Here is a 71,884-nt window from a genome sequence, read left to right as displayed (position 1 = left end):
AAAACCAGGTTAGGAAACATGCCGCAGAATCCCCCGCCTTCCTACTGGGGAAGATGCCTAATACCTCTGGGCCAGATCCTTTGCTGGTGTACATCAGTGTAGCTTCCTTGAAATCAATAGAGCCCTGCTGATCTACACCAACTGAGGATCTGGCCGCTATTCTTGCCAGGCAGCTCACGGAAATCCAGCACATTAAGGTCAGGCTGACATCAGTATTATGTGGATATTTGGAGATGAGAAGCCCAACCCTTCTCTGGAATTCCCCACTGTGATCCCAACAATTAATTCTGCCCAATGTTTTGGGCAATTCTGTAGTGTTTTTCTAGTGTTTGAAGGAGCCAGAAGCCCTTTACGAACATGACCTGCTGTGCAGGAATCCCTTCGCTCCCTAGTGAAGTGCAGCCATCTCTGGGGTGGAATACAGCTGCTCTTTGACAGTTTGCGGCACAGTTTTAGGATAACACAGCAGTTTAGGACAGGAAGTGGAGGATCTTGGATCCAACTGAAATGAGAGGGGGAGTTAAGGAGGCAGAAAATAATTACCCAAATTGGGATTTGGTTGATTCCTGAATTCCCCAAAACATTCTCATGTGATCAGGATTTCAGTGACATCTGGAAGACAATGGGTCAAAGTCACTGCTGACACCAGTGAAGTCACTCCTGCTTGTCCCAGCTGTGAATCCAGGTTTTCAAGCTGCCCTTTCTTTCCTATTGTAGATCTTGAACTCTCAAGGGAAGGGATGCAAGTCCCATTGCTTGACTTGTGTAAACCTCACCCCAGATAAAGTGCTTGAGAACAGAACATGTGGTATGAACGATCCGCCCTGGTTCCTTGGGGAAGATCTAGAGGAGATGATCAATCATTTCCATCTCTAGCTTCTTGGGCTCAATGACTTAATGAGAGAGGAACCTGAACACCAGCCGGTGGGATAAGAGAAACAGGACTGGGGAAAACTGCAAACTCCATCACACAGCTTCATTCCCTAGCACTCTGTCGTACATTAAATTGAGTCTTTTCCTTTTCCCGCTCGGTCTTATACAGTCCTTCTTGTTCGGAGTGAGGTGCATTGGTGGTAGTCCAATGAAGCTGCCAGTACCTTACCTGTTTTCTGGACAGAGGTTTGTAGATGCTCCTCTCACTTACCCTGATGTATATCTGCAGTAACTCCATCAAACTCAATGGCAGTGCACTGAAGGAAAGTCGGTGTAAAAGGAAAATCAGGCCACAGGATTGTTGTTCCAGCCCCAGAATTGCAGAGACATATTTATATACAGCTCTAAAATGAAATTACAAGAACCAGCCTGAATCTTAGCATGAAGCTTGAAACGAACCTGAACTGGAAACATCTCTGAGGTGTAATAGGCAGAGATTCCAACAGACCACTAGAAAGGCTGCTCTGAGGGTATTCTTGATCTGACAGAATCAGGAAGTGCTGGAAATATCCCAAAAGAGCCTGTTCCCAGGAGATCTTTGGGCAGAGAAACTTGATTTATGATCTGATGGTTTTTCAAACTGTCTGAGGCTTGCTCATCACGATAGAGAGTCCAGTACTAGATACTGCAAAGTATGTGCCTGGCATCACAGCCGGGCTTGTATACAAGGATGGAAAAATTGGAACCTTCTCAAAGCTTTCCCCACTTCTGGAATCCAACTCGTATGCTGCCTGACCAGACTTCAGAGGGGGCCAGACTGAGAAGAACTGGCAAAATACCACAAAGAATGCCTGTTTTACATGACATTTCCAGCCCAGTTCTGCTGGCTCAAGGGGTGCAGAGAGCTTGGATAAACTTCAGGTCAGCATCCAGACAAAACCTACTCCGAGTCTTGAGAGATTCGCTGATCACCCGTTGAATATGGTCCTCTGCCTGTCCACACCCCTTCCTTTTGTCGTTTTCCATGTGTAGGTCAGAGCAGAAAGTTGTGAGGAAACCCAAGACAGCTAGATCCATGGGATTTCAAGCCAGAGACAATGTCTTCTGTGAAACCCCTCTACCATGCATGTCCTTATCCAGTGGGATATGAGCCCTAGTGTTGCCTTGAGATAAGCAGAAAGAGAGGCAAATGCATAAACCACACGTGAGATGAGGAAGCTATTTGGTCCTCACATTCCTCTTCCCCCGAGGGTACTTTTCCTTAAGGTAGCCATTGATCTTTGGCAGGCGGACGCTGTTGGACAGTCAGTCAATCCATCCATCAATGACAGGCTGACATAATACAGTGGTAAACAACTTCCAGCATGCTTTAGGACACACTCCCTGGATTTGGGAAAGCAGATTGTGCATTCATTCCAATGAACCTTTCAGGAATTTTTCTTTATTACAGATAATATCAATAATCTTGGAAAGCTCTGCAGGGAAGGAGCCCAGGGAAATTCTCCTTCCGATGAAATTCTGGCAGGAAGATCCCCATGTTTTATTCATGGAACAAGACTGTACCGGCCTCCAGAAAATCTTGACAATTTTTTTGGATGATCTGTATGCTGGGCTGTACAGTAGTAAAAAAAAGATCATTGAATTCAACTCCACCTGTATTTGAATGAACATTTCCAGATGAGTTTCAATTTTATAGACATTATAACTAGAAAAGCTTTATTAAGCTATTTGAGCTCTTCCTGAGGGGCTGGTACTATATTACTGCTTATCCTATATATTGCTAGTCATTTGTGCAATCCAATTAACGGGGAGATTATTCCAGAGATCCCACTGTCAGCAAATTCCTCCTGGTACTCACCCAGATTTTGGTGTTGTTAATTCACTCCTGCTTTTCCCTTATCTCCTCCCCGCCCCCCAGCCAGCACCTTGGCTCATTCCTCTCTCACCTATGGTATTTGCATATAACTGTCAAACAGCTGTAAACAATGACGATGTTCCCCCAGATCACATAGCCAAGCAGTCTGTAGTGAGGCCTTGATTCTACAACTGCTAATGGACGGGAGCAACTTTGCACAGTTCGTAGTTCAATGGGGTTCAAAGTTTTACTGATGTGCCTACGTGTTTGCAGGCTCAGGGTCTTCGTGATTAATCTTTCCTCACAAGCCAACTCCTTCGGGCTCCTGGCTTTACATTCAGCTTTGGACCCATCCTGGAGAAGAAACTTGTGTCATTCAACAAACTTGTTGACTTACTTAGGGCAGAGGGGACCTGTACCTGCCAAATGGGGGGTCTGAGTGAGGGCAGCATCTTGAGCAGATGTTACTGAGCATGCTCAGTCTGTGTGAGCATGCTCAATACAAGCCAAGCAGCAAATCTGGGGACAGAGGCCCTGACTTTCTGAGTTCCCGGGGGGTGCTTGACCCCTGCTCCGCCCCAGGGCCCGCCCCCCATTCCACCCCTTCCCCCAAGTCCCCGCCCCACCTCTTCCTGCCCCATTCTGCCCCTCCCCCACCTCTTCCTGTCTCCGCTCCTCCCCCTCCCCCCAAGCACCTCCTGCACACCACTGAACAGCTGATTGCAGTGGGTGGGAGGCGCTGGGAAGGAGGGGAAGGAGTTGGTTGGTGGGGCCTGCCGGCGGGCAGGAAAACTGGGGGGGGGGGAGGAGCTGATCCACAGGGCTGCTGAGCACCCATTATTTTTTGGAGTTGGTGCCTATGTCTGGGGCAGGGGGTATGATCCCACGTACCCCCCAACCATGCATTGCCTCTGACTTAGGAGGTGCATCCTGGCCTCAGATGCGTGCACATAGCTTCTCTTGTCTTCAGAGGGAGCACTAGGCGAGCAAGGGAAGGCAGAATCCAGCCCTTAGCTGGACTATTTCTTGGTCTCAGCTAATACTGATGCATTCAGAGGTGAGAGTCTGTGTTGTGCCTCTCACAGACACAGCATGTGACTCACAGCCCAGGGGAAGGTGGGTCTGTGGTGGCTGTAAAGCTCCCTTTGAGCTTTCCCACTCCTGGGCAGCTCCAGGGCTCTAGTTCAAGCCGCGCTAGCGTGAGCCTATCTACCCAGTGTAGCGTAGCCAGACCCCACTGTGCTAGCCAGAGACTGGAAAATGTCATTGCATAGCTTGCTTTCCTGCAGACTGACTGAAACTGACCTGGTGACCCCCAGGGAAGGGTTAGCCCCAAGAATTCTTTTTCTTTCATCCTTTTGAACTCTCCTCAGCTCCTGAGTCTGGAACAGGGTCACAGCAACTGCGGTTACACTGAGAATGGGGAGTGAAGCAGAGATGGGCAAAAGAAACACCATGACTCCAGCCTCCCTGAGCCCTGCCTCATTTCTAGCAGCTCCAGTCATGTGCGCACTGTCCCGGGAGCAAGGGATGCTGGTTTACCTTGGCTATGCGAAAAGGGCAGAAGACCTTTCCTTCTCTCTTCCTTCAGACAGCATTGCATTGCAAGCAGGAGCTGGGGGAAAGAGTGGCTGGATGGAGATTCTTGGGAGGGCTGAGGTGGGTGGTGTGAGTGTTGGAATGAGGCTTAGAGTGGGAAGGGTTGGGGCCATTGCCTCTCTCACATGGAGTTCTCTAGCCAGAATGATTTCCTCCTATGAAGGACAGGGGCCTTTTTGTAAAGATGCAGATGATTTCTCTTGTAAGTAAAGGATACACTGAGGTGTGTCAGACGGTGGTCCCCAGAGAGTTCCTTCAGGCCTTAATCACAGACCACAACCATTCCAGGTCTCCTTCACCACCCCATGTTTCATTGTAATTTTACAGTGAGACACCAGTGTTCTCATTTACTTCAGGGGAAGGGGTCAGTAGCAGCAGCCAATCCTGCCCACTTCCACCTTCCCTCGGGCTCCCCTTTCTTCCTGTCAACTCCTATAATCCCAGCTACTTGGGGCTGGCTTCCAATTAATCCTTCAACTGTAGCTCTGCTCTGTTAATTGACACCCTTTGTCAACTACCTGTCTCCTAGTAAGGTCCCAATTCATGTAGAATGGTGGGTATTAGCGTGAGAAGGTGCTGAAAGTGGAAAGGAATCACCGCGCACACAAATCGTACAGAGAGACATGTGCATAGGTGGGTACTGTGTGCACCCATATAGGCATACAAAGGGGTGCGTATGCGCTGTGATCTGCATTCTGCCTCATAGGGGAGCAGACGCTGACTAGGCTGGGTCGGTGACTCGGCATGCCCTGTCACAGGGTGCTTTTTCATTTTGCCTATGTCAGGTCTCAGGAGGGATTTTCACTGATTGGGATTGTTTAGCCTGCAGAAGAGAAGAATGAGGGGGGATTTGATAGCTGCTTTCAACTACCTGAAAGCGGGTTCCAAAGAGGATGGCTCTAGACTGTTCTCAATGGTAGCAGATGACAGAACGAGGAGTAATGGTCTCAAGTTGCAGTGGGGGAGGTTTAGATTGGATATTAGGAAAAACTTTTTCACTAAGAGGGTGGTGAAACACTGGAATGCGTTACCTAGGGAGGTGGTAGAATCTCCTTCCTTAGAGGTTTTTAAGGTCAGGCTTGACAAAGCCCTGGCTGGGATGATTTGACTGGGAATTGGTCCTGCTTCGAGCAGGGGGTTGGACTAGATGACCTTCAGGAGTCCCTTCCAACCCTGATATTCTATGATTCTATGATTCTATGATCACACATTGTCCTCTGTTTGGCTCTGAAGTTGACTTGATGGCATTGAGTTTAGCTTCTTCTGGCATGAATTTTAAACAGCATTTAAAAATCAAACATGCAAACCAACCCAGATAAGGGATCTGCCTGGACGACTTGCATCTTCCCTAAGGAGAGCATAGGGCCAGGCTGCTGGTCAGTTTTAGCTCTGGTTATCCATACTGGGCTGGTACCTTTGGGATGTCACAGCCTGAAGCCCTTCTTGGCTTGTGTGTGCAACCAGGATGTCTGAATACAGCCGCCACCCTGATTCTCCGTCAGTATGGGAGGATATTGGACTGGATCTTGTCCTTTGTGGAGGAGGGGAGACTGTTATGCAGGATCCCACTAGCACAGCTTCTTTCTGTTGTGTGCAAGAATGGCTGAATTTCAGAGGGTTTGCATGGAAGGGTTCTGGTATTTCTTGGGCTGCTTTGGGGATAGATTGAAACAGGGGTCATGCTGCACCCTTTGTGTCAGTCGGTGGGGCTGGCTGATTAGCCTAGTCAACATCTGCTCCCCTGTGAGTGTACGTATCACAGCATATATACACCCATTTGTGCGTGTACATGGATGCACACAGGTATACACATCTCTCTCTGTATGATTTCTGTGTGTGATGACTCCTCTCCACTAGTGTGTGGGGAGCCAGTGGCCTGTGCTTGTGGCATATATAGCACATATGGCCTTTGACCCAGCTCATCAGAAAGAAAATGATGTCATGGTCTTATTCCATATTTGTAGCGAGACCTCTGGGACTCGTACTCCTTGGAGCGTCAGATGTGAGTGGGAGACCTTGGCCAACACCTCAGCCAAGTGGACAATTTACTAGCCCACCCCCAATGAACCAGATAGGACCCAGGAGGATGGAATCAGGGGGGCCCTAGAAATAGAGAAGCTATTAACTTTTTTGCCTATAAGCATATGGATTTAAGGCTTCATCTTAATTGGTCTTCAGCGGGGAGAGTCTTGCTATGGAAAACCAATTCCATGTGTATTGGCAGTTTTCTCTCCTCTCAGCTGAAGAGGTAGGAGTGCTGAAACTTTAATAAAGACCTATTTTCCCCTAAGTGTTTCTCAGGTGTTTGACTGAAATAAATCAATGCTACCCGAACAAAGGCAATCAATCAATCAAACAGTCAAAAAAAAAATCCATGTGCTCTAAATAACATGACTAAAGCCCAGTGCTCAGTGTCTTATGATGTCACCTCTCCTTAAGACATCTATGGAGTTCTAGGAGAGACAAGGGATAACATTTTCTAAAGCACCTTTTTATAAGTCTTAGGAGCCTAAGCGATTAGTCACTTGAAAACGGGACTTAGCTGTCTAAATCACTTATGCCTTGCAACCCTGGGTGTCGCAACACCCGAATACCTGGTTCCTAAATCATTTCGGTGCTTTGGAAAATTTTACCCTAGACCTATATTTCTTGGGGAAAATTCTGGCTCCACTGAAGTCAATGGAAGTTTTGCCTGTGGAGATATTTGGTTCTGGATTAGGTTTGATGCTGAATCAGATACAGGAATTGGGGTCAGTGGTGCTGAAATCTTGTAAATGTTTCTCATGAGATCTTGGACCTGAAATCACTTAAATTTCACAAGAAAGATCAGCTGCATCTAAACTGAAACAGAAAATTAGGTACTTCCAAGTTTTGGAATGAACCCTGAGTTAAAACTGTAGGGACAGATTTGGAGTAAGGGGAGTCAAATTACACACACACACAATTCAATGATATTCAGATGTGAGGTTCCTTTTTTATCTTATCCCTATTCCTTTATCCTAAATGATGATCCATTCAGTGTAAGGGTAGAGGAAATATCTTTAACAAACATATTTTCACCCTCCTGTAACCACTTTGCATTGAGTGCCATAGGATTTTGCCATATTAGACAAAATTATTGGTCCAATAAATCCATTTACCCACCTCTGGAGGCAACCAATACCTGGATGCTTCAGAGGATGGGAAAATTCCACAATTGCACCTGATCAACTGGCTACATATGAGGGAAATGATCCTTCCTGACCCCTTCAAGTTATCAGCTGATGCCCTGAAGCATCAGACTTGTTTACCTGCACAGCTACCGACATAATAATCATTCATAAATCTATGCAAGGCAGAGTCTAGCTACAGTATTTGATTGAGCTTCAGCAGCAGTTTTGGGGGCTACACGAAGTAAAAATTACTTAGATTGTAAGATCTATGGGGCAGGGACTGTCTTTTCATTCTGTGTTTGTACAGCACCTAGCACAATAGGGTCCTGGTCTGTGACTCCTAAACCTGCCACAAGACAGATTAAAATGAAAATCCTGCTTTCTTTCTCTTTACTGTTGTGAAGAAAAATAAACCGTGTGGTGCTGTCTGGATAGTTCTGTCCTAATTAGCTGGTCTCTGGGGTTTGAAGTCAACCGGTAAGTTCATTCCTGTGCTCTGCTTTGAATAATATGAGCAAAACCTTTTGACGTATGTATGTGGCTAGACTGAAACTATAGAGATTGCTAACACCGTGTCCTAATATGAGATAATATATTGGCCTTTCTACAGCTAGTGTGAAATTGCACAAGGAGCCAAACTCAGAGGTAGGTCTGGGTGTAGCGTGTGTCTAAATTGGTGTAAGATACCCCGTCCTCCAGCCCCCCCTCGCTCATCCATAATGGGACAGAGCAGGCTCTGTCTAGCCTTATACCAACGTAACCCCCCTCCCCCCCCACATCACCTCTGAGGTTACCGGGGAATATGCTGGTGTCACTTACGCAACAAGGGGCCAAAGGAGAAGAATGTAGCAAATAAAGCTGCTAATGGGGTGCACGGAGGCATAAATCAGACTCCCGCTTTCTAATCTAATTGACACCTTCTTACTGCTCCTAAGGATGTCAGGATACCACAGCAGCCTCCTTTTGTACTCACCCCATGCTGGATACGGGCATCGGCTTGCACATCAGCTTTGAAGTTTGGCCTAAGGGGGTTTGTGAAGGGCTGGAAACTCTGCCTGCTCTGTCTATGAGGGAAAGATTGCCTGGAAAAACTGTATTCCCTCATCCGGCCAAGAGAGAGACCTCTGAATAGCTATTAATAATGGGGTGGGAGCATACAGCAGTCAGGCGGAAGAGCTGAGAGATGTGCCATGCGATCACAGCCCATCCATTACATGGGGCGCTCTCACATAGAGGTGACCAGGTCTGTAGTTTCCCATGAGACATGCTTTGCTCTCATGTTATAAGAGGAGGGTCCGCCGTTCACCCAGCGCCAGTCCGGCTGCTAGAGGAAGGATCCGTCAGTGTTCTCACTGCACACCTCTATTTCAGGGCATTCCAAGTCTGCAGACAGAATTGTGGCTGGCAGGCCAGGTCTCGAGGCGGAGCAAAGCTCTCCTCCAAAGGCAGTGACACTGGAATGGATATGTTCTACACTGGAAAGCCATTCCCACTCTCCTCCAAGTTCACAGGCCCCAATAGCCGACAACAACATGTGCCTTAAGGGGGCACTGCCAAGACCAAGTTTGCCAAGGGGCCCCCCTTAAACGTGGCAGCATTTGTCATGGCGGATACTGCCTCTGCCACCAACCTGCCTATACTGCACCTGGCCAACTGCGCCCTACTCTGCAGGCGTGAGGCGGAAGCTGCCATGTTTGTTGTGGGCACAGGGAGGGAGGATTTGGCCTGCAGACAGGCCCACATGTTCTACTCCAAGCAGAGGCATCCTCCCTAATGCCCATCCCTCCTCTTCCCAAGTCCATGCAGGCGCACCCCCACGTGAAGAGCTGGTCCTGTAGGGGGGTCAGTGTTTGTGGCGTCCAGGTGCCATTAAGTGGTTATGGCACTGCTGGGAGAGGGCAGGTTGGTGATGCAGCAGCGAGAGGCAGCAGCAGTATCAGATTATTGGTCCAGGACTGGCATGAATAAGTTTCCCTGATGCATGAGCTGTGTGCTGCCAGGGATCTTGGCAGGGGCTGGGGTGGAGAGATCCTCTCTGGATAGCTGCAGAGCACTTGGGGAGCCACTTTGCGGCTGCTGTTGCAAAGTCAGGGCTGTAGAATTGCCTGCAACTCGGCCTTGCCTGCTCCAGGTGGTGGGGAGAGTGGATGGCTAATGCATCCAGCTCTCTCCCTGATTCTCCCTCCACGCCATGTGCTGATGTTCAATGTCACAGCACCCCAGCCACAGAGCCCCTCTCTGCAGCATGATCCCCCCCCCCCCACCATCCTCCCTTTCCCACTGTGTGAGTGCTGCTGTGGAGGTGGCAGGACATACCCCTAAGTGGACTGGGTGTATGTAACAGAAGTGGGATGCAGGAGAAATTCGGAAGCTTCTCAGCTCCCCATGTGACATTTCAGCACGAGGGATTTTTGTGAACTGATGGGTGTGAGGAGACGTTGGCCGCTCCCTCCAGTTGGCCATATCGCACACTCTTCCCTCTGAAATAGAGCTCCAGTCTCAGCCATGCTATGCAGTGTCTCTGCCCCTCCATTGGGCCGGTACAGCACATGCAAGATGGGGCACAAGTAGGAAGGAAAAGCAGATCCTAGAGATTGGCATTCCATGCTTGTCTGCCCGATGCATCTCAGCCCTGAGATCCTGCTCTCCCTTGGAGTGGGGAAGAGAGTGCAGAATGTTGCATCTGTCTTATCAGTGCTGCACTGTTCATTGCCATGAATGATTGCGAAAATCACAGTCCATCTTAAACAGGAGGCATTGATTGGAGAAAATGGCTACAGCAGTAGAGACAAACAAACAGGCTTCCACCCAGCTCCAGTCCCAGAGTTGTCTCCCTTAGTTTACCAGGGATCACACCCTGCCTGGAGCTCTATACAGCGCACCGGGACACAATGCGGCTGAACAACATACTACAAGTAAATACATCGTTACATACATGTGCTATCTCCATGCCTCCCAAATACATACGAGTGCTCTACCTCCACAGTGGTCTTTCTCTCCCCTCCCTCTTTCCAGAAGCAGGAGGGACTTTCCAGCTCTGCCATGTACTTTCCTTGGCCATATGTTCATATTCTTCTCTTCCCATTCAGAGCACAAGCCAAGGAGCATATGTGGTGCAGTGTAATTATCATCAGTGTTCTGAGAAGGCTGAGAGGAGGTCAAAAACTCCCCACCAGACTCTTCATTGCCAATATCAAATGAGATGTTTAAGTTTAGTTCCCATGAATATGAGAGCCCGGCAGAGCCCAGGGACAGAGCTGGCAGGCACAGGGTGAGCCTCCTTGCTCAGAAGGACCAATTCACTTCAGTCCTGGCCTTCGGTCTTAGCAAGTGATACCACCTGATGCTTTTGGCTGCTGGCTGACTGGTCCAGGAGCCAGGCTTATGGAGGAACAAGACATCAGAGCTTCAGGGATCCTGGTCTGTATCAGATCCTGAAACATTAGTGTCTCCCTCAAAACATTTCAACCCTGAGTTGCAGACAGTTTCCTATGATGTCTGGGAAGGAACCATTCACGGTCTTTGGGCATTGCCCCCTCTGAAATGTACTGGGCCAAACACTCCTCCCAGTGGACTTCCCCGAGCCAGCTGGGATGAGAAATTAGCCCAGCTCATTCATAGTGAGGACTACGGCAGCTTGTGTGAGTGCTCTTTTCCTGAGCTAATGGTTTCTGTCCTACAAAGTGTTCAGCAGATTTTCCACTCCCCTTTCTGCCCTGCCCTCCCCTCCCCTCCCAATCGACATGCCCTGCTCCCCTAGCTCAGACCTCAGAGGCGGTGTAACCAGCTAGAAGCCACCACAGCTGGGAAGAGTGGTGCTGGGAATCTGGTTAACATTTACAGCAATGTATATGTGTGCATTGTGGCAGATGCTTTCCTTCCTGAACAAGCGCCCGCGTCAGGGTGGCCAACCTTCTGGGTCACAGCAGTTTATCCCAAACATTAGAGGCCAAATTCTGTTCTCAGTTATGCTGGCGTGCAAGTTTAGTGTTAACACCCTTGAGTTCAAGTGAGCTATTCTGGATTTACACCGCTGTAACACCGCAGGATTTTCCCCAGTGTCCCTGCTGCTGCTGTCACACTGGTGTAAATCAGGAGAAAGAAATTGGTGGAGCTACCCCGGTGTAAAACAGTTGTAAGTGAGATCAAAGTTGGTCCCTCAGACTTTTTCCTTGCTCCACCACAGATCATAGACGGGAGAGGTTGGAAGCAGACAAAATCTGACGGGAGGTTATTGGAACATCTGGAGTAAAAACAAATGCTTCTTAGTAAAATAACACTTAGCAAAGATGCCAAGGGACTGTAAAAACAGGCCTAATCCTGCTCCATGGAAATCAGTGACAATCTTCCCACTGGACTTCAGTAGGAGCCGAATTGTTCCCATATTATGATGATACAGTACAAATGTTGTGTCTCAATTATATCCCACAACCATTAGAATTTTAAAAGCCTTCTCTGTGTCTTCCTGCTGGGACGGCTTTGCCAAGCACTTGAAAATGGTTTTCAAACAGGCCCTGAATGACAGGCAGAGTCAGATGCACTCCGGTGCGGATTATTTAGGGGTCAGTTTTCAAAGGGACAGACAGCGGTTATGACAGTCAGTGGGCATTCCCCTCCTAACTTTCCGTTGTGCCGTTGAAAATCTCCCCCTTGAAGCCTGTGATTGATACTGTACTACTCTTTAGGAGTGGCCATCCCGCTCTAGATCAGTTCATCGGTGAATGCTGCACAGAAGGGTAGGGAGGCCAGTTTACACACCAGCATAAGCCACGCCCACTCCATGTGGTGCTCTGAGACCCTCTGTATCCCTCTAGTGGTGGTGAGCCACACCTAGAAGGGAGCCTGCTACAGCCTGGGTGAACAGAGGTGGGTCTCTTAACTCAGGCAGCAGTGACTTGTGCCCAGAGGTCCCAGGTTCAGTGCCTGCTGCCAGTGAGGGACTCAGGGTGAGCTGTACACTAATGATACACAGAAGTTCTTGTGCAGAAACACGGCATCCAGGTTGGAGAGACCCAAGGATCTTGGAGCCACTGAACGCTAAATCTGTGCAAGTTGCACAGCTTTGCTGCTCACGAGAGCTTTCTGGCCAGCTGACACCCCACTGTGGCTTTTTCTGCTGCTCACATCTGTGCTGAATTTGGCCCTACCACTGGGTGCTTTAAGGAGGTTTGTATAATCCCATGGCTTGTTGGCTTGAGACAAGCAGCCATCATCCCCATGCGGCTATGCTAAGTTTATGATTGAAGCCATGTTGGAGGCCGATAATCCCAAATACATTTTTGTTTTTGCTCCTTTTGACGGTGTTACCATTCATTGTGAAGCACCTTACAGATTCCCTCTGTGGGAATCATCTGATGCAGAATTGCAGCCATCTCTGGGGTGGAGGGCAGTAGCAAGATAAATAGTGCACATCATGCAAGAATGGTGGGGAAGAGTAAATATGGCTACGGTTATTGGGAAAGACCCCCTCCTACAAAAGCTGCTAAGTGACCTTTAAGGTGCCTGCAGAGCAGGGAAGACCTCAGTTTGAAGGTGCAAACTGCACACAAGCAGTCAACTTCATGCAATTCAGTTGATCTACCTCAGAGGGGTGAAGGGTAATGCTCATTCTGCTGGAATTCATAGCAGAGAGTCCAGGGAGCATAGCTATTTCAAACTGCCTCGCTGGCCCTTAATCCAGTCCACATTGCTACACCCATTTAGGTGCACAGATAATTACAAAACAGAGACATGCTTCAGTTATGAAATTTGGGCTGAGTTGAAGAGTGTTCACTGCTGGGATATTCATTCAACCCATTATTGTGTTGTATGCATCTGTTACGACCTGTTTTCTGAGTAAGGGGTCTTTAAATGGAAGGAAGTCCCTTCTCCAGAAGGGCCATGCACACACGGTGCTCTCTCTCTCATTGGGCAATGGCTTTGCTTCAAAATCTGCTGATTATTAATCCCACAGAGAAGGGCCATTTGCCAACTTCGGCTCTGGACGTGGGTCTAGATTGGGCTCTGGAATAGCTGGATCTTGCATGTGGGGTTTCAGCTCCTCTCTGTTTACATGACTGGCAATTTTAAAGCAAAGATTGGATGTTTTCTAAAAGATCTGCTCTGGTTCAAAGAGAAAGGATTTTGGGGCAGTTCTCTGGCCTGTGTTATACAGGTCAGATTACAAAAAGAGCAGGAGTACTTGTGGCACCTTAGAGACTAACAAATTTATTTGAGCATAAGCTTTCATGGGCTACAGCCCACTTCATCGGATGCATAGAATGGAACATATAGTAAGAAGATATATAGATACATACAGAGAAGGTGGAAGTTGCCATACAAACTGTGAGAGGTTTATGCTCTACACGAAAGCTTATGCTCAAATAAATTTGTTAGTCTCTAAGGTGCCACAAGTCCTCCTGTTCTTTTTGTGGCTACAGACGAACACGGCTGCTACTCTGAAACAGGTCAGATTAGATGATCACAGTGATCCCTTGTGGCCTTAGAAGCTACAAAAACATCTACAATTAAAGCCTAAGTAGGCTGAATAGGGAGTCAACAGGATACGCATGTTTTGTACAATATGTGTCAGTCGCTAAGTGCTATTAAGTGCCTTGCCTGGATACCGTGGAGCTTTCTGGTAGGTTTGTGCTGATAGCTCAGAATTTGTTTCCCCTTTGCATTGGAGATATTTCTCCGTTATTTATTTTTGCGTGAGAAAACATGTTTCCATTCCAATCCTCTAGCTATTGCCTGAGCGACCCTTGACCTCTCCCTGCCGGCCCTACCCCCGTGACTGACCAGACGAAGGAATGTGAATGAAGGAAGTGCTATAAAGGAGAAATATTGCTGCCTTGTAAATTCCCTGTAGCACAGAAAGAGATTTCAAAATAAACAGCTGCAGCCTAGGAAAGCATAACTCAGCCATGCAAAATTCATCACCAGCTAATGCAAAGGAGAGAGGTTTGAAACTGACATGAGAGCTCCTAATTACTCCTTTTCTACAGAGGCTCCTGTGAGAAAGCATCGCAATTGCTGCTGCCCAATTCCTGGTGGCTGAGCTATTTTACACCCCAAAGTATGTTTCCTTTGGGCTCTTTTGATACCTGTTTTCGAACACTAGAGACCTGTTATTGACACTCGTGTTGCCCCTCTGCTGCGTGGGAGAAAATATCTAGGGTCTTGCAGGTCAGTTTCCCAGTGGAGAAGAAATCAATGATATAGAGTCTAGGAATATTCCTTAATTTAATTCCTTAATATTGCTTAATTTACAGTGTAGACACCAGTCCTGGAACAGACAAGGTCATAAACAACATGCAGGAAATCCCATCGCTCAGGAATCTCAGTCTACCACCGCCGCCAAATTCCCAGCAAGCAACTCTGCCTCAAGAACTGACTCTAGTTCAGAGAGAGAAAGGCAGAGCACAAACCCTCTCATTGATGACCACAGTTCCCCCCAAAAGAATGTGCAACAACATAACTAACAACACAGAATGTAAGTAAGTTTTTAGTCTTTGAAGAAATGCTAAGAAAAAGAACTTGTGAGCATGTGTAAAAGTGCCACCCGCTCACACCTGTCATAATAACACGATGCACACTGTATCCAAGGCCCTAACTTCTGCATCAAGACCCTTGGGTTTTGTGGCACTCTGATTTCATAGTTTGTAACTTGACAATGTCCCTCCAAACTGAAGCTTGTAAATATAAAGGTCTGCCCCATCTATGCTTGTGAATGTGTTTTCCATAGCCAGCTGCAGAGCTTTGGGATCCTCCCCCACTCAGTCCAGCTTCATCTTAGCTCTGGACCCAGAGAGACCCAGCTTGCTCTGCAACAGGAGCCAAAAGAGCAAAGCACCTGCTCCTGACCAGCGGCTATTTCTGTCTCTTCCTGTGAGTGCTTAAAGGCCTTCACTTCGCACTCAGGCTTACCTATATGGAGCCGGACAGGTTAGGAGGCCTCCCAGAGACCTGGGAAAGAGTGGGGGGTTGGCGCACAGCAATGCATCTGGCTTGCTCCAGGCACCACCCCACTGTCAGACCCTCCACGTAGCCTTCTCGCATGAGGCACTCTTTGGAGAGCCAGGGGGCTTTCTCCTAGTCTCAGACCTGCCCCCCTCCCCCACATGGAGGGGTCATGCAATAAGGAGCAGTCTCAGGCACTGAGTGCAGAGTGAGGCCCCTCTTGTATGAAGCGACCCCATGGAGAGAGGCAGGTTTCATTGGGTCGACAGTCAGGTTTTATGACATGGCCTGCAGGGCCATTTTCCCCACCCCCAAAATGTTGCATATTTACACTGTCAAAGGCAAGGCTGGAACGTCCCCACTGGACTCCTTGGGAGGAGAAAACCCTTCCTGTGCTTTCTGTCTGCAAGCAAGGCCGGGGCCCCTAATCAATCAGACCCTCTCCTTGGCTCTTGTGCTTAGCCATGCAATTAGCTTCCCTGGCTTGTGGGGAGAGGGAGGGGTGAAAGTGGAGCAGAGAGGCATAGCTGAGTACCCTGACACTTTCAAAGAAGGCAGACACGGCCCCTGTGGTCTCGCCTCCTGATTCCCTCAGCTGGTCCCTTGTTCAGCCCACAAGCAACCGCCAAAGAACTTGGGTGACACAAAGAAGGGGGATCAATAGGGTATTTTAATCCCAAACTTCTCTTCCATATCACACACCTCACATGTATCTCTTCTATATAACATGCAGCACCTAATATGACTGGGCACAGATCCCTGATTGCAGCTGGTAGGTATATTAATATTATTAATCATAAATATTTGGTTGAAAAATAGGAACACATTCGATTTTTTGGTTGAAATTTGAGGTTTAGAACTATTGTTGAAATTCAAAAATCTATAACGAGCTCTAGAACTGTGTGGAAAATGGGGTGGGGTGGAAATTCTTGGAACATTTTCCTTTTTGCTGATAACCTTTAAAACTATTATTATTATTTTATTATTTTGATTTTCAAGGAGAGCCGACACGTTCCACAAAAATGTTTGGTTTGTCAAAACCCCAATTTTCCACTGAAAAAAAGTTTTAATGGACATTTTTTTTTACTAGCCCTGTTGAAAAACCACTAAAATGTCTCACTGAAATTCACACAACAGAATCCCCTTGATATCAGGGATCTCAGGTAGAAGTCATGGGGGGAAAAAAGATCCCTTAGTGTGAGTGCCTTCCTCTCATTACTCCTGAATTCTGCCAACCACTGCAAATTCTGAGCTTCCACTAAAACAAAATGGATTTTTCCACTGTGAAGACAATGTAAATGGATATGTTGCTGTTGTCCGGTTAGCCCGGCTTTGCAGAAGATGAAGCGGCGATGGGGATGGGGACTCACTCCATACACCTAAATGAAGTGTAACCTTCCAAAGTTTCATTGGGATCATCTGAATGACCCCATAAGTGTGGTTGGACAATGAAGCTGGACTGTGAAAATCTCATTGTGGGGTCTTAGCTTATTGCCCCTCTGCGAGGTCTATATTAGCTGTGCCTTTTTTACAAGTACAAAGCTGTTTGTAACCGACTAACCCTGCAAAATCTCTTTGGGCTCTAAAACGCCAGCTATGTTTTTTCTGGCTCCCATATCACCACCAGGATCCTGACTCAGCAGGGCACATTAGCAGAGGCCTAAATTTGAGCACCCCGAACAGCTACGCTTAAATTATGCTTAAAGTTCAGCACATGTTGAGAATCGCTATCTCAAAGTACCAGCAATTTCCCTTTCCCCCCTTCATTTCTTTAAATGAAATTATATAAAACACTCAGAGGTGACGATTTTTACAATAATGTCAACTTGCCTGTATTTTGCATCCTGTATATTTTATGTTGGACATTTAGCCTCCTCAGCACAAATACCTAAAGCGGCACATTTAGTAAGAAAAAGACTGTTCCAGTGGTGCAGTGCGGCCAGTGGAACCGTGTTCCAGGTGCTTTAACTTTGGTGACTCCTGACGTGTTTATCTGCACAGCCTTAATGCTGGATTGGCATGGCACCCTCTTTCTCACGGGGACTGGGAGCATGCCATGGAGAAGCTGAGACGGTTTGATGCTCAAGCTGTGAATAGAGCAATGCTCTGGGAAGATGGAGAGGCTCCCAAAGATTGGACGGCACAGTGGGTGGAAAGCTCCTCCTTCCCAACAGGAGTTGGCCATGTGGACAGATTCCTGGGCCCATGCTCTACGGGTGCAGGGTCATTGTATGGAGCCAAATGGGATATAGTTGGAAGAATCCCATCAGGGATCAGACTGTTCCTGGCCAAGGACAGCAACGCTACCTGCTCGTGCCTGCCATGCCGTGAAGGGCCCAGTCTACTGGCAGGCGCCACCCGCGGAGTTTGGGTCATTGGGGGAAGAGAGACAATGTGCTGGCAGGTGTCTGACAGATTCCAGGATGGGGAGGTGCAGAAGAGGAGTGAGAGGCTCAGGACTGGGCGGAAGAGGGAAAAGGAGCAATAGAGCAGGGCAGGGAGACGAGGGAGAGGGGGAAAGGAGTGAAGGGGAGAACGGAGAGGTGTACAGGGCAGAAGAGGTGAAGGGAGGAGGAGAAGCAGACCAGGGGGAGTTTGAATGAACGGGGGAGGGGAGAGACTGTGAGGCGGCAAGAGGCAAAGCAGGGGGAGGAGGCGGAGAGAGATGGAGGGAGGATGGGTCAGGACAGCGTCAGCGAGGGCCTGACCCTGAGAGGTGCTGAGCATCTCCTGTGAGATGCTGCGGGCTCTCAAACCCCACTACAGTTGGTGGAAGTCAAGGGTCTCAGCACCTCGCAGGACCAGGTGGCACCTGATGGCTCTGCTGCCCCATTTGTTTCCCTGCCCCCCAGCAGGGCCTTGTGTCACTGCTCTGGGCTGTTTCCCCCCATGAACCTGGCGTTACCCTCACAGTCTGAGGAGCGTACATGTCTGGAAAACTCCTATTCCTCTGACCCTGCAGTGTCTGGTGTTAAGGCTGAGTACAGCCCCCCTCGCTGGGAGGTTTTGGAAAGAAGTCCTGTTTTCATTGGGCCTTTAGCCAGTGAAATAATCCTTTTGACACTGACCCTGCTAGAGATGGCAGTCTCAGGCCACCAAGGAACTGCTAGTCTTGAATTCTTAATAGCTAGGGTTACACTCAATGCTTTAGAATTTTGATTCCTTCCCAGCATTTCCTTCCTAGACACCAGTGCACCCTGGGCAGTACAGACCCTGCAGTACAGCTATCTAGAAATAAAAAAGCAATATGTAACCACTGGAAATGGATAGCAATAAATATAAATTAAAAGTTATAAAGTGCAGAAAACTGATAAGGGAAGCAAAAGACATCTGGGAAAAATCCATGGCTGGGAGGGCTAAGGACAATAAGGAGTTTTTTAAGTGAGGAAAAAAAGAAATTCTAGCAATAATATTTGTCCATTGCTACATGGTAAAATTATGAATAATGATGCAGGAGTGTTCAATAAATATTGCTTATCTGTATTTGAAAAGTAGGATGATATTCTCATAGTATATAAGGATAAAGAAGTACTTTCCAGGTAATTAGTAACTGAATAGGATGTAAGAGAAAGGGTTAATCATTTTTAAATCATCAAGCCCAGATAACTTGCACCCAAGAGTCCTAAAAGAGTTGGCTGAGGAGATCTTTGGCCTAGTGATGTTAATTTTTAATAAATATTGGAACACCAGGAAAATTGCAGAAGACTGAAAGAGTGCTAATGTGCCACTATTCAAAAAGGGCAAGCAAGATGACTTGGGTAGCTATTGGTCAGTTAGCCTGACATAAATCCTGGGCAAAATAATTGAAGAACTGATACGGGATTCGGTGGATAAATAATTAAAGGATGTGGATATAATGAATACCAATCAACATGGCTTTATGGAAAATAGGTCTTGTCAAAGAAACCTAGGGGAGTTCCTCACAGGTTGGTCTTGGGACCAGTCTTATTCAATCTTCTTATTAATGTCTTTTGCACAAAATAGGAGTGTGCTAATGAAATTTGCTGATGATGCAAATTTGGGATGCATGGTCAATACAAAGGAGAGGATCAGAATGTTATACAGGATGATCCATCTGATCCTGAAGACTGGAATGACAGAAATGAGATGAAATGCAATAGTACAAAATGCAAGGTCATGCATCTAGAGTCTAATAAGAAGAATTTCTGCTACAAGCTTGGGGTCCACTGATTGGAAGTGACTGAAGAGGAGCAAGACCACAGTGTGTGGGTCATCACGAGATGATGATGAGCCACCAATGTGATGTGGCTGTGAAAAAGGCAAGTGCAATTGGTACGACTGGAATATTGTATCCAGTTTTGGTGTCCACATTTTAAAAAGGGTGTTGAAAAATGGTTCAAGGGGCCGATAACATACCGGAGAGTGAGTGACTTAAGGAGCTCAATCTCTTTAGCTCATCCAAAAGAAGACTGAGGGGTGACTAGGATTGCCAGGCATCCAGTTTTTGACTGGAATACCCGGTTAAAAAGGGACCCGGGTGGCTCTGGTCAGCACCGTTGACTGGACCGTTAAATGTCTGGTCATCATTGCAGCAAGGCTAAGACAGGCTCCCTGCCTGCCCTGGCTCCACGCAGCTCCGAATTGGCTGGCATGTCCAGCTCCTCGATGCAGGGGCATCCAGGGAACCTCTGCTCACTGCCGTCACCCTGAGTGCTGGCTCTGCAGTTTCCATTGGCTGGGAACCACAGCCAATGGGAGCTGTGGGGGCAGCACCTGCAGGCGCAGAACTGCCTGGCTGCCCCTGCACCTAGGAGCCAGGCCGGACATGCCAACTGCTTCTGGGAGCAGAGCCGTGTGGAGCCAGGGCAGGCAGGAGGCCTGCCTTAGCTCCGCTGCGTCACTGACCGGGAGCTGCCTGAGATAAGCACTGCCCGGCTGGAGCCCTCAACTGTGTGTGTGCAATGTGCTGAGTGTGTCCAGGCATGTATGTACTGTGCAGTGTGTTGTATGTAATGTGCTGAGAGCACACACGTGTGTGTATGTATGCACTGTGCAGTGTGTGTGTGTGTGTGAACATACAGTATCATTTGAAGTATCCCAAGCCCTGGACCCCTACACGGGGTAAGTTCCATACTGGAGAGGGTGTGAAGATGGTCTAGTCTGGTGGTTTTCAACTTTTCATTTGCGGACACTTAAAAATGTCAAATGGAGCCGTGGACCCCTTTGGAAATCTAAGACATAGTCTGCGAGCCCCCAGGAATCCATAGACCACAAGCTGAAAACCACAGATCTAGTGGCAAAGGCAGTGGGCTCCCATGCCATGGAACTGAGGTCTAGCCCTGCCTTTGCCACAGACTTTCTGGGTAACACTGGGTGAGTCACTTAAACCAGAATTTCCACAAGTGGCCAGTAGTTCTGTGTTCCTTGTTTTCTTGAGAGTCCTGGAGCCTGTTTTCCTTCACACTCGGAAGTGAGGTCAGTGGGAACTATGGGTGCTCAGCATATCTGAAATGTCAGGCCCTGGGTCACTTAAGTTGGGCACCCAGAATTAGTGGACAGTTTTGAAAACGTTGTCCTCAATGTCTCTGTGCCTCAGTTGCCCATCTGTGCAATGGGGAATAATAGCCCTGCCCTGCCTCTCAGAGGCGTGTGAGGATAAATACATGGATATCCCTGAAGAACTCAGACCCTGCAGGTACAAGCCCCATAGAACCACTCAGGTGGACATGAATAATTACATCTTTTGTGCCAGGTGGAGATGGTGGGTGGTGAATGAAGCAGGGGCTGCACAATGGAGGAGGAGGATATAAAAAGCTACATTGAGCAGCTGCTGTATCCCTGAGCACCGTCCATTCTGTGCACTTAATGAAGCAAGGCCCTGTGGAGTGAATAGTATGTGATCAGGTCATTAAAGACGGGATATATGCACAAACTGAAGGTTGTATGGTGGTGGTAGCCGTGTAAGCATCCAACCAGATATCTGTCCAAGAATGAACCCAGTGATTAGCCACTCAGGCTCTTTTGTTGCCATGTTATATCAGCGTTCGCTGGGCCCAGGCTACTCGACTTCTCCCATCTCTGGAGCTGCCCAGACGAGGCACTATTCATCTGGTTTTGTGCTAGTGTAGACAAGCCCTGAGTGGGTTTGATTTGGCTCTCACTTACACACATCAGTGGGGAAAGCATCTGCCACCTGCTTCGTTTGCAAGTGAAGATGGGACCTGAGGGATTTTTATGACCTTTAAAACAATCATTCTATCCCCTGCATCCCAGCTGCAGGCAGCCCACCTGGCCGAGGCATTTGCATTAGAGGAAGAAGCTACCTTCCGAGGGAGATCTAAAAGGCTTTTGTTTCACTGCTTCCACTTAAGATCACCTGTCTGACAGCCTCTGAGAACTGGCAAAGAGAACGAGATGTCCCCCCAGACCTGACGAGGCTGTAAATCATGCCAACAAAGACCTTACCCTGGCGTTTATGAGCCCATCATATACTGGCCTCCCTTGTGTAAAACAGACCAGTACAAACACATCCCTAACAACACCGGAGCATGGAGCATTTGCAGTGTGGCTGCTCTGAGAACATGTCCTGCAAGGGAACAAAACAGATCACAACAGTGACTTTTTGGTGAGAACCAGTGCATTCTTCTTCTTGACAGACGAGTGGGAAAGGGCAGCTCAGATACACTCTGTCATGGGCATGGAGCAAGAGATTTGGGCTAAAATTGATTTTGAATTCTGGGCCTGATCCTGCAAACCAGCCTTTCCAGGCTGTCACATGTTTGCCTTTCTATTACATTTTAACCTTCATTCTGAATTTCATGAGTTTCTGACACTTGCCTTTTTAATAACTACCACCAGCATGCAAGGGTCTATACCCAGAAGTGACTCATATGCACTCTCAGCCTTACCTCTGGCTTAACAAAGGTTGTGTTTTGTTTTTCCTGGGGCTATTCTAGCAGGCTCCTGTTATAACTAAGGTTGCAAATCAGGTTCCATTATAACGCTAGACAATCATAGTTTTCAGATGTCCCTAACTTTCCAAGCTGTTCATGCTTGGAGCTGATATTTTCAGTGTTCCATTTCTGCCTAGTTTCCTTTCACTGAAATCTGACCCTTCTGCTGTTTTGGAGCTGGGAGTGGGTGGGAAAAGGGGCTTTTCACACAGGGGCAAACACCTCAGAGGTGTTTCTTTTCCCAGGGGGATAGCACAGAAACAGAGGGCGCTTTAAGGGCTAGATTCTCTGCCTCGTGCAACTTCTGTTGGGGAAATGGGGTGCATGAGAGGCAATCATGGCTCCCAGGGTATGGGAGTTGCTGTTGTGTATGTTGGCAGGCCATCCACCAGCCTGCAACAGCCAGACCATGGCATGCACCGGCCACACTCTCTCCTTGCCCCGACACACCCCCTATGCTGGGAATCACAGCAGGGTGATATAGACGAGTGCTTCTCAAGCTATCTGATGTGAGGGACCGGCAATTTTTTCCCCCAATGTGCGCGCAGACCGGCAGCTGATGGCTCGCGGACCGGCACCGGTCCACGGACCACCACTTTGAGTAGCACTGATATAGATACTGGCTGTGCTGCCTCTATGCTTGCCGTGCACTCCTCCACCCTTGGGCATTGCCAGCTGCAGAGATCTAAGAAGCTTCTACCATCTTTGTGCTTCTGGAACTGCAAAAAGGGGCTGGAGCGGGCCAAGCAGCTGGGCCGAAATGTTCGCAGTCCTTTGTGTATAGCATGCACTTCACTAAGTTTTAAAGATCAATTGTAAATCATCTGAGATATAAATGTTGGGAAAAGCACTGATAACTGTATACAATGGAAAATTGTGTCCCTTTTGTGAATGGGACACAGCTGGGAAATATGCCAGTTTTAAACACCTACTCCACTAATTCACTACCACGATCTGATGTTCTTTAAACATCACTTAATGTTTAGATCAAGAAACGAGATTAGTTTAAAGTTTCTAGCTGGAGCAGTTCTGCAATTTTTTGACTGCAAACATTCTGAGTTAAGTACCTTTTCTGAGAACATGCCAAAGAAATGTAAACTTGCAGAACTTTAAAAAAACTCAGCCGATAATCTTCAAACACGCTTGATGTTTAGATCTCGACAAGTTCTACAAAACAAGCCAAGTCTGAGGTTTCTAGTACAGCAGGCATGTCATAATGTCAATGCAGATTTTATGAGTGAAACAATTTCCAGTTGACCAAAGCCCCTAAAATTGAGCTTGCAAAGCAGATTCCATTCTAACTCCCTCTTTTCAGATGTTCATAAGTTCCTAAAACTTTAATCTTCGGGGATGCATTTTCCATGCTTGTTTTGCTGCCCAAAGGTGATTTTTTTCTAGCAAACTTTGAACAAAATCCCTCTGTCAGTTTTGGAATTTTACATGGTGGGAAAAAAACAACAACACTTTTCCCACTGAAAAAACAAAAGACCCCAAAAAATCGCATGGTCATATTTCATTCTGGATTCTTAACATGAAATTTGCCATGGATTAGTCCTTCGTGTGCAGTATGTGCTTTGCCAAATTAAAAAGTAAAACCAACAAAAACCTGATTGGTGGGGTAATATTTTTTATAGGCCCAGCTTCTGTCAATGAGACAGACAAGCTTCTGAGCTTCACAGAGCTCTTCTTCAGGCCTGGGAAAGGTACTCAGAGTGTCATAGCTAAGGCTTTGTCTACACTAGCATTGACTGACATAAGTTTCACTGACAAAAGTGCTGGAGAGGACAGCTCTATCGACAGCGGGAGACACTCTCCTGCCAACATAGCTACTGCCGCTTGTTGGGGGGTAGTTTTAATTATGCTGGTGGGAGAGCTCTCTCCTGCTGGTGTAGAGCGGCTAGATGGGAGTCCTTGCAGTGTACAGCAGTGCCGCTCTAAGGTCCGTAGTGTAGACATAGGCTAAATACAAGGTCAGACAGATAGTTTAGCATATGTAGTTAGCACATATTCTAAAGGACCACTGAAGGTGAAGTGACCCATTAACACCCCTGCAGTCGAAGGACAAAAAGGGGTGTGAGTGGGTTACATATTGTTGTAATGAGCCATAAATCCAGTGTCTTTATTAAAACCAGGATTGTTAGCATCTAGGAAACTTATGAATCCACTGCACAAAATGCCCCAATAGCAACTATGTGGGTGGAACCAGACAATCCCTACACTCTTGAATGAACTCACACAAGGAAATGATAAAAGACAAAAACACCCCATCACCTGTGGGTGAACACTTCTCACAAAGTGACCACTCTAGATCATAGAATCATAGGACTAGAAGGGACCCCGAGAGATTTTCTAGTCCAGTCCCCTGCACTCATGGCAGGACTAAATATGATCTAGACCATCTCTGACAGGTGTTAGTGAGATAGACAATCAGTCCTCATCCTCAAAGGAAACCTGCACAGCGTTTTCAAAAGACGAGCCAGGGAGCTTCAATTCATAACTTTGCTAGACCCAAAACTTGGCTAGACTGAACAGAGATGCTAGATTTACAGCTTATTACAACAATCTGCAATGCACTAACACTGCTTTTGTCCTATGACTACAGAGGTCTTAACGGGCCACTTCACCTTGAATGGTCCCTTAGAATATGGGCTAACTCCTTACGCTAAACTATCTATTCAACCTTGTATTTAGCTGTGACACGCTGAGACCTTTCCCAGACTGGAAGAAGAGTTCTGTGTAGCTTGAAAGCATCTCTCTTTCATCAACAGAAAGTTGGGCCAATAAAAGATATTACCTCACCTGTCTTGTCTCTCTCATATCCTGGGACTGACCCGGCTACAACAACACTGCAAACTGAAACTTGATGATCAGATAACCTCGTTATGAATGCTAGAAATGGTCTGTCTGTGTTTGCATACTGAGATACAGCAGGAACAATACCAATTGTTGGGGGCTGGCTGGAGGGAGTGACCTAAGTGGGGAAATGAAATGGCCTATACATCTATAGCTCAGCTGAGTGATTCCTAAGGCGAAACATAAAAGTCCAGGGAGAGGAATTATTACGGTAGCTTATGGGGGCATAGTTAGGAGTAACGGGATCAAATGAAGAGGGGCGAATTAGGCTGAGTATAAGGACAACCTTCTTGACGGTGAGCTCTATTGGACTGTGGAATAGCGTTGCATGGAAGAAGGAGAAGCTAAGTGTCCTGAGACATTTTAAACCAGGCTGGACAAAATGATACTGAATCTTCAATAGGGAACTAACCTGTATGCCAAAGAAATGCACTAGATACCTCACCATTCTTCTCCATCTCCAGGGTCAGTGACTGTTTGGGGTACTTTTCTGTTGGTTTAAGTTTTGTAAGCAGTTTGGGCTGCAGAAGGGTCAAAGATGCTATATGACTATACGATGTTATAATCCGTTAAGATTTTATTAGTATTTGAATTTGGAACCATTAGTACGAATATACAGTATAAGTAGAGTGCCCCAAGATATATCATCAACTGCAAATTTTGGAGAAATTAGGAAGAGATGCTACAGCATAAAGGAAAGATGCTCAGTACTGTGATCATTGTAGCTCCACTGACAGAGCTATGCACTGATCTACCCCAGATGAGGAGTTGGCCTTCTGTTTTCATGCCCTTTGGAATAACGTATTCCTGTCTGTGTACTTCTCGGTCTTATCTCTATGCAGAATTCCCCCCGGGCCATGCAGAGTTTCAGGAGCTGTCGCTGACCTAACTCATGCAAATAGTCATTAGTTACATGAGCAAGTCAACTGGGTTACTAATGTGAGTAGAAATTACTTTTGTGCGTAAGACGGTGGCAGGCTTTGGCCCTTGCTACTCCGTACCCAGTGAACTCAATGCTATCCTTCGGCTGTCCCTCGATGCGAGGATGAGGTCTGCCAAGGGGGTTCACTGGTGGCAGTGCTATAAGACATGCATGTAACTAGTATATGACTGACTTGAATGTTAAGTGACGTTAATGATTGTTTATTGCAAAGGAAACATTTCTACCGTCCGGCAACTTCAGCTGACGAATGTCAGAACATTTCCAGCAGATGAAATATATCCATCCCAGTAAACAAACTATTGTCCTGATCCTGTGTCAGACTGAGATTCTTACAGCTGCTTGCAGCCTTGACCACAAGTTTTTCTGAAAGTGATTTGAAAAACAGATCATATTTACATTATCTGCCTCATTGGTCCCTCGGGTACTTAGTGCATACAATACACGGGTGCTCATTCTTTTCCGCTGGCATATAATATACATATCACAGCCCTGTTCTTAGATTTCGCTGCTGTGAACAGAGGAGCAACCTCTGGGAGTAATAATGCTTTCCCTCTCCCCAGAGATGTGATCCCCAACTTTGCTTGCCCTATTGCTAATGGGAGGAGAAAGAGAAAGGGGTCTTCTCTCTTTCCCTATGCCAAGCCCTCCTCATGTTCTCCATTTTGTGCTGCTCTGGCCTGAAGCTGGGGGAATTACAGAATTTTTTGGTTCTTTGGCAGTTTTGAAAAGTTGGAAAAAAATTGTGCTGGATTGGACAGAAACAAAAAATATGGAAATTTTCAGTGACCCAAACACAATTGGTGGGGGGTGGGGGACATTCATTCCAGGTGGAACGACTGGTTTCATTTTGACAAAACGGAAGCATTCGCTTTCCAGTGTCGGTGGGGCTTAATTGGTTTTGAATTTTTTTTAAAATAACATTCTAGGACATTTTGAACCGAAAGGTCATTTCAACCCCCCCAGATGGAAACGTTTCATTGTGGAAATGTTAACGCGAAATGTCCCAGTATTTTCCCCCCCACAATGAACAAACTGGTGAAATCAAGATGGATCTGGGAAGGGTTTTGATGTCGCTGAAGCTGGTTTGTTTTGCTTAAAAATCCCACCCTATTCTATTCTGGCCCGAGCCATTTTTGTTTCTGCCCTGCCCTACCTCCTGTTGGTGCCAGCTGGCTCTAGGCTGTGGCACCCGGCAGAGACTGTGGTCCAGGGACGGCACAGACAATGCAGCATTTCCTCCCACCCTGCAACAGGCTCCACTCCCCACCTGGGGAATACTGGGTACACCGAGCATAGGAGGGCTATGAGGGAGCCAAGGACTCAGTGGCTGGCGGGAGGCAGAGCCCAAGGGAGATGAGGTGACACTGAGCACAAAACTCACAAACTCACCTTGCTTGGGCCTTAATCAAATTTTGAAATTCTGCCCAGGTTTGTCACAGGTCCAGGGAGGTTTGGGGCCGTGTGAATGAACCTGGGCTGCTCCTAGGCCCATCCCAGGCTGGGGGATCTGCACGGCATCAACTAGAGATGGGCTCCAACCAAAGCCCTGGATCTGAGCCACCGCTCCTGAACTGAAGGAAAGGTCACACCCATGGCCAAACTTTGCAGCTGGCCCCTGTGCCCCTAACCGGTGCAGCTGAGTTCCCAGAGCTGAACCCCCCAGTGCCTGGGAAAGCTCAGAGCTAGGTCTGCACTTTGTGGCTTGGGCCGACCTCTGGATTCATCAGTTTTGTTTGGAATTTGGGGCCCCTGGCTCTAGGGGTGGGATAACTGTCTGTGGGGGATAAGAGCGTGGCCCTCTGTGAATTGAAACGCCAAGTCTGACACACACGGCGCTGCAGAAAATGGGATACCCCTGCCCCTCAACCCACAAGCTCTCAACTCCCCAGAGATGAGAAGCGGGAAGTGTCCCCTAGCCTGCCTCTAGTGGGAGCAAACAACTCCCCTCATTCCCTCTGCCTCTCTCACGTACTTATGACTGCCTTGTGCAGACACCTTGGTCCCGAGGCCCGCCAGGGATATCAGTTGGCGGCTCCTTCACGGGGCTGTGAGCACGGGCGTGTACTTGGCGCGGTTCACCCCAATCCCGGACACCTGCCCCTTTTGCGGCATGAGGGAAACCCTGGCGCACATCTACCTGGAGTGCGCCAGGCTGCAGCCCCTATTCCGGCTCCTCACAAATATTTTGTTAAGGGTTTGGTTGCACTTTTCTCCTCACCTCCTTATCTATGCACTCCCCGTCCGTGGCCCCACTAAGTCGCGGGACCTCCTGGTCAACCTCCTCCTGGCCCTGGCTAAAGTGGCCATCTATAAAACCAGGGTGAGGAGGTTGGCCGATGGAGTCTCCCGCGACTGTGGGGCCTATTTCCGATCCTCTGTCCGTTCACGCCTCTGGACAGAGTTCCTCTGGGCGGCGTCCACTGACTCCCTTGATGCCTTTGAGGAGCAGTGGGCGCTGTCCGGGGTCCTCTGCTCGGTGTCCCTGTCCGGTTCCCTTCGTTTGACCCTTTGACCGCGCTCCTGTCCTTGTTGTTCATTAGTTGTCCCCCGTAATTATTTGGTTTCTCAGGTCCTGTGGACCGCCCCCCTTAGGCTGTGGGCGGGCTTCACTAGATGATCACAGTGGTCCCCTCTGGCCTTGGAATCTATGAAATGGTCAAACATTTTCCTCTGAAAACCATTTTTACTGAACTTGGCAATTTATTTTTAACAGAGACATTTTCATGAATGATTTTCTCAATTGTTTCCATTTTTTGACAAAAATGTCTTTTCATTCTTTCCGCTCTGGTTGTTTCCCCATTTTCAGTTGTTGCACTTCAGGTGTTTTTGTTTTGTTTGTTTGTTTTACTTTTTTCCCCATTGGCAATTGTGGCAGGGAAGCTTAGTTACACAGGTTTTTTTTTTCAAAAGCTAATTTCAAAAATGAACACTTTTTATTTCAAAATGTTAATAATATTCTTAAAACATTTCAATTTTCATAAATAAAACAAAAACCTGAAAACTTCTGAGAAAGAAAAATGAGAAACCTTTAAAAACCCCTGTGGAATGGGCTGGTTGCCTCTCCAGAATTATACATATTTTTGTGAGCAGCAAGGTGGGTGAGTTAATATTTTTTCCTGGACCAACTTCTGTTGGAGGAAGGGACAGGCTTTCAAGCTTCATGGAGCTCTTACTCAGGTCTGGGGAAGACAACCAGAGCAATTTGTCCCTGCTCCCAACAGAAGTTGGTCCAATAAAAGATATTACGTCCCCCACCTTGTCTCTGTCACATCCAGGGACCGACACGGCTTCAACAACACTGCAAATAGTGGAATGGATTTTTGTGACATTTTTTCAAACATAAATTCAAGCTTCTCTAGTCTCCGGTCACTAGAGGGCAGTAGGACACATACAGACTGGCCAGTGTATTACACCTTCACTTGCTGGTCTCCTGATTATACATCTGGAAGATGGCTGGGAAGTTTGTTTCTGGGTCTGAGTTTCCCTACAATGTGCAGGGGGTTGCGCTGCAGCTTTGGTGCATGCTCATTTCCAGACTCCAGAGGAGGCAGTGCAGTGTGAGCTTGACAAGAGACCAAAGAAAAAGTGTGTGTCAGATGACATGGAACAAGCCGGAGTGCTTTGCAGCTCCATCTTCTTGTCTCAAACACAGGCTGTCAGATCTCCAGTCCAATACTCTGCTCTCCTTCCATGCCTGGCTCTCCCCTGGGGGGCATGGAGCTTAGCACTGTGGCCTGTCCTGATGGGCAGGCCTCGACCCGGCGGCCCCAGGACTACAAATAGTACACACCTTCCCACTGCTGTAACAAAGGAAACAGAGGGCCTGGAAACAGTCTCCTTCACAACACAACCTTGATTATCCCAGAGCCCGTCTGTCCTGTGCACTGAATGAGGGAGGGGTCCTGTCAGGGGAAAAATATAATATGTGCAAACCTGGCTGGTTTCTGTTTGCATGGGGGCTAATCAACCTTTTTTTTCCTAGTTTTGGTCCATTGAAGAAGCCTGAAAACTCAATAGCCCGGAAACCCCAAAGTGAAACCCACGCAGAGCCAAAGCCAAGGTTTTGCACGGTCTGGGCTCACAGCTATAAATCCTTCCTGGATGTTGGCTTTCTGGGGGAAATAAGCCGCTTGTGTGTACTTGGCTGGGTTTCGCTGAAAGCTTTCCTCAAGCCTGGGCCAGGATCTAGGTGTGGAACAAAACTTGAAAGCAGGCAAATTTTACCTAGTTTGGGGGGGTGGGGGTGAGAAAGTTTAGCTCAGCTGGGGAGGAGAGTCTCTGTGAGGAAAGGGGAATTCAGCCCTATGGGACCCATCTTGCCCCCACTGAAGTCAGTTGCAAACCTCCCAGGGAAGCACGATTAAACTTAAAAATATGGTACTGAAAAACCACAACCATCATTCTCTGTCACTCTAATTAACCATCTACAAACAGTTACGCATTTGACCTCTGGTTGATCTCTTGCCCTGCCCCCTCTAAGGAATCTCGATATATACATGAAATCAGGAATCTATTTCGCTGCAATGGGAACAGACTTCTTGGAACAGCATCTGAAACCCGGCTGTTTTGTGCAGCGTAAGGCAGGCAAATAAAAAAACATGCTTTTGTTAGGGTGTATTGCTTTAATGACAAATACGTAATATCGAATATTGGGCTTGCTACCTTTTCCAAAGGCCAATTAGGCAGAAAGCCAGACACGGTAATAAAGAAGGAGGCTAGGGGGTTGTTTTACAGTTTTGAAGTAAAAAACTATATAAAGAAAGTGGGGTGGGGAGGAAATTTAGCCCAATAATAATTAAAACATAGTTTGAGTTGCTTCCCTCTTTGTCAGCATGTTGCTCAGTTCTCCAGGGCAGGACCCGTCTATTTCTTTTGGCTTTAAAATGTACAGACTTCGGTGTTATGTAAATAACAACAATGAATATACAATTTTTAGAAAAAATGCATTAAGATCGATTTAAGTATGATAGTATATGTCAGTACCCAAAGGGTAAAAAACATTACAGGGATGTTGTAATTATATCCAAAACAAACATTATAAATCAAAGAAATTCAGAGTCAAGGTTAAACTTTGAAGGAATCCAAACATGTCAAAGTATGGAAATGCACAGATAACGCACCTAAACAACCTAAACTTTGCCCTGTAATGATGCCATTCAATACTTACCTAATTATGATTATAATATGTTAGTGTGTGGTCCCACTTTAGATTAATCTGATTTTTAAAAAGAAAGGAGTTTTTCATTTATTTCACATGGAGGCATCATAAGGGATGGAAAGACACAGCTAAGGTATGCAAACAACCTTAACTCTGTCCTACAGTGATGTCACCAGAGAGGGAAAAAAGAACATCTTTAAAAATCACTTTAATCTAACCTGGAAACAGATACATAAAAATGCTTTAATCATAATGGTCTGGTTATTTCATGGTGTCACTACAGGGCAGAGTTAAGGTAGTTTGTGTACCTTACTGGTGCATTTCCATCCCACATCATGTTTGGATTTCTTAAATTTTATTAGCCTTAATTCTGAATTTCCTGGGATTATAACATTTAGTTTGGGGATAATTATAATTTTCCTGCAATGTATTTTACTCTATATTGGAATTAAGATTGACATTTAATAGCAGTAGTTTAACATAGTTTTTATTTGTCAATTTTAACAGCTCAGTACATGTCCCTGACGTTAGCACATGGATAATAAAACCATGAAATATTGGGAACTATTATTGAATTAATTAATACAATATGAAATCAGGGCTAAAATTTTCCCAGTCTAAGAAAAGAACTTTTTAAAAATTCTTACCTCACATGCAGGTTTCTGATTTTGCTTCATTTAGACAAAATGTATGGAGTATTGTTTTTAAAAAGTTTACATAATAAAACGTTTAAGGTTTAGATGATGGCAGTCTTGTCATCTAAAGATCCACAAAACAGATTTTTTTTCATGTTGAATAAATCCATTATATGTAAAAATTAATGTGATCCAAATATTATTCTATGACAGAAATTATAGCACAGAATTATATTTGTCAGAAATACTGATCATAATATATTAGTGACTGTATTACCCACTATAAAAAGCAGGCTGTCTTAAAGTTTGTTAGAAACTAGGAGTGAGTCAATTTTCACCTCTCACACTTCAGCCTTGCTTTGCCAGTGCGCTGAAAAAAACTTAACATCTCCCAAACACAGTGGAAGATCCAATTGCAGTTTCATGGCTATGTTGAGTTTTGCATTTAAAGTAGAGATCGAACCATTCTGTTACATTTGAAAAATACACTTTATCATCCCCAGAATGACCACACTTTTTGAGTACAGAATGTATTACTTGGTTGGGAATTAAAAGGAATCAAGAATGAGCTTTTTTTAAGAAATGTAACACATACTGTCAGTTAGATTTTTTTTTTTTTTTTAAAGATTAACTATAACTCTGAATTTCCTAGGTTTGTAATACTAGGGTTTGGGAGTAATTAAACACCCCTGTGATGTTTTTAAATCTCAACCTTAACTTCTGTTTAACCGTTTTTTAGCTGAGTACAATCTACTCTTCTTGTTTAGCTACAGTAAGAAAACATTTAAATTTTGGCAAAATGCAGTTTCCTTCTCGTTGACTTTTCTGTCCTAATGGTATTACAAGGAAGTACTTGCAAGGTAGTTAGTCCAACACTGCAGATAAAAACATGGTTTTCTGTAGATTACATCTTTATGGTATTTATAAAATCCTCCTTTTCTGTCTACTAAATCTTTACAAAATTCTTCTAACCATCTTCTTCTAATTGCAGGTTGTTTTAGATCTGTGCAGAGGATAGAAGTTGCAGAGTGGGAAAGATCTCAAAATGAGATGTTGCAATTTGGCTGCGTTCTGAACTGAAAGATAACACAAAACTTTCAAAAGTCCCCAGGAAGGAAAATTAAAAAAAGTATAGTTTAGTTTTGATCAAAACATTTATTGAGACAAAAATGTTATGAAACATTCTGTTTTGATTTTGTTGACTGTACATTTTCGATGCCGTTATTATGCAAAATAAACAATTCCTAAAGGAAAAGTTAATTCAAACGGCACAATGGAAATGTTTCGTTCTGAACAGGGTGAGTCGGGACCTTTTGCCATTTTCAGAGAGTTGGGTTTTTTCCTGGTTTTCTCTTAAATGAAATTCCAGTGACTCCAACATAATTCCCCGAAGCCTTTCGATGGCACTGCATGATCTGATGGCAAATGGTTCTGTCCCAGTGACCAGGTCCGGGTATAGGGCACAGTTAAAACATCGCTCTTGTATCTAAAGAAACAACCCACCCATCTCCACATGCTCAGAGCAGCGCATCCGCTGATGTGCTGGGACTTTCCCCGCGCTGCGGCCAGGCGATGCTCGAGGTCTGGGCTGAAGGCTGCACCTCAGCCCGCTTCTCACACGAGGGAGCCAGTGTGCCCATACCAGGGTAGCCAGCTGAGGGATGATTGACATTAGAGCAGGCTTGGACCGAGGAGACAGAGAGAAAGAGCCAATTTAGTGTCATGTGAGGTTCGGTAGTGCAGAGTTTTATAACTTGACCTACTCTCGCTCTCTCTTGTTCTCCAGGCTTGGTTCTGAGTCACGCTCCCAGGAGCTGCTGTTTAGATGGTTTCTTTCTCTCTTGTGTGATAGACTTTTATGGCGTTAATTTTCTTATGGTGAATGACATCTGAATATCTCTAGATGATGTGCTAAGGGCTGGTCTGCCCACAAAGGAGCAATCAACAAAAACTGCCTCCGTTTTAATTTACACCTTCATTCCTCTGGCGCAAGTCTGTCTCTGGACACTCCAATTTCACATGCTAATGATTATGGTAGCACCCAGGAGCCCTTGTCATGGCCCGGCTCCCCCTGGTGCTGGGCGCTGTACAAACCCAGAACACAAAGGCAGAGTCCCACCCTGCCCCAAAGAGTTTACAATCCAAGGGTCCTCTTTTCCTTCTGCTGAGGACAATTATGCAAAACTGAAATAGGATTCTGTTATTTGGAAGTAAGTGTCCTCGCAGAGAAATAACAAGAGCTGTGAATTAAAACCGATGTAGTTATTTCCATGCAAATTTATGTCCACCTCTGCCCTAAGAAACAGAGATTCACCAGCAGCTTCATTAGGGTTTGACACATTTCTTTTTCTTTGTTTACTGTGGAGAATGCGGCACTGTCCAGCACTCTTACTGCACTTACTACTCCAACATTAGTAAGGAGTGAAATCGTTGTTGTGATGTTGTTTCATTGTTGTTTTCTGTGGGGGTAGTAAAGACAACTTCTTTTTTTTTAAGGGGTACAAATTGCCATATGATGTCATAGGATGCAAATTTATTATAATTGCCAAAGGGCCTAATTGACTTAGGAGCCCAAGTGGTGTTGACTTTCAATGGGACTTGGGCTCCAAAAAATCTCATAGGTCCTGTTGAAAATCTAATAAGAATAGTTCTTCTGGATGATACTAGTGCTCAGATACCACAGTGCTGGGAGATTGGATAGAGAGGATGGTGTGTACGGAATAGACCGAGGGATCCATCTATCTGTCTCATCTCACTGGTCTCCAGATCCAGGGCCCCACTGTGCTGAGCGCTGCTGGGGTCTTTCCATTGTCTTCAGCGTGGGTGAGGCCCTGCAGGCAGACCTGCCCACTGCATTGGTAGGGGAGTTGGCACCCTTCAGCCCTTTATTACCAGCTCAAAGGTGTCTGATAGTCCCATGATCTTTGGGCAGGTAAAGAAAAGGAGCCTGGAGCTAGAGAAACGAGTTAGCTCGGTTTACCTGCTTCGGTGTGTCTGGCAGCGAAAGCCCCCTCCTGTATCACCTTCATTGCCCGCCCCTGCCGGCCCAGCGTTGCCATTATAAACTGGCTTCCCCCGCCCCCCCCCACACCCCCCGCCAGCCTCCCATGCGGGCGCCTCTGAAACGCAGCCCCCGAGTTTGACTCAAAGCCTCAATGTTTATTTAAAGGATTGAATGGCAACAAACAGGCCCCTGTGGGCTTGGATCGGAGACAGTGAAGACATGCTCAAGTCAATTACACTTGACAATGCTGTAATGGCCCGTGGTAAGTGGCCCCATTAGCCCGCCCGGCTCTGCAAGGCTATGGGGCCTGTTCAGGGGAGGTGCCGGCTAACCCAGCGGCATCTGCAAGACAAAGGAGCAGAGATGGGTCTGAAGATGTAGAACTGGGCTCAGCTCACGGGGGAACGCTGTTGTTCAGACGCAAGGAAAAGCATCCCCGATGCCAAGACATTGAGGGCCTGCTGCTGCTGTCAGGCTGGCCGGTGTAAATGCGCTGGAGGGAAGGGGGGGCGGGAAGTGGGTTACCCCAGTGTCAATGCATGGCAACAGGAGATGTACCCCACAGCAGACTCTGGCCTAGCGCGAAGTGGGTTCCGGATCAGGTGACTGGGATGCCCAGAAGCGATCCACATCCCAGGGCGGCCGCCGCCCAGTTTAGTGGGTGCCGCTTTAATCTTAATTTCTGCCTGCTTGCTTTACCCGGGTGAGGCCAACCCCTCCTTGCAGGCTCGAGGGCGAGAGGCTCTAATCCCTCCCCCCTCGCCTGACAAGTGCATTAGGGGGACAAGGCCTGTCCCCCAAGCCTGCCCACCCTCTTCTCCTGCAGCCATCCCGGGGTTGCAAGGCATCGATTCTGCAGCTGGAGACCCGCTCGGGTCCCCAGGCTCCGCAGCTCGCTCCGAGCCCGGCCTCGCTGGGCGCAGGCTACGAGCGACTCGCTGTCTGGTCGGGTTCCAGCAGTGGGAGCAGAGGAAGGATGTAATAACATGCCACGGGCAATAAATCATCGCTGGCTACTCCCCTCCCCCTCGCCCCGCATCGCCGCCCCCCTCTATAGAGGGGAGGGGACCAGGCATTTCAGCAGAGCTCAGCCGGCAGCTGCAGCCTCCGGACTTTCACTCCCAGCTCGCCCCCCTCGCCAGCATGGACGGGAAAGCCCTGGCGCTGCTCACTTGTCTGCTGCTCTCTCTCTCCCCCTCGGAGGGTAAGTGCGCTGCCTGCCCTCCAGCCCCCCGGGGCGCGGCGGCCTTTGCCTCCCGTGCATTGCAGCCGTCTGCCCAGGCATGGTGGGGCTGGAGCTAGGATCGGGGCCGGGGGGCGGGCGGGGGGGCGCTGTCAGCCCACGGGAGGGAAACTTTGCAGAAGTCCCGGCCCGCTTGCAGCTCGCCTCCCCGGCGTCTCGGGGGTGCGTGCCGGTGGAGCTGGCCGGTCCCCAGGGACGGCTGCTGAGCCAAGGTTTCCTTTGGAAAGGAGGAACCAGCCACGCGAGGTTTGGGGAGCGACCCCCACGGGCGGATCTCGCCACGGCTGGGACTTAGCGTCCGCCCCCCTCCCCGTGGGCATTTGCTCGAGGCTCGCTGCCCGGCGGTGTCCGGTTCTGTACAAAGCTCGCGGGCCCGGCCAGTCCCCAGCCCCTCCCTGCGCCTTGTCTGCCTCCCGTGCGCCGCAGCGGTGGCTGAGCAGGGAGCCGCAGCCCCCGGCAGGGCTCGGGGGAACGGGGGTGCCCCGGGGCGCTCTGCGCGGGCAGGCCGCCGCGGGGGTTCTGGGTGCAAGGCGAGAGCCGCCCTAGCTCTGGTCGTACTTGCAGAACAGCGACGCCTGCTCGTCCAGCTAACGGAGCGCAGCTCCAGGCTAACTCGTAGCAGCTGCGGAGCGCTGGGTCTGCTCCCAGCCAGCCCCGTGCGGCCACTTGGCCCTGGGACTCCTTCCCCTGGAGCAGAGACCAAACCTCCCTCCTTTGGAGAGCAGCGGGAGAAAAAGAAAACGACTGGGCGCTTGGCCGCTCCAGCCGGGGCAGCTGGCGGCCCCCCGGATCCGCCATGGGTTGGATCTTGGGGGCACCGGCCCGGGTGCTCGAGCAGCGGGAGGCTGGCCCCCTGTGTGGAGTGTCTCTGGGTCTGGGTGTGCAGCGGCGGGTCTGCTGATTGCGGGGTTTACACCTGTGTCTTGTGGTGCTCCGGAGAGCCGCGAGGGGCTAATGCGGGGGAAAGCTCAGTGGTTTGTGCATTGGTCTGCTAAACCCAGGGTTGGGCGTTCAATCCTTGAGGGGGCCATTTAGGGATGGGGCAAAAATTGGGGCTTGGTCCTGCTTTGAGCAGGGGGCTGGACTAGATGACCTCCTGAGGTCCCTTCCAACCCTGATATTCTGTGAGACCCCGGCACCTGCGAACCTATGTTGATCCTGGTGCACCCGGTCCAGATGCGTTTAGGCTGCAAATGCCAACTAATCGCTGCTGCTAAATTCATCGGCCCTTTTCCATGACAAAAGCCCTCCTAGAAATAGCGCCTGCCCTTGGGAAACAAAAAAACACCGGCCTCCTTGAGACTCCCCCCGCAAAAAAGGGCACCGCTCCCCTGGCTCGTGGGGAGCGGGTCCATCCAGCGATCAGATCTGATGAAGTGAGCTGTAGCTCACCAAAGCTTATGCTCAAATAAATTGGTTAGTCTCTAAGGTGCCAGGAGTCCTCCTTTTCTTTTTGCAGGTACAGACTAACAGGGCTGCTACTCTGAAACTTTTCAGAAATAAGTCCGTGAATGTTTGTATTGACATGAGAGAGAAAAACTCAAGGCAATGGTGGCAGGTATCTCTGTGCAAATGAATCCGATGTATAAAGATAACACGCTACCCGGGATAAATTCGGATTCTCTTAACTGAGCGTCAGGGGCGTTTAGAGACTGGCTGATCAACATTTTGGAGGTGCAAAATTGTATTTAAGAAGGGGGAAAGTGTAAACCCGAACTGGTCTCAAATGTAGATGAATAAAATCAATCCCCGTCTCCCCAGGGCAGAGCGTGAAGGGAGTTTTTGCTCACTGTGCATTAGCCTTTGCTACCCTGCGTGATCGCTCTGTAGCTAGATGGATTGCTGATCACAGGCGCGTTTCTCGCTCCTTTGGCCATGAAGTCCCTTCTCTAGGCTGGGATATGTTCCAGCAAACGGCTCTTTGTAACTTGCACGATACCTGCCCAAGGTCTCCCTGCAGGAATTCACCCCGTCGGTTTCCTCCGCGGAACTAGAAAGAAAACCCAAAGGGAGGCGGGAGATTTCGCTGTGTTAGTTTCACTCCCAAGATGTTGACAAGGGGCCCGATCCGGTTGCCTCCAATGGCAAAAATCTGACTGCCTTGAAGGGTGCAGGATTGGGCCCTAGCAGCCCCTGGACTCGCTTACCTGTGCCTGCTCCCCTCTGTGTAGGCTTTGGGAGGCAGAGATTCCAGCTCTCCCACTATTTCACCTCTCCTGCCGCCACCCCCGATCTGGACAGTATCTCCTGGGCAGACTGTAACTGACTGCAGCCTGGGTAAACTGAGCAAGGAGTGGTGGTGACCATCTGAACCCATCTCACTGTTCCTACGGGCATGGCTTCCCAGCGGCACAGCCCTGCCTGCAGTCCAGCTGCCCTGGCTGCGGTGGGCTCCTGCAGCCCCCCAGTCCCTGGCACACCTGGGGAGGAGGGGATGCTGCTTTCCTTCAGGGGCCTCGCTGCTCCGGCAGCAGCTCCAGGCAGGCTCCTTGCAGGAGCTGAGTTCTCTGGGTGAATCACAGTTTGTGGATTTAGAGAGGAAGGGGTGTTTGTGTCAGGGATTGCATTAATAAATAAAGGAAACACTGAGCTAGGAGCAGACCCGACCCCCCTCCCCAATCCCACTTTATTAAAAGCGGAGCAATTTCATCCTGGTGTGAAACTGCTGAATACAGCAATATTCAACAGCTCCCCCCCCTCGCCCCCAACCCTCTACATAGGTGTGATGTCCCAAGCCCCTGGGACCGGCAGGAGCCCAGGGAAGCACTTGTGAGTGGTGCTGCAGGAGGGGGCGGTGCGCGATAAAGGGGTCTCAGGGGCTGCTCCTTGCAGTGGGAGTGAAGGGTGATTGCCCCCTCTGCACTCAGCCTGCCAAGGAGGCTTTCTCGGTTGGTTTCTGATCTGCAGTGAAAAGCCAGCTACAGCAGATGTGTCAGTGTCCTGGTAAAATAGCCCCCTTGAGTTAACCCCTGGCAAAACTCCCCATCATCCATTGCCTAAGCAGACATGGTGGGCTCGGCGGGTGCTGTTGGCCCTCTTCTCTCCTGTGTCTTCCCCTACACAGAGGTGTGTTTGTAGGGGAGGATACATAAGGTATCAGGGCTTGTCTACATGGGGAGATGATAGACTCAGGTGGGAATTTAAACCGCTGTAACCCCAGTGTGGACACACTCATTCCAGTATAAGAGGCCTTTTTTGGGATGTTATCTTGTACCTGTTTGGAAGAGGTTTAAGCCAAAGGGGGAAAAGCCACCCTAACCTAGAATAAAAGTATCCACATGAAGGGCTAGATGGGTTTAACTATATGTGTGTGATTGTACCAGTGTAACTGATCCAGCTGTCCCATGTAGACAAGCCTTTGGCTTTCCTGCTTTAAAAACGCAGTGGAGTGAAGGCTCTGTTTTACTGCGGGATAAGCCAGGTGCGGCCAGCCCCAGGGGTATCACACTGGATTCACCTGACCACCTGAGGGCCCTGCCTCCGCTCAGGATTTTACGGGGAGATAACAAGGGGTGGATCTGGAAGGGGTAAATTCCAGCCCCAGTGGGACAAACCCACACCAACACTAGCGGGCTTAGAACTGAGTGGCTGTGGGCTTCGTGTCTTGTGCTGCTCCACCTCCATCCTGCTTTTAGCCTGCTAGCTGGATCAGAGCAGATGTGAGGGTGAGGAGTTACACCTCCAGCTCCAGGTGGAGAGACACTCTGTGGGTCAGAGCCTGGTGCTGGTGTTTTACTGAGATTGCTGAAGCACTTAAGCTATCCTGGTAAAATGCTGCCCGCCTCAGTGATCACCTGGGAGAGACCGGCCTTCTTCTCAGGGGAGACATACCCCTAGTGTGTGTCCGTCTGAACAGGGCTGTCCTTAGGATTTAGGGGGCCCTAGGCAGTATTATTAAACTGGTGCCCCTATGCCTGACTTGCTCTTAGCAACACAAACATAAGCTTACAGTATTGGAAAACTTGCCACATGCACTTTATTAAAAACAGTTTAAGCAAATTAAGCACACTGTAATGCTGATGGACTATACTTACACAAAAGAAGTAGCGTCATAGAAAAAAATCTGACTTATTGACAGAATGATGCAAATAATATACTTTTTTTAATTTGTCAACACTTTATTGGAAATTACTGTGAAGAAGTTTTGAAACGACACCAAGCTTTGTACGCAGCAGACATTGCAGCAGCCCGGGCTCGCAGCCTGTTGGGGAGGGATGAGGCAGCAAAGGATACCGAGCCACCCAGCCTGCCTCATGGCGGCGGAGAGTCACAGTTCCTCACAGAGACCCCTGTGCCCTCTCCCTCACACAGAATATGGCCCCTGCCTAAGGAGACTGCAGCGCGTGCTGGGTGTGCTGGAGCCAACCCGCTCTTACCTGTTGTCTCGGTAGTGCCCCAATTTTCAGGTGCCCTACACAGCCACGTATGCTGCATGGGGGGAGGGTTAGCTCAGTGGTTTGAGCATTGGCCTGCTAAACCCAGGGTTGTGAGTTCAATCCTTAAGGGGGCCATTTAGGGATCTGGGGCAAAAAGTGGGGATTGGTCCTGCTTTGAGCAGGGGTTTGGACTAGATGACCTTCTGAGGTCTCTTCCAACCCTGGTATTCTATGAAATGTCTATATGCCTAAGGATGGCCCTGCATCTAAACTGGGGAGGGGGTGCTCTGGAGAAGTCATTGCCTCCCTAGACTGAAGCACTCGTAGGGCAGCTGCAAGCAGAGGTTCCCTGGCTTCCCAGGGCTGATGCTGCGAGCTGACCTGATGCCCACTGTAATGATATGCTGCCTTTGCAAAAAGAGCGTGGGTTTAAGGCTTGTGCAGCCTCACTTTGATATATATGTTCCCTGGGTTATAAAATCACTAGTCAGTAGATATTCACGTCTAGCCCAGGAGAATACCCTGATTCACTCTATGGGACAAACGCTATGGATTCTGACCAACAGTCCTTACACACCCGCCTCCATGGTCGTTACGCACCGGCCCAGATTCTGAACACCAGAGTAAAACTGAAGGATTCTGCTGAGGTCAGTGGAGTTACTCTGCATTTCTTCCCTGCAATTGCAATTGCTCTGCTGTGGGGATCAGCTACTGGCTCACACAATCTTTCATAAAGGTTGCTTGTAATAAGGATTTTCCTGTAATTTCCTTCTTGAAGAAATGGTGGCATCCCCCAATGTTGTGCCCCAGGGTATGTTTGAGGGTAACTGGAGACAAACATCAGTCGGTGTCTAGTGTTTACAGATCAGGTGCAGTTTTACTGGTTGCCTCTTTTTTGACCTTCCCAGACAGCAGTTTAAGGAACTTGCAGCTTGCGCGGGATTCAAAGCCCCTTTCTGTTCCATAGCCTTTGAGGGCAGCTTTGTTTGGGGACTGAGCTCTGCTGTGTAGCAAAACAAACAGAGATGTGGAAGGTAACACTGGATCCAAAACTCCTTCAGACGCTGGGGAATTTGGACCTGAACCCAGATCCTGGGCCAAATTTCATGGATCAGGTCTCTCCCTCTTTATAAACAAGCTTCCCTCAAAGAGCTCACAACCAGCAACTGAACAGCTGTCCAACGGGAAATGGTTTGAAATCCTATGGACATCCCAAGGCGAGTCCTGCAGGCCCCAGAGATGCTGCCCCCGACTCTGTTCTAGTGTGCAGACGTTTCAGGAAGGAGTCACAATTTCAGCTGTGTACATGCTGGGGGATGGATAATGCAGTCTCTCCAGACCTCAGTGGGGGCTCAGCCTGGGGACAGAGGTCAGGATCAGCCCCCAGAGTGAGCCAGGCTGTCCTGCATACACATCCCCTGCAGAATTTTAAGCTCAGGGGCTAGATATAGCCCTGCTTCCATTGAAGTTGATGGCAAACTACCCATTGATTTTAGCAGTACGGAATCCAGGTAGAGCATGGAATGACTCACAACCAGGTGTCTTGAGTGGCTGTGATTGTGTCATGAGCAGGAAGTTCAGAAGGATCCGAATCCACACTGTTGATGCCCTGTTTCCCGCTGCGGAGCGCCTCCTCTGGGAGCAGCCCCCTGCCAGCAGGCACTTGGCGGTGTGAGTACAGGCCAGGCCGTACAGCAGGACCCTGGGAAAGCTCCCAAAGGCCCTGGCATGCGCTGCCTCAGATCAGTTCCCAGCCAGGAGCTTGCACCTGGGCAGAGCCGCTTGTTTTGATTTGGACTCCTTGGAATTCCTGGCTTTCTGCTGCCTACCTTCTAATCTGGCCTCAGGTCAAAATAATTTGGAAAGAATAACAGAGCAGACAAGTGCCTCACTCTTCTAGCCTTTATCTCATCTAATTACCAGAAGCAACTCAGGACAATTGAGTGGCTCCTTATTCTAATCTCTTCTCCATTTCTTAGGGTCCAGTTTCTCACCCTTCCTTTGTCTTCTAAAATCACAAGCAGCAGGATTAGAAGGCCCCAATGGGAACTAGAGAGGGTTTTGACACACTGCTCCAAGACCACAGCTGTTCCATGGCTCTCTTCATCTATATGTTTTCTTCATGCCTATCTAGGAGAGGAACTAGAGGTGCCACTGGGCTGCAGGTTGGCACCACTGCCAAGGAGGAACGAGTAATGTGTGTCCTCTCTATTTCTGCATCCTACAGAGAAACCCGTCAGCCTGACCTACCGATGCCCCTGCAGGTTCTACGAGAGCAACGTGGCTAAAGCCAACATCAAGCACCTCAAAATCCTGACCACCCCGAATTGCTCGCTGCAGATTGTGTAAGTCTCCGGGTGCTTTTTAAGGCTTTACTTGGCCTCAGACGGTAAGCTGGGCAAGGAAGGGAGCTGAAGGATTTCGCCAACCTCGGTAAAAGGTGTCGCAGTCTCCAGGCACTGCCCCAGCCTGGGTTTGAATTTGCATGGGGCCCAGCGCCTTCTGCAAGGTACGGAGCAGAGCAAGTAGAACAGTTTCACTCAGCACATTTCCTCAGTGGAAAACGGCTTTTTTGACTGTTTTCAGAAAAAAAGAATCCATTTTTATTTGGGGGTGCGTTTTCAGGGGGAAAAAAACCAAAACAATGGAAATTTGAGGGGTTTCATCAAAAACGTCAAATCCAAAAAAGAACAAAGACAAATTTAGATTAAAAAAACATAAACATTAAAAAAAACATTTTTTTTGTTGAAAATTTTCATGGGGGAAAAAATCATTTTCCCAGCGGGCCTAGTGTTGAGTACCCTCAGTTCTTGTGGGAGGCATGATTATCAGGTCCTCTTTGAACGGTCCGCTCCTCTGTGTTCAGTTCCTGCTACTGTCATCAGTTCTGCCATCCAGCTAGATCTTCATATGGCCCTTTAAATTGCACCATCAGAGCTGTAAAAAACTCTCCATTGTTGTATGCCAAAAACCTGTAAGGTTTCATGCGATTTCTCAAAAATCTACATATTTAGTCAGATATATTTTCAAGTAAAAATATATATATTTTAAAAAATATCCAACCCACATAGTTTCCTGCATGTACCCTGCCTTTCATTTTGGTGGAGGACAATTGACAATTCAGTCCAAACTGAGAAATAATTTGCTCTTCCTGAAAATGGCATAAACATCATATGTTGTGTGTTTCGCCAGCTCTGATTGCTACTTGATGGAATGGAGAGGCATGCATCTAAACAGCTATAATACATGGATTTGTGCTCTTCTGGGAATGCCGAATAAACATCGTGAGAGTCAAGAGAAACCCACTGGGAAGGCTTTGGGGGGATTTGGAATGATCTGAAGTCGTTTCAACATAATGACAGAAATTTGAGATTTGACATTATATGCATTTTTCTCTTGATTAACATGAGAGCGAAGTAATTAGAGATGGCAAAGACCATGACGTATTGAAATGGAAAAATCCTGTTTTCTTTCCCCCAACATGGTCTGAATATGTTTATTGTTTGCAGTGTATTTTAGTGTCTACAGAACAGATGATCCAACTCCCCCCCCGAAACCGTTGTTTAAAATCTGACATAAAGAGATATACCTGAAATGGAACCCTAAATTCAAATGCCCCAGAAGGTTGGGGAATTCTGCCCCTTGGACCCAACAGAAATTAAAAAACAAAATAAATGCTAACTTCTAAAAATCCCATTTTAAGCAGATTTTATCCAAACACTGAATTCAGTTGCTATGTGCCGTGATAAGAAGAGCAGGAGTACTTGTGGCACCTTAGAGACTAACAAATTTATTAAAGCATAAGCTTTCATGGGCTACAGCCCACTTCATCGGATGCAAGTTGCAACTTCCACCTTCTCTGTATGTATATATATATATATATCTTCTTACTAGATGTTCCATTCTATGCATCCGATGAAGTGGGCTGTAGCCCATGAAAGCTTATGCTCAAATAAATTTGTTAGTCTCTAAGGTGCCACAAGTCCTCCTGTTCTATTTGCGGATACAGACTAACATGGCTGCTACTCTGAAACCTGTCATTATGTGGCATGATGTGTTCTGGATGGTGGATGTGAGTAATTTAAATAAGTAATCAAAGCTATTTACTTTGGAATCCATCATTTTTTAGGACTGAAACATCTGATTGGAACCCCGTATTATGGATTTATGGAGTAATCCTGTGATTTTTTACCCAAGCCAAATTCCCTTTGAAGTCAAGAGCAATTTTGCCTGAGCAAATTGTATAGGAGCTGGTCTTTATCTTTAAATACTCTGTGCATGGTGGTTGGTTGTGCTTTCAGTTTGTTACTCTCCTGTCTAAGGCCAGTTCTGAAGTTCCCATGTGAAGACAATGAGTCTGACTCTGCTCACATTTTGCATTGCTATAACTTCACTGAATTTGGTGGAAAGACTCCTAATTTACACCGGCATAAGTGAGATCAGAACCAGGCCCAATGGAAACCCTGTTGGCGGAAGGACTGCAGGATTGGGTCTGCAGCAGTACACCCAGTACATGACTATTCACAGGACTTCAGCACTAGCAGCATGTTAGATCCCCCGGCTTCTTTCGTTGGCTTACTTTTTATTAAACATTAAGGGCTCAGTCTTGCAGGTGTGGAGCACTTTGACTTCAATCCAAGATAGTTCTTAAGTGTGTGCTTTATTTAAGCAGCTAGGGCGTCTGGCCCAAGTCAATGAGACTCAGATGCTTAAAGTCAAGAATGTGCTTAAGTGCTTTGTTGAATCAAGGTCAAGGTGCTCAGTACCTGGCAGGATTGAGTCCTTAATGAGGAGGAGAATTTGGCCTGTCTACATCAATGCACAGTAATAGGTGTTAATGCCTCCACAACATATTGCCAGTGCGGTTAGTGTGGCATTGATGGGCCTGATCCTGCAAGATGCTGAGCAACTCCTGCAGATGCCAGGTGTCCTCAACTCCCATTGTGCTCAGCTGGAGGTGAGGGACCTCAGCACTCAGAACAGGTACTCAGCACCTTGAAGGACCAATGCCTGACTTTACAGAGCTTTAAATGCTTTGGATAAAGTGCTATATATCTTGTTTCTACCTGACACATCCCATTGAACCCAGAAGCCAGTGACAGATGAATTTCCAGAGGCTGGGAGATGGAGTTTGGTTCAGATAAGCATCCAGAAGATTGGATCTTTATCTGTAACGTATGTAGTCTAAACCTCCGGAGTCTGCAAATCTGGGCTGGAAATTGCATGAGAACAGGCTTTCTCAAGAGATTTCTGGAACTTCCATTTCCGGTGCTGATTGGAAAACACACGAGAGAACGCTCCTCGCTTGCAACTTGGCATTTCCAATTCTTTTCCTGCCTGGAGTCCAGAAGTTCAAACCCATGTGAGAATTAAAAAAAAAAAAAATGAACAGAAGAACCTTTTGGATCCTCCTGAAAGTCCAGTTTGGTTTCTGTTCTAAAACTGGATGAAAGTTCAGAGTCAGGCTGAGCATCGGACAATATTCAGAGGTGTTTGTTAATTCATCCATTGCAGAGACTCCATTTGCTCATCAGTTCTTTCCAAATGAAATGCAGCTCCCACATGCCCTGCGCTGACAGCAACGCGGATCCTAATAATAAAATCTGGAGAATCAATTTCTTTCCTCATTCACGCCCATGCAACCCAACAGCTGCCAACAGATGAGATTCAAACGAGGGGCTGAATTCTGCTAGCCCTTAAAACTGGTGTAAATCCAGAGCATTTCCCATGAAGTCAGTGGGGTTACCCCAGACACAACCTTGTGAAGCTGAGAGCAGAATTTGACCCCTGGTGTAAGCTTGTGCAGTTCCATTGTCTTCACTAGAAATGTACAGATAGGACAGAGGGCACACTTTGGCCCAGGAGGCCTTCTGTGCCATGTTATCCCTTGTCCTCACACCACAACTCTTCTCTTTCTTTTGACAGAGCAAGGCTGAAGAACAACAGTAAGCAAGTGTGCATTGATCCGAAGTTAAAGTGGATTCAGGAATATCTGGAGAAAGCTTTAAACAAGTAAGGCAAGAAACATACGGACTTACAGATAACACACCCTGAGAGCTTAAAGGGTAGGACGTTCAGGGCTGGCTTTAATCATATGGACCAAGTACTCAGTGAAATCAGGCATTGCTATGAAGATGGGGTCTGAGTTTACCCAGTGTATATTAAAACAGTGGCTTACAGTATTTTCTACACTTTATATTAAGAGATTTGTCAGTATTTGGGGTAAGAGGTATCCTAGCAAGTCAGAAATGGGCTTCCCTCTTTGTAAAAGAGCAGTTCTCCCAAGGAAATGCTTCCTTTATTCCCCTCCCCCACCCAATCTACAATTATCTCCAAATCTTTATTAGTAAAGTATCTCTGGAGCCCCTTCTCCTCTTTCTGCTGGGAGTCTGTGTGCACCGGCAGCTGACGGCTAGCGGGGATTGGCAGGCAGAAACCATGCTTTTGCCATTAAAATTTGCCAAGGCAACATCCATTGCTAAGAACAAACCTCCATTCCTGCCAGATGGTATTCAGCCACACCTGGCGAATTAGCAGGCCTGTTTTTCCTCATGGCACTGCAATGTGGCTCTCCTGCTGAGGGTCCCACACCAGTCAGCCTGCCTCATTAGAAGCCAGGTCAATTGGCTGCTGTTGTGAGTGAGCGCAGAACAGAGACCGTCAGTCATTTCTGTGCAAACAGGTCTTTGCAGCCTGCCTCAGATGGGAAATGAATCAAGGGAAGAGGGGAGGGAGCTCCCTCCTTGGGAAGGGCTCGGCCAAGGGACCAGCCAGCAGTGGCCTTCGGAGCAGCGAGGCCCCCTGTGCACGCAGAACCCCTCACCCCTTTCTGCACCTCATTCAACCATGCTGAATCCTACCTCTGCTGCTGCTTTTCCCCCCGTGTGAGGCAGGGCTGGAATCCAGACATTTGCAGAGGGGAAGAGACACCTCAAGGGGGGAGGGGTCAGGGGCATTAGAGGGGAATAGGAGGTGGGGTAGGTTGGTGCATTGCAGAGACTCCATCCTCTGCTTTTCTGAAGCACTTTCAGGAGCCAGGGATAAGAATTCTTCCTGGCAGGGGGGCTTCACAGTAGCCAGGAATGGGGACACCCTCCCCCAGAGGCAGTTGAACCCCTTTGGGACTGGGGTGAGGCTACAGAGAGTGGGGCGCATGGAAACCACTACGCAAATCACTAGCGATTCCAGCCCTGCCCTGCTCTGAGCCTTCCTTTGCCCCGGCCGACTTCAGTCCATGCGGACAGAGCTTGTCTGCACTAGAGCGGCACTGGAGTTTGGCCCAGGCGATGTCAAGAGCAGAATGTGGCCTTTCACATACAGGTAGCTCCTCCTGCTGTCAAGCGGCGTTGTGCTGCATTAAGGGCCAAGTTCAGCACGGTACTCAAGCATCTGTCTCATTTGGAACACATGAGCAGCCCCCTTTAAAGTCAGACAAGAGCTTAAGTACCTTGCTGAACCTGCAGAGTAAGGCCCTGGGTCACCTTTTGCTCTCACATCAGTGGAGACCTGGGGCCTGCTCCACTGAGAACAAAGGGCCTAATTCTGGTCTCAGGTCAGATTCTGATCTTACTTACCCTACTGCAATCCTGAAGCTGCTCTATTGAATTCAGTAGAATTACTCCAGATTTACAGCAGGGTAACAGATGACAATTTGGTTCAGTTAAAGCATATGTTTGTGTCCACTAAGCCTACAATTGTGGCACGATCTTCATGTTCCAACCAGAAACGCTGGCACCCATGAAATTTCCACGCTCCAAGATCATCCATAGATGATCTGGTCTCTCTCTGTAATACTTCCATGGGGCATATTTTTGATATATTTTAGTGCACAGCTTTGACTTTTTCAATTACATGTATTTCAGAATATATTTATAGTTCATTAAACAAGTCATATATTTGAATTGGAACCATACCAACGTTGGTAGTTCAAAAACTGATATCCCTATAAACTACTAACAGCTTGTAAAATAAATAATTATAGATCTATAAATGTTAATGTAGCTTATCAATTTCAATCAGCCATATATTATATTTTTTCACTTGTATTGAAATTGTATCAAATGTGACATTACCCTCTATGCACAAGCAATAAAAATGGCTAATTGTTTCATGATACAACCCCCCAACTGTATGTGGGAATTTATTTTTCTGGAAAAAAATTAATACATTTTATAGAAGGGTTTGTTGCAAATTGCTTCAAGGTTACTTAGTTTACTTACTTGTCAGACTTACTCTTTGCTGGTGCTTAAATGCTTAGATCTCTTCTGCGCTATGATTCTGCAGCTATGGGGGACAGAAGGTGTTCAGAATACAGTAGTCTAATACTTGATTTGAAAAATTAATGGGTTTGATTTGATCGTGAAATATCAAGGATGGTTTTCAGTAGAAAAGCATTTTGCTCACTAATTCTGCTTACCCTTTATTCTGCTTGATATTCATCACACCTTCATGTAATATACACAATTATGTGACTTCAGTAGACTATATTAACATTAGGGCTGTCTAGCAATTAAAAAAATTAATCACGAGTAATCCCCCTGTTAAACAATAATAGAATACCATTTATTTAAATATTTGTGGATGTTTTCTACATTTTCAAATATCTTGATTTCAATTACAACACAGAATACAAAGTGTACAGTGCTCACTTTATATTTATTTTTGATTACAAGTATTTACACTGTAAAAAACTAAAAGAAATAATATTTCTCATTTCACCTCTACAAATACTGTGGTGCAATCTCTTTATCATGAAAGCTGAACTTGCAAATGTAGAATTATGTAAAAAAAACCCTGCATTCAAAAATAAAACAATGTAGAATTTTAGAGCCTGCAAGTCCACTCAGTCCTACTTCTTGTTCACCCAATCGCTCAGACAAACAAGCTTGTTTACATTTGCAGGAAATAATGCTGCCCTCTTCTTGTCTACAATGTCACCTAAAAGTGAGAACAGGCATTGTCATTGCACTGTTGTAGCCGGGATCACAAGATATTTACGTGTCAGATGCGCTAAAGATTCATATATCCCTTCATGCTTCAACCACCATTCCAGGGGACATATGTCCATGCTGATGACGGGTTCTGCTCGATAACAATCCAAAGCAGTGTGGACCGAAGCATATTCATTTTCATTATCTGAGTCAGATGCCACCAACAGAAGGTTGATTTTCTTTTTTGGGTGGTTTAGTTTCTGTAGTTTCCGCATCAGAGTGTTGCTCTTTTAAGACTTCTGAAAGTATGCTCCACACCTCATCCCTCTCAGATTTTGTAAGGCACTTCTGATTCTTAAACCTTGGGTCGAGTGCTGTCGCTATCTTTAGAAATCTCACATTGGTACCTTCTTTACGTTTTATCAAATCTGCAGTGAAAATATTTTTAAAATGAACAACATGTGCTGGGTCACCATCTGAGACAGCTATAACATGAAATATATGGCAGAATGTGGTTAAAACACAGAGTAGGAGACATACAGTTCTCCCCCGAGGAGTTCAGTCACAAATTTAATTAGGGCATTATTTTTTTAACAAGCGTCATCAGCATGGAAGCATGTCTTCTGGAATGGTGGCCAAAGCATGAAGGGGCATACGAATGTTTAGCATATCTGGCATGTAAACACCCTTGCAATGCTGGCTACATAAATGCCATGCAAATGCCTGTTCTCACTTTCTGGTGATATTGTAAATAAGAAGCGGGCAGCATTATTTCCTGTAAATGTAAACAAACCTGTTTGTCTTAGCGATTGGCGGAACAAGAAGTAGGACTGAGTGGACTTGCAGGCTCTGACGTTTTACATTGTTTTGTTTTTCAGTGCAGTTATGTAACTAAAAATCTACATTTGTAAGTTGCACTTTCAGGACAAAGTGATTGCTCTACAGTACTTGTATGAAGTGAATTGAAAAATAGTATTTCTTTTGTTTATCATTTTTACAGTGCAAATATTTGTAATAAAAAATAATATACACTTTGATTTCAATTACAACACAGAATTCAATATATCTGAAAATGTAGAAAAACATCCAAAATATTTAATACATTTCAATTGGTATTCTATTGTTTAACAGTGCGATTAAAACTGATTAATTGAGATTCATTTTTTTAATTATGATTAATTTTTTTGAGTTAATCGCGTGAGTTAATTGCGATTAATCGACAGCCCTAATTAACCTCACTGGGAATTGGGAGCCCAGATCTTCTATCTGGCTTTAAAGACCATTGCATAACCATGCTAGTCGACATTAATAATCTCACATCCATTTTGATCGGGCAAGTTAGATCTTTCTTGAAACTGCTAACAACCCATAATTCCCTTCCCGTAATAATTTACAGGCCCAACCCTGGTAATTCTCCTTCCTCACTCAAGTAAAGATTTGAAAAATGGGGCCCTGTAGGAGTTAGTAGATCCAGGAAGAAAGAGCGTTCAGAGTATGCACCTTGCCCATCCAACTAGCATTAGTGTAGCCCAGACTCCAGCCCTTCCTTAAGCCTCAGATGTCGGAGCTCGCTAAGCTCAGCTGGCAGCTCCGGCACACACAAGAAAGCTGATGGGTCTGGAAGAGAGAGGAAAGTAACATAGAAAAAGATTCCTCTTGAGTCTTCTTGGGGAAATAGGGAAACTTCCGACTCTCCTGTGGCCGGCTGCAATCTTAGTTCTCGCACTTGTCAATCAATTTGTGGCAGCTCTTCCTCCTTTGTAAATAATGACTAAGGATAATAAACCACGGCCCCTATCTCCTGTGGCTCGACAAAGTGTTAGGGTCACATGCTGGGCCTTTGCTGCAGCTTTTCTGTGTGGCCAGGGGCAAGTCACTGACGGCCTGGTCCTCAGCCGTGTTGAGTGCCCACAGCTCATTGACTTCACCCGGCGCTGTGACTGGGAAGTTAGATGCCTGAACGCCCTGTGCCTCAGTTTCCCCAGGGGTAATATGGGGGTAATGATGCTTCTCAGCCTCCTCGGCGTGTTGGGAGACGCATGCTACATCTCCACTGTCTGCCGCTTTCAGTGGTGCGTAGTGTATGCACTTACGTAGCTCCCTAGCCCGGGTTTAAGTAGCAGCGTAGAGGGGAGGCCCAGCTTCGGTGAGTAGCGTACCGACACGCTGCAGGGGGTGGGAACGTACGCGGGTCCATACCCCGCACAGCTCTCTACAGCTCTCTACAAGCCCTGCTGGTTTTAGCAGCGTCATAGCCCGCTGCCTCTGAGCTGCTAGAGCCTTTCTCTGCTGCAGGAAAAGACTCCTGTCTGGGAGAGGCCGCTGACTGCCTCCCTGCCCCAGCCTTTCACTGACACATGCAGCTGCATGCCGCAGTGTGGATGCAGTCTGCTTTTCACCGCGGCATGCAGCTGCACGTACCCTACACACTGCCCAGCGAGGTGTGTCGTGTAGCCAGCCCCATTAATTGGTACGTGTACATTGCTTTGAGAGCGTTAGATGCCAGATGCTGTAGAAATATTGTGATGGTGATTATTTAGCATATGGAAATGGCTTATCACTGAGACACTTTGGGCCTGGTTCTCGTTTACACAAGGCTCCTTTACACCACTTTGGCAGTGAGTGCCAGGAAGTGGGTGTTACTGTAATTTATACCCACTTGAAGGCCACTTTACCTTGGCAGAGTGGTGTAAAGGGGTCTTGGCATCAATGCAGATCAGTCCCTTTGTATCTGGCCAATTTCTATGGCTGTCTCTCTCTCTATTTTTTTGGCGTTAGACCACTTCATGATCCTTATAAAATAAATAGCAGCACCAAGAGAGATATGGCCCAATTCTACTGTTTGGTGCCAATTCCCAGAGAGCAAGGATGGCCCAGTGGGTAGGGCGTTATTCTGGGAGAGACGCAAGTTCAATTCCTGCTCCGTCGCAGTCTTCCTCTGTGACCTTGTGCAAGTCGCTGAGTCTGTGCGCCCTGCCCAGTGGGGATAACAGCACTGCCCTGCCTGCCAGCGGGGTTGCAAGGGTACATACAGTAAAAGATTGTCAGGGTCTCAGAAATTCCGGTAATGTTGGGGCAGGTCAGTGGCATTACAGTAGGGATGGATTTGGACCAACAGGCTTGATTTTAGAGAATGTGAGAGCATGGTCGAAGAGGACTCATTTTCACACTCTTAAAATGGCCTTATGGCATTTCCACTGATTAAAGTCATGCATTTTCTTCAGTTCAAAAACAGCTGAAAGAACCCAGCTTGAAAGTCACAGAGGCGGATTTGTCTGACTATTCCCCACTCTGCTGTGGGTGCTAAGAAAGGCCTGCACATGGTGTGTATTAGCACCTGCTTAAAGAGACCCACTTTTACGTAATGGTGTATTCTAAAAACACAGGCCCTTTGTTGGTGAAATAACAGCACCACTAGTGAGCTTCCAATGGGCACTCACCCAGTCTGCACTTGCTAATTAACACTGTACACAAAGACGTGAAATACCATATTTCAGCTTTATTATTTAAAAAATGCAAAACCTTTTAATGTCCTATAGCGTGTTTCATCCCACTTAAAACACCTGACAGAGGAAAATACTTAGTACTTCACCAGTGCTTCGTATTTCCAAGCCACCCTATAGACGTTAGCTGCTTCATTCCCGGGATAAGTGTGTGAGGTTGTTAGGTAGAGAAAGTATTATCATCCCATTTCACAGGTGGGGAAACTGAGGCACAGCAAGCCTACAGGAAGCCAGAATCGGAGGCAGGATAAGGATTCAGCTGCTTGTGGCTCTCTGCCTTGAGCTTAGTTTTGCCCTTCTGATAACTAAGTGGCAGAGATAAATAACAAGCAACTTCTGTGGATTTGTTATCGATGTTTTAAATGACAAAAACAGAATGTAGGTGTGCAGCGCAGACTGTTACATTGGCCATAGTTTCTGGGTATTAAGGAAAGCCACCTGTTTTCTTGGGACTATTAGATTAGACCGAGTGATTAGCTGCATTTTGGCAGAGGATTGTACATGTCGTGATGCAGATGGGCAACATTCTCCTCTCCCTTGTGGACGGTGGATCTTGGCTCCCATATTTTGCTCTCCCTGCATGCACAGACCTGAGGTCTCTGGCACTAGGGAGAGCAGGGTGTGGGAATTAAGATCTTCTGTGTCTTTCTGAGAGAAGAAAATTGCTTAACGGGTTTAGTAAGTGTCATGGTTCAAATGAGTGTCTGAGGCTAATGATCGCGGCGAGCTGAGAGCAGCTCTTGTCACTGGGTCTCATCACCCACTCATCACACACTGCTGGGCCACAGGCTGAGCTGCTCAGATAGGTAACAGGAAGGGACAGAATGTGCTTCTGCACAGCCGGCTGGGGTGGGGTTGGGTCTGAAGCTTTTTTAATAGCCTGATATTAACCTGCAGCCATTTGCCAAGCTGATCCTCCTCAGACGCACCAAAGAAAGAGCACAGTGAGCTCCTGGGATCTGAGGGACCAGGTTGTAACGGACCATCTTTGCTTGAGCAAATGACCCCAAACAAATGGTCACTCCCAGCTAACTTCAGGGGAAGGCAGACACTTGCCTGCCACCCCACTCTGACATCCAAGGGGAGCTGAACAGAGGAGGGCTTGGCCTGTCCCCTTTCAGAGCTAGATTCCGCTCAGCGGCTCAGAGACGAGGGAATGGTAGTGTATGTCCATGCAGCACAAGAGCAGCGGGACTTGGCTGTACTGCCTTTGCTCCTTGCTCTCCGCACCATCCCCCTGTGCAGAGCTGTCCGAGTGCCATTTGGCTCCCCGGGCCAGTTCTGATCATGTTTTAGCCCCATACTATCCCCACTTCCCCCATTCTTTTTTGCTGCATCTCTGTGCGCAGCAGCGTTCCTTGCTCTGGCTTCAAGGCCCAGAATGAACCTCCTAGCCAGCCTTTCTCCTGCTTAGCGCTGGACGCCTTACTAACTATGATCAGCACTACCTGCAAAAATAACCACTGATGCTGGGCTCAGGCCTTCAGGGCCCCAAGAGCTCCTCCTTCAGGCACCATGAGGCCGAACTGCCTTTGCTTTTGTCTTGATGCACAATGTAGTGGCAACCCCTAAATGACTAGTCCTGATAACTAAGCTCTTTTCTACTGAAAGAAACCTTAATAGTATTTCACTTTGTTCTTCATCAACAGGAGGTTCAAGATGTAAGAGGCAAGCATTGTAAGCCGTCTACAGGATTTCTTACTGTAGGACCCAGAGAGCAGATAACCAGTATTAGGGAATGAATGCATTTCACTGTTATCATGCAGCACAAAGGCAAGGCTTCATGCATTTCCAAAGGCTTTTTTTTTTCTTTTTTTTCACAAATTGGCTTGCTTTCACAATACGATTTTATGGAGTAATGTGTTTGTTTTTTTAAAAAACAATCTTTTCGTAGTTTGGTTTATCATCTAGCGCTGGTGGCAGTGATGAATTTAGACTAACCCTACATTATAATATCGTTTTCCTTGCCTGTATTATTTAGCAATCGCTGTTAAGTTCATGCCAGCATCCAAGAGTTTTTACCTAGCAGGACATGAGCTGTGAGGTGCAATTCGATCGTGTAATTCCTATGTTCCTATGCTCCCAATGACTCAGCATAAAAAGCAATGCATTTTCCCATTCCTTGTCTGCAGCCCTACTTGAGACAGAACACAGGGTTGGAGAGTAACACTCGTGCTGGCCCGAGTCAGCACCGTGGAGCGTGATTTTGCGACTGCGTGTGCAGGCAAATGTTCCCAGTTCCCAGGCGGAGATGCCTCTGTCTGCTGGTGAAACGATCTAGTGTCCAGAGCTCCATTTGCAACAGGGTATCACCCAGGAGAGACATGCCACCTCCGGCAACCCCACAGGCCTGTTATTTCTCCCTCTTGATTCCCAGCTCTGTAACCACATATAAAGATGTATAAAATATGAAATGGAGAGGAAAGGTATCTCAGCGACGGGGCAATCTCTTTGTTACGCTGTGCACTGAGAAATGGGGAAAACGTGTCTTGTCCGAACCGCGAGCAGCAAAATATCTGTGTGATGCTCAACATTGTGTATTGGGTGGGTTTCTTCAGAAGGAATCTCCTCCTTTATGTGGAGCTTGTATTCTGGGTATGCAAGGGCTGTTATAGTAAGCACTCTCTTCTGTTGCAAGTAACTTACATGCCAAAGGACCATTCTGTCTATCCCAGGGATGTCTTATTTTCCACTTTGGTCACGGTGGCAAACTAAGTATTCTCCCTGCCAAATGATCATGCTAGCGCAGGATGTGCTTCTGTGGGCACCGTGTGGCCCCATCAGCAGCTCTGCCGGAAACCAGTGCAGGTGATTTTTTTTTCCTACCCTACTAGGTTGGTGCTTTTAAGTCTTGTGCACCCTTTTTGGTAGGCATTTGGGGAGTAGGGATCGAGCACCACTCACATCAGTGGCAGTTTTACAGCTGATTTCAATCGGAGCGAGATCAGACCCTCTGTCATCTGTGTAAAGGCAAAAAGAGCTTACCTGACCAAGAAAGCCATAGACTAGTGCATCTTCCATATTGTGTGTTTTATCACCTAGGGGCCAGACTCCCTCCTGATATGGGTGTCTGCAGTTGCCAGTGACTTGGCTGGAGAGTATACACCTGCATCAGAGTCAGGAGTTACCCTCAGGTTTTTAAAGAAGCCCTGGAGAAAGTGCCTAAGAATTTCTGTTCTAACACAGAATTATAACCTGTCTCCCCTACCTGCTGGCCAGAGACTCCTCACGCACGCTGTCTGAACTGGGCACCAGCTCAGATCCTGCTCCCATTGAAGCCAGTTTAGACGGAAATCTCACTCTCTGACTCAGGGGTGCATTCAGCCCAACAGCGGCCCTTTAAAACCTGAAACCGTGTTCTGCCTTCCATGAGGAACCCTTTTAACCAGCCCCCAGCGTGAGGACTGACAGAGCCAGCTTCAGTGGGTCAGTGCTCAGAGCACTGCATTTGGCCCTCCCCCAGGCAGGGTATGTCTGCACTGGAAACTGCAGAGCACTGCTGCAGGAACGCTCCCGCGGCAGCGCTTTGAAGCACGAGTGTGGTGGCGTGCGAGCGCCGGGAGGGAGCTCGCCCAGCGCTCCTGGGACTCCACCTCCACCAGGGGACTAGCTCCCAGCACTGGGAGCCTGTCCACACTAGCACCTTAAAGCGCTCAGGCTTGCTGATTTTTCACCCTCCCCCCCCGAGCCAGCAAGCTAGAGCGCTATAAAATGTAGGTGTAGACAAGCCCTCAGGCTCTCTGCCTTCAGCCATCATAACTGGTGCAAACCTTAGTGTAGACAGGACTAACCACTGTAAGCCGTGCATGGCACCGGTGCAATTTCCCTCTGCCAAAGACAAAAACAGCCAGCAAGGCTGGTGCAGCAGCACGGAAGGGCATTTGTCACTTGGAGGGCTCTCCCAGTCACATAGGGAAGTAGATGCCTTGTGGGAGAAAGGAACATTCATGACGTATTTTATGGGCTATGAGCAAGTGGCTGGCTGGGGTCTCTGCGGGTTCTGTTGCTTGCCCTGTAGTATTTGCATCAGAAGCGTTAATCAGGAAACAGAAAGGACAGACAGGCAATTTACACTAGAGCAATCAATCCCTGTACAACTGAAAGCTTCTTGCACTACTACTTGAAGTGTGCTCCACTTCTAGATAACCCTTAGCCCTGCCATGAGTGCAGGGGACTGGACTAGATGACCTCTCGAGGGCCTTTCCAGGCCTACGATTCTATGATTTTATGTTTCCTGTGTCCCTCTACAATGTGAGCAAGTTGCAGGGCATCGGTTTCATAAATCTGGTTCCACGGAGATGGATCCGTGGTAAGTTTTGCTTTCTACATTTGGCTGTCGACCAAAGACAAATTCAGGGGAAGAAAGCAGGGGCATACAGGAGTAATGCCATGGCTGGCCACACGTGAATGTGTAGAGGAAGGGAAACAAAATAACACTGAAATGGTGCCAAAAGAGCATTTTCCACAAATGTGAAATGTTCACGAGTGGCTGTTTTCTAAGTGACAGATATAGAATCCCAGGTTTCAAAACCAGAAAGGAAAGAAAACGTAGTATTTATCACTGTGCCAATACTCATGGTTATATGAGCTTTACAACTGTAGTAGCTGTAGATGTTGATGTCTTATTTGAGTCCTGCTTGAGAAAGTGTGAAGGGTGAATTTTCAATGAGTTGTTAACCGGTGTGGTGTTTGAGCAAGGGTGACTGTGGTTGGTCTTTTCCAATGGAGGCTGTATTCCAAGTTGAATGTACACATTTAATTGAATATGCAGTTCCTATATAATTTCTTGTTGCTATTTTGCCTTTATTAGGATCTTGACAATCCCCTCTTCTCTGAAAACTTGTACTACTAAACTATGTCAATTACAGCATATAGGCGTTTGACAGTGCTCATATCCAAAATATAAACTTAACCTTTACCATCATCCAATCACATAATAGCCTTGTTTGCAAATCCAGATCTTCACTGACCCCCAGAGAAGAAGGCATATACATCACCATGGAAGGGCTGCATGCATCCTCCAACCTCTGATCATTGAGAAGTCAGTGTTGTAAGAATGTGGTGAATACTGTATTTTGTATTGTTACTGAGGAAAAAAAAACACTTCCCAGATAATGTGAAAAAGTTTTTCTGAAAGGCAGCTTTATGGAAATATTATATACATTTGTGCTTTTTAAAATAATTCCTTTTCATATAGTATTTTGAAAATAAACACTTTTTATATCAATATCATGTCTTTGTTAAATGTGTATGCACTTATAATTTTCTTAATAAAATTTATACCCAAATGAAATTTGCACTCATTTCAAATTAGTAAATGGTATGTTTTTCCCCCCATGCACAAACAGTCAGAAGGGCATTTACATTGGTTCTTTCTTGTTCTGTTAATTTCCAAGTCTCAAATGAAGTTTCCCTGAGCTCACACAGACTAAGACTGAACTGAACATGAGATGGCTGCCTGACTCTGCAGCCAGCAGAACGCTGAGAGATTTTAAAGAGTCGTTATCTTTCTGGATCTGCACTTCTCTAAGGTGTGAGGAGTTTAGATCTGGGGCTAGGCCTCTCTCAGTCCAGGTCCCTTTACCTTTATTCGTTCACAGGATGTTTAAGAGAACAACAAACATGTACAGGCAAATTATACTCTGCCTGGGAAACATGCTGACTAGTGTTCGGGTGCCAGATACCCAGCATGCTATTAGCGCATGGGAGGGCTGACGGCCAGGACAACATTCACTGCTCTCTGGACATTCACTGCTCAATGGAGTCAGTTAAGGCATCAAAATCAATGTCTCCACATGCCCAATATCTCTTGGCAGTGCCACTATGTGGACTGGACCGGGAGAGATTCATCTTACAATGTAGGTGGGGATTTTTAAAGGGCCTTGAGGGAGTTAGGCACACAACTCCCTTGGGCCCCTTTGAAACTCCTAGCTATTAGCTCCTGCTGCTGTATGTATGGGTGGGATGTAAGCTTCCGGGTGGATACACCTGGACCAGGCGTGCTGCAGAGTCATGATGAGCCTTCTGCAGGTGAATTCATTGAGACTGCAGTAGGCCTGGTCCAGCTCCATGCTGTGTGGCACGTTTGAGGTGTCCAACAAATCCCCAAAGTCAGTGAGTCTCATTCCACAAGCCGGCGGTGCGTGGAAATCCTGTTTGTAGCGATAGGAGCGTTGGCAGAGTTGGGCTTGTAGGATCAGACCCAGGGAGGCACTAGGCGAAATCCTATCTCCAGCCAAGTCAATGGGAGATTTGCCATTGACTTAAATAGAGTGAGGGTTCCACCTGTTCCAGGTACATAGGCGTGTACAGTCTGGGTCTGGCATGAAGGGAGCATCCATGTTATTTCCCCATTTGTAAAGAGAGAACCAACCAGACACTTGTTGGACAAGTCACTTCCCTACTTAACTGCCCTTTCAGCAGACACAGCTCAGCTTCCCCTGCAGAGATGCAGATACAATGCCAGTAGCCACAGGCAGAAGGGTCCTGGAAATGTCCAAATCCAGATGAGGCCACATTTAGATTTAGTTGGGGATTGGTCCTGCTTTGAGCAGGGGGTTGGACAAGATGCACTCCTGAAGTCCCTTCCAACCCTGATATTCTATGATTCTATGATTCCCAGTGTTTATCAGACCAGACAGTGACCAGGCTTCTTAATACACTTTGCCCCCAGCTACCACAACAAGCTGTCTTAGGGCTGGACAGTTAAGCAGGCTTTGTTCGCACCCACTATGGGAGATGGGGGATGCTTCTCAGTTGTCGTGAGCACATTATCCCCTGAGCACTCCTCCATCCCTGCCTTCCTTGCTATTCAAGGCCGTGGTCCAGATCTTTAAAGGCTGCAGTGGATCAGGAGATGGACCCAGGATGGATATCACTAGCCCCACCAAAGATCCACCAAGACAGAGGCGCAGCTTTGGGACTTGGCTGCTCTCAGAGCCCAAGACACAGTGTGGGAGGGCAGCATTCCTGGTTTGGGAGGCTGGGCTGCAGATTGACCTGCCTCCAAAGGAGAGATGAGGCTAATCCAGAGCCTGATGACTCCTAAGCATGCTGCAAGGCCTGGCGTTGTGAAAAAGCTCTTCCAACATAACTCGAGTGAGCAGAAGAAACAGAAGATCAACACTTCTCAGAGAGAGCTTCTCAGACCCTGGGCTGGGTGCTGAGCAGAGTGCTCCATAGAGACCACTAGAACATTGCTATCCAGCTGCGTAGACACCATAGTGCTGGATGGGGGCTGTGGAAAACCCTAGGACATGTAGAGAGATCCAGTGGTGCAGCTTTAGTCTCAGGCCTGGTCTACACTACAAGGTTAGGTCGGCTTAACTACATCGCTCAAGGCAGTGAAGAATTTCACACCCCTGCGATGTAAGTAAGCTAGGTAGAGAGAAGAATTCTTCCATCGACCTAGCTATTGCCTCTTGGAGAAGTGGATTTACTAGAGCAATGGAAGAACCTTTCTGTCACTGTAGGAAGTGTCTACATTTCAGTGGTGCAGTTGCAGTGTTTCTAGTGTAGACTTGCTCTCAGTGCAGCATGGGAAGCAGTGAACATGGCATTATGGGCTGAAGGATGAGATGTCATTACAGAGCCTGCCCCCTTCCTGCCTTGGAGAAGTCCCTTAGAGGAGTTTGGCCCCATGGGCATTGGACTCTCTCTCTGTGCAGATCTTTGAAAGCTCTCGGGTAGGTGATGGGAAATAGAACCTCCCCTCTCCACAGTTCCCTTGTTTGTGTCCAGCTCAAGCTGCAGCCATCACAAGCAGTACGTTGTGAGCAACAGGGCAGCCACATAGCAGGTTGGAGCTGCTGGACCTGCGTTGATGGCATCTGTAGCTGTCCCAATGACTGCCCTCCATAGCCGGCTGTGCCAGGACAGCACAAGGACCCCTTCTGCAGACACCTGGGATCCTTGTGCTCCCCTGCGGGTGGTCCTGAGCTGGCCCTCTGTAACCCCGATGAATTTTATCCTAATAATATTTCAAACAACGCCCTGAAGTTTGCCAGATAAGTTAGCCAGCAAATACTACTCAAACGAAACAATGTAAAGCAAAAGAACGGCAGAGAAAAGAGAAAGAAAAAAAAAGAAATAGAGCAAGATTAACAGTCTCTTTGCAAATCTGACAGTTATCTAGGACCTGATTATGAAAAATGACCACGTGGATGTGTGCCTGTTTTCAGTATTCAAGGTGGATATTCGCATATGCACAGAACCAGTTAGATTAGACATCACACTGGGCACTGGGGTAGGCATTGGCAATAATTAGCTGCACAGTTACACGGTCATTTTTTTAAAATTGGGCCCTTTTTATCTATAGACCTAGACTGCCTCTTTCATCTGTACTTGTCACTTGAACTTTATGGGCCACATTCATCCCACTGATTCCAGTGGAGATACACCAAGAATACAACTGGCACTAGGTCCATGCATTACACACCTGGGGCCACGTTCAGATCTGATGCTCTGAGCTGAGCTGGGGTTGAACCCACTTACTGACCCACCCACATTCGGCTCTTCCACGTTCAGATCTGAGTTCAGAAATGGAAATATGGAAGAAAATCAGAGGTACTGATAAACCCACCACCACCTTTCTGTCAAAAATTAGGAGTACTTATTATGTTAACATGGCCTAGGAGGGCACTAGGCCAAGAGAGAGAATGGAAAATATACCGATTTCTAGGGCCGTAGACCCAGATCCCCAAAGGAATTTAGGCGCCTGATGCCCAATAGGATCTGGGATGTTTGGCTTTACAGATTAAGGCCCCGATGCTGCAATCAGATCCATTTGGGCCCACTCTTGTGCCCCCGCAGAGCCCCATTGCAGGACTGGGGCCTCATGCTGGCTAGGTAAGGGTGGGGAGGAAGGATAGCGACAGAATCAATAAGATTATGTGGTTACTAGTGTCATGTGACACTGGTGCAGAATTGTAGAAAGACTCAGTTTCTCCTAACAGTGTGTGCATGGATGGATACCTACCGGCCTGGAGCCCCTCGCAGACTTTCCAGTACAGCAACCAGGCCCATCCCAGTCAGGTGTCTGAATTCTGCAGGTCAAGGTCTGCGATTATGACTCTGACACTGAAATCTAGGGACTGATCGCTCAAGTGCTTCTTCCCGCAGCTATCACAGCCCGAGCATGGGAAAAGAGCAGTTTTTGCAGGCAGCATGGCCTACTGTACATAGCAGCAGACTGGGCCTGCAGGAGTCCCAGATCTGCACTGGCCTGCTGCCTGACTTGGGCAAGTCACTTCCCTGCTCTGTGCCTCGGTTCCTCTAGCTGTAAAATGTGGGTAACGATACTGACTTCCCTTGTAAAGTGTTTGGAGATGTACTGATATGAGCTAGGTATTATTCGTATTAATCACTGAACAAGGAGCTTTATTAGAAGGACAACAGTTTTAGCCCTAAAGTTCTCTGTCTCGCTTTACTGTATGGCTTTCCCAGCCCCCAACCCCCCCGACCAGGCTTCCTGCAACAGATTTAAACACACAGTACATGTATCCTCATGGAGTGATGGAGCAAACAGGGCTATCCTTTTAAATCAAGGAGCTAAATCAATAAGATGATGAATAGCAAACTTGCTGCAGGTATCCTGAGGTGGTGGAGGAGGGGGTTGAAAGAGGAACAGGTTGCATTTGGGGCCAGGTAAGGAGGGGGAGAGTTTCCCTGCATAAGGGGTGCCATGGGAGGAGGTGGCGGAAGGAGAAGCAAACACACGGGGTGGTGAGGCTGGCATCCCTGATGGAGTGGAGAGGGTAGGGGGAGGAGAGGAAGAGGGAGAGGACTGGGGGAGGGGGCTGTGAAGAGAGCGCTGTGGAATAACCATGAAAGCAGGGAGGTGGATGCCTCACCAAAAGAGGCCCTGAAGGAGCAGCAGGAGAGGTCGCAGGAGACCTAGGAGGGACAGTGTTGTGAAAGCCCAGGGAGGACAGGATGTTGAGCAGGGTCATAAGAACATGGCACGGCCATATTGTATCAGACCCATGGTCCATCTAGCCCAGTACCCTGTCTTCTGATAGTGGCTCGTGCCAGCTGCTTCAGAGGGAGTGAACAGAACAGGGGAATTTCAAGTGATCCATCCCCTGTTGTCCAATCCCAGCTTCTGGCAGTTGGATGTTTAGGGATACCCAGAGCATGGGGTTGCGTCCCTGACCATCTTGGCAAATAGTCATTGATGGCCCTATCCTCCATGAACGTACCTAAATCTTTTTTGTACCCAGTTATACTTTTGGCCTTCACAACACCCCCTGGCAACAAGTTCCATAGGTTGACTGTGCCTTGTGTGAAGGTTTCTTAGGTTTGTTTTAAACCTGTTGCCTATTAATTTCATTGGGTGACCCCCTGGTTTGTGTGTTATGTGAAGGGGCAAGTAACACTTCCCTATTCACTTTCTCCACACCAGTCTGATTTTATAGACCACTATCATATCCCCTCTTAGAAATCTCTTTTCCAAGATGAACAGTCCCACTCTTTTAAATCTCTCCTCATATGGAAGCTGTTCCATACCCCTCATCATGTTTGTTCTCTGTACTTTTTCCAATTTTAATATGTCTTTTTTTGAGAGGGGGCAACTACATCTGCACGCAGTTTTCAAGGTGTGGGCGTACCGTGGGTTTATATAGTGGCATTATGATCGTTTCTGTCTTATTATCTATCTCTTTCCTAATGGGTCCTAACATTCTGTTCGCTTTTTTGACTGCTGCCACACATTGAGTGGATGTTTTCAGAGAACTGTCCACAATGGCTCCAAGATCTCTTTCTGGAGTGGTAACGGCTAATCTAGACCCCATCATATTGTATGTATAGTTGGGAATATGTTTTCCAATGAGTGATACTTTGCAACTATCAACACTGAATTTCATCTGCCATTTTGTTGCCCAGTCACCCAGCTTTGTGAGATCCCTTTGGAACTCTTCACAGTCAGCTTTGGACTTAACTATCTTGACTAATTTTGTATTGTCTGCAAACTTTGCGACCTCACTGTTTACCCCTTTTTCCAAATCATTTATGATGGTCCAGAGCAGTGGAGAGGTCCGGGAGGGTGAGGACAAGGTACAGGCCCTGAGGGGGAGGAGATCTTTAGAGACCTGAGTGAAAGGGTTAATAAGATATGAAGGGAAGATGTCATCCCGGATGCGGTATCTAAGCCAGTTACTAAGTGGGGAGAATGTGGTGAGGAATGGGAAGGGGGTGAAAAAGACAAATAGATAAGGAAGGGACCAAGCGTGAGCCCCTGGGGGCCGGGGCTGGAGGGGTGATTGGAAATTCCAGTCAGGACCCACAGCCCAACTCTGCAGCTGAGCCCATCTCAAAACCTGGGAACTTTTCCTGAATTTATACTATTCCCTTATTTCATTTCCCCCACCCGTGAGCCACTCCAGATTTTACATGAGACCCAGTGCATGCTGGGAGTTTTGGTTAATGCTCTGCAGACATGGATGGATGGCATGTGTCCTATAAAGCTGCTATCTATTTATTTGACTGGTGCGCCTTAATGCACTGAGGCAAGCGTCTGCAGCACTGCCGTTAGCGACTACAAATCACACGAGCCCCGATATAAATTACTGCACAAATTTCGTGCGTTTCCCTTCCAGCCTTCAGGAGGTCAGCACCCACCATTGGAGGGACGATGGGGTCGTTCAGGGGACGCTCACCATGTCTGGCCAAGCCGTGCAGGAATAAAGAACCCAGTGCAGGGACAGGACTGTGTGCAGAAGGGAGTCAGAGTCATGGGGGAATGGGCGTTGTTGTCTGTGGGCGGCGTGTCAGCCCAGTCCCCTCCACCACTGCAGTCCTGCTTGCACCAGGAGGACAGTAATTTGTGCTGGTCTCTGGCAAACGGGTCATTTCCCCTTGCATGCTGGTAACACGGGGACAGCTGGCAAAGCCTCACAGGACTGAACGGAGCTTATCCCACTCCACAAAGGGAGCCTAGTCACTCGCTCTCATACACGGGCTGTGTTTAACACCCCTCCCCACACACAGAGGTTTTAACTATCCCCATCCCCTGTCCCCCCATGCACCTCATATCAAATACAAAACTTCCGTGGCCCCCATTACTTCAGTATCCCAGCTCTCTCCAATGCTCTGGGCACTGATCCGCACACATCTCGGGGAGGTAGGACAGTGCTATTACCCCCATTGTACAGAGGGGAAACTGAGGCCCAGAGCCTCAAAGGTAGGTAGGTACCTAACTCCCATTGACATCATGAGAGTAAAGTGCCTAAATCTCTTGGAGAAGCTGGACCAAAGAGATTAAGTGCTTGTCCCAGGTCACAAAGGGAGTCTGGGAGAAAGCAGGGACTCGGACCCAAGTCTCCAGCTAGTTCCCTAGCCACTGAGCTGTCCTGCCTATCCCCGGTGTCTTGGTTAATTTCTCCAGTCCAGGACTACTTTTACTTACTCACCCACACTTAGATATTTGTACACGCACCCCGGACACTAGTTCAGGGTATTACACTCCCTACCATATAGGTAGACTTTCTGTACTCCCCCTCCCCTCATACTGGGATTCTGTCACTTGCCCCCATATATGGGTTCCCCTCCATACCTAGAGGGTTATTTTAAACAACGCAAACCATGCCCCATATTTTCACACCCCATAAATATGGGGGTTTTAATAAACTCCCACTCATTTCTGGTTTTCTTTTTATTCTCCTTCCCTGCTTACTGGGATTTTTTTCAAACTTCCTCTGTCAAATGGGGGAAGGAGGTGGGAGAATAAAAACCCCTGGTTGATAGGGGAGTAAAAATAGTCCCTGATATTCAGAGGATTTAGACACCCCATATGAAGGAGAGTAAAATACACCCTTAGCAGGAGGGGAGAAAACGACAACCAACACACGACAACCCACTAGGGAGTAACCCAAAACGAAAACCCACCAGGGAGTAACAGACCAAGAACCAGCAATTCTTCTCCAATCTCCCAGGTACGTGGGAGTGTGAGACAGAGAAGGCCTCAACCTATCCAGATGATTCCTATTCCTAGAAGATGTCTCATCAATGAGGAGAAAGTGTGCCAGACTCTGAGGGAAAGGAAAGAGATGTCAGAGATGGCATTGAATTGCGGAGCAACCTGCTACCAGGTCCGAAACAGACAAAGGGACCCAGGGCCCATAGTGATCTTACTATGGGTGGGTCATATCAGCCTCTGACACCAGCATCACCAACTCCAGATGCTCCAAAACCCTTAGTCAGGCCTCAGAATATTATGAGATTGGCTTGAGGATCGTGTGTTTTTTAAAACAATGATAAATGTGGGTTGTTCGCTTGTTTCTTTTTTTAAACATTTTTGCCATCTAAGTCCCTGTTTATACCTGTTCTCCCCCCACCCCAGGCTTTTCTCTGCAACCAGGAGGGAGCTAAACTTATGGGGGGAGTTAATCAAAGCTGAGATTTTTCACTTAATCACATGACTCCCAGAGCTGGGGCTTTAAGAAAAATACCAAATATTGCAAGGCTCATGATAAAACTGGCAACACTCTGACAGACACCAGAGGGGAGTCCGTCTTTTTCTCACTTGTATACCTCATTGAATTGAATAACTGAAATACTTCCCCCTCTGTGCTGACTCGGCTGTGCTAGGCTATGCATTGTGGTTCAGACTCCCCAGCCCGCCCCTCCAGCTCTATCCTGACCAACTCAGGGCATGGAGTTCACACCTGATTACTTCTGCATGCCCAGACCCAAGATGAGGGGCTGGGGTCTTACTTCTCTTGGTACCCCTGTATGGCTGTGTGGTCCAGGTGTCACTAAGCGCACTACACAGGTGTCACTAAGAGCAGAATTAGGCCTGCAGAACCTTTTTTACTGGTGATGACAGAGGGGAAGGAATGAACCCAGCTTGACTCTCAGATCCTTGTCTAACCCCCGCCCCTCAACAATGTGGCTCTTGGCTCCCCTCTAGTGGCCTAGTCCATGTATAGCCATTTATGAGTCTGCCTGACAGCTGTGGAAGCTGATTGCTCAGCTCAGGCAGTAAAGACACACACTTTTAGAGATCCTGCAGTCAGTCCCTGCTGCTGTACAGGTGATAAGTGAGTTTGCTAGACTGGCAGCTAACAAACAAACATCCTTCTTCTTGTCCACTAGCACATTTGCTCTGTAGAGGCAATAATGGTGGCATTTTCAGAGTAAGGTGTGCCAGTGTTATGTGTAACACAGGATGATGTAGCTGAGAAAGCAAATGCCAGCTGCTTTAATTCTCTGGGTCCTTATGCTTTTTGCTTACTCCAGACCCAGGGGCTGGCTTTCTGCCCAAACTGGTTTCCATTACAACCACAATTTAAACATGGTGCAAAATAATCAAAGTGCAAACAAAACAACCTCTGGAAGCTTGAAAGGCTCTGAAGTTTGCTGCGCTCCTGGGTTCCATGGCAGCTTTTCACTTCAGCTCAGGGAATTCTTCGTTAACATTGATACCAAACACAAATAGGCCAACAGGCTCCATCGCACTGAAGCTATTCAGCCCAGTTCCAAGCAAAGCATGTTCTCCTTCCAAGAGAAAATGCTCAGGGCCCCAGGGCAACAGTCACTCAGCTAGATCCTTGCAGAAGCACTCACTCTGCTGACAATAATGTAGGTTCCGCCCAGCTGCGGTTTCTCCTTTTGCAGGAGAACATCCAGGAGGCCAGACTAGGTGATCTAAGTGGTCCCATCTGGCCTTAAAATCTGTGACTCAATGTAAACTCAAGCAGAATTAAACAAATACATTTTTTTAAAAAACACCCATCAGGGCTTCCTCATGCAGGAGAAAAAGAGGATCAAACTTTTCTTATTCCTTTGCAGATCACCTTTAAGAAAAAATAGTCCCATTTCCAGGTGAGCATTCCCCATCTTGCCCAGTATTACTACCATGAGCAGGTCAAAGGGCCAAGCGAGGTTTCGCACGAGGCTGTTGCTGCTGCTCCTGTGTGGCTGGAGACAGTTCTCCTGGGGGGCTGAGCTAAAAGGGCCCCAGCACAAGGTTAGCCAGATGGGGGAGGCTGAGGTCACCTTAGAAAGGGAGAGACATGGAAGAGAGCTGGGGAAGAATTAAAATCCTGACCCTGTCATTCCCCCATGTCTCTTGGAGACAGCGGAGTTTCTTCAGAGCTTGGCTCAGCCTGAATGCTCGCCTGATGATGTCAACTTCCTTTGTTTGAACTCCCTGAGCTCCTTCTTCCTCCTTTTCTGCCCACATCCCAGATTTGTCCCACATTCTTTCCTCCAAACCCAACAGACCCACCTCCTCTCCTCAGTCCCTTTCTTCTCTCCATGAGCTGACTCAGACAGACCTCAGCGCCTCCACACAACTTGGAGCCATCCCAAGGCTCATCACAGGTCTTAGAAGTTCATAGCTGTGTCTCGCTGTGGGCCATTTCCCTATTTTCCCGTTATGGTCTGTGTTTGTTAGTTAGGGCCACTTCATTTGTCATCCCTGAGGGGAACAGACTCTCTAGGGGGATTGTGAGAGAGCAAAGGGAGACAGAGGTCATGAGGGAGCTGTCTGCAGGAGACACGAAGCCTGGAGCAGGCTTGCTAAATGAGCTAACCAGAGACACTTGCTGTGGGGAGGTTCCCTTTCTCCAGCAGCTGGTTCCTTATAAGAGAGCTAAAGCAGCTGTTTGATAGGGCTGACTCTAGGGAGTCAGCTCTGAGCAGGACAGCTGCAAGTCAAGCCCCAGGGTGGGTCACCCCCTGGGAAGTCATTTCTGAATGGGACTCTGGGAAGCAACCCTTTTGCTTACCAGGTTCTGAGGGGAGAACAATGCCTGGGGACAGATTCTGGGTATATTGAGTTTTCCTTTTGAGATATTTCAGTCTCAGATGGGGGACTAAGGGATTGGAGAACTAATGAGCTACCAGAGGAGACTGTGGAGCAGTGATGAGGTGGGTCGTGTTTTGGCCGCCTGACAGCAGGGGACGAATCAGAAGGATGGGAGGCACTGCGTCTGGGTGGTCTTGCTTCGTTGCAGTTTGCTGGCTGCCATTCCCATGTGGCATGCTCTCCCCTTGACCTAGCTCATCCTCTGTATCAATGATCCCAAGTGCCTGGCCATTCTGGCTCCCCTTCTCCACCACTTTTCCCTGACCTAGGACTTCTCTCTTTGTTGCTGCCATGTTATTTGTTGCTGACTTTTAAATTCTTTATCACCTTTCTCCAGGCTTCCCAGAATTGACAGGCTGGATGCCTGCTTGGCCAGCCTTTCCCTTTGTCTGTACAAAAATGAAAGAATTGTGTTCTCTGAGAAAATTGTGACTTCAGGTCTTGCCCAGTCCCAAAACCTAATCGCAACCCATGGAAGTGCTCAGATCAGGCACTACCACTGCTTTGATAGCCTGATCCTGATCTCACAGCACCTTGACACCAGTGTAATTCAGTGGAGTTGCTCCTGATTTATGCCAGGATAACTGAGAACGCAGTCTGGTACTCAGCAGCATAACTGCTTTAGAAAAGAAGATGTAAAAGCAGCATAACTCTCGGGGCTCTGTCATGATCTGGTTTCTCTCAACCTTAATGAATAAAGGGTCAGCTGACTGCCAGCTACACCTGTGCAATCTTCTGGAAACCCATGAGAAGCAGGGAAGCATCTGGTGGAACTTTTCCACCCTCATTTTGGCTCTCCTCCAACCCCATAGAGATCACTGCTGTGTAACAGAAACCACAGAGTAGTTTATGGATCGGGGCATAGGGAGTAGGGCTCATATGTCTGTGTATGTCTGCACCCCAGCCCAGGAAATAATTAGAGATGGCTGGAAATTGGGATTTCATCCTGCAGGAAATCCCCTTATTTCAATATTTGTTTTCATCCCTTCATCACAGATGCAGAAAAGCACCACCAGCCCTTTGTTTCTGTCACATGTTTATGGCTTAACAATGGTTCAATTCAACCTCCCCCATTATGCTCCTTATGTGCTACCTCCAATGACAAGAAAGAATCTTTATTGCAGGTAAAAGCTGTTTTACAGTGGAAATACCACCTCACAGGTAACGAGCAAGGCAGTAGCAGGTGGCCATCTGATCCCCCTGGAAATCACCAGGCGCACTCCCCCATCCCAGCCGTGTGTATCAGCCATGGAAGCCTGGAGATGCTTAGCCCAGCCATGTGACAGCGGGTATAACCCTTTCTAAAACTGACATCCCCCTTCATTTGATGAGGGCCAGCATTAAAGATCAGTCTCAGTCCGTGCTCCTGTAAGTCAGCCTTTATTCAAGGTGTGAGAAGAAGGAAAATAATCTTTGTCCACAGTGGAAAATCCCCGAATGGCTCAGTCTGGAAGGAAGGCTGGCAGAGAACTGGGAGAGGGAGGTACAGGGCTTCCCAAGCTGCCTGGAAGCAAGTGGCATTGCAGAGAAACACGAGAGAGTCCAACCCTCCCAGCTGCTGCACAGCACAGGCACTGAGAAGCAACTGAGGGGACTACACACTGCCAGGCAAAGCCACTCCTCGGGCTGGCCAGGAAAAGTCACATGGCACATCTTCCCATTGGAAATCAAAACTTTCTATGGAAAAAGATCAATTTTGGTAAAATAGTCCATCAGGAAAATTGATAGATGTATAGATTCCAAGGGACCACTGTGATCATCTAGCCTGGCCTCCTGTATAACACAGGCCACCGAGTTCCCCAAAACAATTCCTCTCCCATCAAGAGCAGCTCATTTAGGAAAAACGAACGCAAAGCAACCAGGAAAGGGTGAAACGGAAACACAAAACATTGTGGTTTGAATCTACATTAATCTCTCAATCCACCTGAGTGCCTCATGGGAGTTGCAGTTTCCTTTCCCATGTGGCACTGCAGCAGTTCAGCCATAGGGAGTGACAGCAGGGTATTGTGTGAGATGGAGTCCAGTCAGCTTGCAGGGCCCATCACTTAGAATGAGGAGGGACAAAAAACTGCACCTCCTGTGTGGCACTCAGGTGGCTCAGGCAGATGGTGAGATTAATGTCAAGCCAAAACAAAGCACTTCTGTTCCAACCTGTGTGGAACTTGTAGGGAGGAGCACAGGTGGCAAGAGGGCAGAGTTTGGAGGAGGCACCGGGAAGCCAGTCTATGTGCAGCATTTCAATAAATAGTTCTTGTAATAAAGAGCCAGTTTAGTTTTAGAACCATGGAGTCTTCCATATTATTACCCAGCACATGTTACATGAATCATGGTACATCAATCTACTAGAATTCTTTGAGGGAGTCAACTAGCATGTGGACAAGGGGCATACAGTGGATATAGTGTATTGAGATTTTCAGAAAGCCTTTGACAAGGTCCCTCACCAAAGGCTCTTAAGCAAAGTAATCTGTCATTGGATAAGAGGAAAGGTCCTCTCCTAGATCAGTAACTGGTTAAATGATAGGATACAAAGGGTAGGAATAAATGGTCAGTTCTTAGACTGGAGAGAGATAAATAGCAGAGTTCCCCAGGGATCTGTACTGCGACCAGTCCTGTTCAACATATTCATAAATGATCTAGAAAAAGGGGTAAACAGTGAAAAAGCAAAATTTGCAGATACTAGTGGTGGATTGAGAGTTAGTGGGGCCCTGTGCTCAGCTTCATTTTTGGGGGCCCCCCTCGGGACCTAGCCAAAAAAAAGAACATTCTCTCTTATCTCCCCCATCCCTGTTTTTCATTCATGTTTTTCTTCCTCCTCCTCCTATATTATAAGTAATAGGAAGTAAATGAAAATAAAGTGAGGTACTTTGATTGTTTTTGTGGTCTAACTTTTTTTCACAGACCACTTGAAAATCGCTGAGGGTCTTGGCAGACCACTTAATGATCTTTCCAAATATTGTTTGTACCGTTAGCTAACTATTGTAAAGTGCTTTGGATAAGAGCCCTTTATTAAAAAAAAACCTTAAAAAAACATTGGGGTGTGGGGTCTGGCCAGGAGTTAGGATGCGGGAGGAGGCTCAGGGTTGGGGTGTGGGGTTTG

At 47.3% G+C, this 71,884-nt stretch overlaps 1 protein-coding gene across 1 annotated transcript; it reads left to right on the top strand.

Moving 5' to 3' along the window:
* The first annotated feature begins 36,070 nt into the window (after positions 1-36,070).
* CXCL12 (C-X-C motif chemokine ligand 12) lies at positions 36,071-46,562 on the top strand. Its single transcript, XM_077822713.1, has 3 exons — positions 36,071-36,131; positions 42,774-42,891; positions 46,472-46,562. Exons 1-3 carry the CDS (start codon positions 36,071-36,073, stop codon positions 46,560-46,562), a joined length of 270 nt encoding a protein of 89 aa, XP_077678839.1.
* Positions 46,563-71,884: the final 25,322 nt, after the last annotated feature.

The sequence above is a fragment of the Eretmochelys imbricata genome, chromosome 7, assembly GCF_965152235.1.
Source record: "Eretmochelys imbricata isolate rEreImb1 chromosome 7, rEreImb1.hap1, whole genome shotgun sequence".
Taxonomy (NCBI): domain Eukaryota; kingdom Metazoa; phylum Chordata; order Testudines; family Cheloniidae; genus Eretmochelys; species Eretmochelys imbricata.
The sequence above is the reverse complement of the archived record's forward strand: the minus strand, read 5'-3'. Positions and strand labels throughout refer to the sequence as shown.

Coding starts and splice junctions, on each gene's coding strand:
- CXCL12 (XM_077822713.1), top strand. CDS start 36,071: ATGGACGGGAAAGCCCTGGCGCTGCTCACTTGTCTGCTGCTCTCTCTC. Junction 36,132..42,773: donor CTCTCTCTCCCCCTCGGAGG/GTAAGTGCGCTG, acceptor TGCATCCTACAG/AGAAACCCGTCAGCCTGACC. Junction 42,892..46,471: donor AATTGCTCGCTGCAGATTGT/GTAAGTCTCCGG, acceptor TTCTTTTGACAG/AGCAAGGCTGAAGAACAACA.